At 37.1% G+C, this 72089-nt stretch overlaps 1 protein-coding gene across 1 annotated transcript; it reads left to right on the forward strand.

Annotated features, from left to right (window-relative positions):
• Window positions 1-392: 392 nt before the first annotated feature.
• On the forward strand, window positions 393-57208 carry LOC145678771 (heat shock 70 kDa protein cognate 4-like). Its single transcript, XM_081749269.1, has 4 exons — window positions 393-481; window positions 5562-5773; window positions 32911-33269; window positions 52883-57208. Exons 2-4 carry the CDS (start codon window positions 5569-5571, stop codon window positions 54785-54787), a joined length of 2469 nt encoding a protein of 822 aa, XP_081605395.1. The 5' UTR covers window positions 393-481; window positions 5562-5568; the 3' UTR covers window positions 54788-57208.
• Window positions 57209-72089: the final 14881 nt, after the last annotated feature.

Below are 72089 nucleotides of genomic sequence, written 5' to 3' on the forward strand. Positions count from 1 at the left end.
TAAGTGGAAAGCACACCCAAGGTTATTCCACGTTGCATGTCCAAGGTTATTTCGCTTTGTCCGCTGTGGGTCAATACTGCCACGGGAAAATCCCGATATAGTACTACCAATATCAAAACTGTTAGAGTTTCTTATATTCCCTTTTTCTTCCTGATAACGATGCTTTCTCGCTTTTTTGAGATTGTATATCTGCCAACGAAGTATGAAATCAAAAAGAGTGTCCTCTAAGAAATAATTACTTAATAAAATTTATTAACCATGCTGCTACATGTATTAGAAGAAATCGAATTGCACGTCCGCCCAAGGAAAAAGAATTGTGAGACGCATGCGTTTTACGGTCGCATTAGATTAGTATAGACATTTTCGTTTCCTCAACCCGCTTGTCTGCTTGCAGTGATAGTGTAGAGTAGTTTCCATATTTCGTGTAATAGGGCTTAATGTGTCGTAACTATAAATCCTGATTACAGAATTATCATTTGAGGTAAGATTGCTTGTTTTAATGTTTTTCAACTCAACTGAACAAGAAGAAAATAGCTAGACAGATATCTTGTTTAATGCATGCCATTTTTTGTTATTATTTCGCACTATAATATTCCGTAAAAGAAGTTACAGGTTAAGTTTTCTGTGGGAGATCGGAGCTTGATAACTTGCATAATTTTAATTATTTATTTATTATTTTCTATACTCAATTGCACAATGAGGAGGGCTGCCGATGTAATTATTTTCGTATCTTGAACAAAAAGTTGACTTCCATTGAAGTTCTTCACATTATCATGGTTAAGTCATTGCTTAATGATAAGATATCGTAAATGAGTATACAGATAATTTTTTTACGTAAAGAGAAAATGTTCAGTTGAATAGTTCTTTCTGTTCCTATTTTTGCTATAATTGCCTACAATTTTGATGAAATGGGTTTGTTTTTACATGCCTTCTTTAACTTATGCTTCAATCATGTCCTCAAAACTTGCAAGCTTAATTTAACTCGTTTCCCGACACATTACAATGATAAAATTTTGCCAGTGACAAAACTCAGGTACCAATATAGGCTACTTGTAATATTTCATCATTACTTTTATGTATTTTAATACAGGCAATGGTGCTATTCTATTTTTTAACAACCGGTTCTGTAAATATATATATATATATATATATATATATATATATATATATATATATATATATATATATATATATATATATATACAATGGCGGATCCAAGGGGGGCTATAGGGGCTATAGCCCCCCCTTGACGCTCAGATATACACTGGATAAAATTAGCTTCAATCCTGCTTTACACTGGATAAAACGGCAAAATATGGTTCAGCCCCTCCCTTGATCATATCCTGGATCCTCCACTATATATATATATATATATATATATATATATATATATATATAGAGAGAGAGAGAGAGAGAGAGAGAGAGAGAGAGGGGGGGGGAGGGAGGGAGAAGGTAAGAGAGTAGATGGATAGATATAACTCTTAGGAAACAAATCGTACAAGCTAGACAAAAGTAAATCTTTTATTGGATACTACAAGTAACAAGTATAGAGCTACATAGCATTCAAATACAAAACGGTGTGACGAAATTAGGTAGCACTGCGAATATCTTGGAAACGAATTATCCAAGAGAGATGGTTGTGAAAAAGTATTGGAAAGATCTTAATCTAGCAATGGATCGACAATTATTATCGTTGATAATTGTATGTATGCCTTTTAAATATATATATATAACCTATAACCCTCACGACTGCATTCATGTGAACCCAATTCTCATTCTTGATATCTGAGCATTTGATTTGATTTGATTTTTAATTTAACGTTCCTTTTAGCAGCGAGACTATATGAGACGTGGACCTACAGCTTAATGTAGAATCCGAACCACATGAGCTCCCGCCGAGAATGGAATCCAGGTACTGAGCATTTGAGATTAAGAAATAATCTCTTATACGTTGTTCTGAGAGATCATAACTGTAAAAATTTCTAAAAACAAAGATAGTTAAATTAAAATTTACTGTTCCTGGGTATAATAGGGTAAACTTTACTGTTATGTCTGGGTATAACAAACGTTTCTGCGAACTCGAAATACATTAACAACCGGTTCTAGCGAACCGGTGCGAACCGGCTGAATAGCACCACTGAATACAGGGTTAACCTAAATGATTCATCGAGTTTCAAAACGTTGTTTATTTACAAGAATATGACGTACGAAGACTGGTCGTATATAAAAAGATACATACACTCACCAAGTTTCTGGTACATTCTACAAATGTTCAATTTGTACGCCCTTGGTCACCCGGCATTCATCCAAACGTTAATCCAACTCTGTTAATATGTTCAGTAGAATGTTTCCATCAAAGTCCATCACAGCAGCAGCGATGTGTTTCTGCAGTTCTTGCAGCGTTGTTGGCATTGGGGGTATATAAACATTCTCCTTAACACTTTTGTCACCCGACTTTGTACGCCGTATACTTGTAAATAACCAGTGCTTTAAAATTCGACGAATGATTTAGGCTAACCCTGTATAAACATGTTTAAAGCTCTCTTTTTTAAATTTAGATATAAACATTTTCGTATGCAACCAGCTTCTCTCCTGGGTTAAGCGGGATTATCTCATATACAGGAGTTGATATTCACAAGATAATTTCAGATTTTCATGATTTTTCATAACGTTGTAGTAAAAAATAAAACATAAAAACATGCTTACATCTATACCAAAGTGCAAGACAAAATAAATTGTACGAAAAACTGAAAATAATTCTGGTTTCAAGAAAACTATTTTAAACAATATTTATGCTTGACTTAGTCATAGAGTGCTGTCATATATACAATCAGTTTTCAATGAACTTAAAAAAGTTCATTACTGAATTCTCTATGTCTTGTGATGAATCTTTAACATCACCACGTACATTACCAGGGCAATATGAAAAAAATAATAAATTAATTTTGATTAAAAAATTGCAAAATAGAAAACATCATTTGGTTAACAGGTTATTCTTGTGTATGTAGTTCAGATAGAAAGAGAAATCAGGATCCAGCATTCTTTTTAACTCTCAGTAGCTAAATCTGAAATAGAAATCTGTTTGCTAGAAAAAGTAGAGTTCCGCAAACGGCAACTATATAAACTAAGAGAATGTGGGTCAAGAGGTCTCACTTCCTATATTCATATTGTGCGTGGAGATGCTGTGTGACGAAGCCCTAATCTTCAAGATTACTTGAAAGCTGAATTCATCATTTGACCAACCATCCACAGCAAGAGGCTTTTAGACAACATACGTTAATTTCCACTTGTGATACTTCAAGACGGCTCCATGCACTAAGTCTGGTGTGCTATACAATTACTTTCATTCGAGAGGTCCTGGGTTCGTTTATGGACCTTAGCCACTTTGCCTGTAGCAGTTTGGGCCACCAAGACAATGAGGAGTTGACAGCGTTCCATCACAGAGGACAGAGGAGGAGGAGCTTGTGAAGAAACCTTCTAATCACTCGAAAGACAAATATTATGATCAGTGCGCGAAGTGCATAAAATTCCATTCGTGTGTTCATGAAGCTGGGACAGAACCAAGCGGCCAATGTAAGTAATTCTTGCAATGTAAAAATTTCTGAATTCTAAAGGATACACTCTGAAAGAAGTTTCTCTCATGAATCACTGCTAAATGACCTATCAAGTGTCCAGGTATTAATGTGTTTTGATTTTAATCGATTTTATTAATTATACTCTAAAACTAACGTAACAATGATTATAACGTAACGATCATAGCTCTGGCATGTAGGTAACTAAATGTTCTTTGTGAGGCTCTTTATTCAAGACTGTAAAGTACTGTACCACTTCTACTACTTCTACTTCTACTACGACCACTGCTACTACTACTACAACTGCTACAACTTCGCGTCAGAGTTGACGTCTGGTGGTACAGAATTTACCTTCTAAGTACAGAAAAAAATCGGAGAAATTAATGCCAGTTAGTATGGCCGGTCTGCGTAGAATGTGAACCGATGCTTGATCTACGAGGGACAACGGTGGCTCAGTAGGTAAAGCACTCACATCTGGTGCTGCAGGTCGTCGGATCAATCCCAGTGCTATGTTAGCTTTGTAGTGGACAAACACCGTGTGCGTGAGTTTTCGGGTTGGTCCCGTTTCCTCCCACTGTTTTCATTCCACCAATTCATCCCATCATCATCTATATGGGCTCAGCCATAGTTACCTAAAGAACGTATGATAAAACCAAGTACTTGACCTACTAAGTAGAATTTGGTACGCTACCATTAGACCACGGAGGCCGAAACCGTAAACTGGCGTGTTCATAAGATCAGCGCAGTTTTTGATAATGTTCAATTAGCAATACAAATACCAAATGGTGTTACATGTTCCTGTATTCTTTATAGTATGATATTACAAATATGATCACAAAATATAATGATCAAATAAACCACCAAGACGCCAGGGAGATTAGATATTCCTGGAACGGTGGCTCAGGTGGTTCGATCCCAGCTTGCGCCAAGTGAACTTTGTGGTGGACAAACACCGTGTACGTGGGTTTCCTCGGGGTTCTCCCGTTTCCTCCCACTTCATTCATTCCTCCATTTTATTTATTTCTCATCATCACCATCTCCTTTAGCCTGGCCGGCATAAGTGTGGGACGTAAAACACAAAGATTTCATTTTCTTTTTGTTTTTGTATTACTAGTAACAGTAGTAGTGATATTCGGTGTTGTATTAGTATAGTAATGAGTAGTATTAGTAGTAGTAATAGTAGTAGCAGTGGCAGCAATAGTGGAATTAGCACTAGCATTCGTAATCGTAATAGTAATAGTAGTATTGGTAGTAGTAGTTGTAGTACTAGTATTACATACGGTGTAGCAGTTTTACATATCTTCTTTGCTACTCGTAACGCACTAATGAGTATAGTATAAGACTGTTATGTCCATGAGTTGTATTATATAATAAATATGGCTGGACAGAGCAAGCAAAAATAACAAATAGAAAGACAGAATAGGGATACAGAAAGCGCACCTTGGGTAAACTTTCACACGATTTTCCCATTTGAGGACAAATAGACATTGCAATATTATGTCGACACATTTCTTATTTTCCATTGCATATTGAAGGATTGACTTGACTTATCCGACTTAGGCCGGTTTCGCCCGGCCCGTTTGTGAACGGCTCGTTTGCGCCCGGCAAATTTAGGATCCGGCCCGTTTGCGCCCGGTCCGGTTAGAGCCCGGCCCGTTCTCCGCCCACTTGAAGTTCGGGTCGGGCCGGGTTGGGTTGAGCCGGGCATGGAATACAGATCTTCGGACCTGGGTTTGCAGGGCTCTGAATACGGTAGATGCTTCTGTCTGCATAATATATTGCTCAAGGAAACGTAAAGGGTGGAACACCCCTTGCGTGCACCTTTGATTCGTCCTAATGGCAGTAATGTAGTTTCCATCCCTTCCATTACTTCTAAAATAATGTGTGTTTTTTTTTTCCTTTTTTATACTTTTTCCTTTTACTCTACATGTAGACTAATTATTGTTTGCTATCAGATATTGATCCCACGTATACAACTTTGTTTTGCAGGTTCGCCATGCATGCAAGGTCAGCTATAGGCATTGATTTTGGAACTACTTCCTGCAGTGTTGCAGTATGCAGTTATGGAAAAGTTGAAATAATTCCCAATGATCAGGGAAATAAATCGACACCAAATTACGTAGCTTTTACGGATTCAGGACGCTTGGTGGGAGAAGCAGCGAAATCCCAAGCAGCAATTAATCCAGAGAACACGATATTCGGTAAGAATTTTGATTTCCTTTCCGTAGCATCCTTCAGATTGACAATGCAGCATTTGTTTCAGTTTGCAATTTACATTTTTTTGGTAGTATTTATATCATAGCTTTCTCTGGCGGCGGACAGAGGACATATTCCCCGAAAATATCTTGGGTATTACAAGTTAAATGTTTTAAAGATTATGTGTCTCCCTGATCTCAGAACCCTGTTCCATTTGCTTTCTTCTTTAGAAAAATACTTTATCCTTGTTATCTTTAAAATGTATAAACTTGAGTGTGGCTATCAATGCAACATACACGTATACTACTACTAAACAATAAATAGAACATTAATTGAGTCGTCCAGTTCGAAAACGGCTCTTGTTAATTTACAGAAAATCCCAGAATACTTTAAATAAATGTAGGATCTCCATCTTTTGTAGAACTGGGAATACTTCAGTGTATTCATATCAAAACCTGAATATCCTCAAATGTTTCCAGTTCTACATAACGTATCGATCCTACATTTCTTCTCGGTTTTCTCAGATTTTCTGTAGGGAGGCGCGGTGGCTCAGTGGTAGAGCGTTCACCTCCGTTGCTTGGGGGTCCCTGGTTCTATCCCAGTTCGCGCCGTGTGGACTTTGTGGTGGACAAACACCGTGCTCGTGGGTTTTCTCGGGGTTCTCCCGTTTCCTCCCACTGTCTTTATTCCACCATTTCACTCATCTCTCATCATCACCGTCTCCTTTAGCCTAACCGGCATAACCGTGGGACGTAAATCTTAAAGATTTCATTTTGGACTTTCTGTAAATGGACAGGGGTCGTTTTCGAACTGCACCACTAAATTTATTCCTCATACATATTTACTAATTCTATGTAAATTTTTCATAATCTTTGAAAGATTTAATTTCTTACATATTGGAGTAAAGAATTTACTTAATTGTGTAGGGAGGTTAGACAATTTTCATTTAAAAAATAATCATAGATACAGGGAACAAGAACAAATATGTAATTTTAAAGGATAATACGACACTTTTTGTGGACGTAGGATAGGACTTTATATGGTAATATAATAACATTATGTAAATATGATTTAGGGCAGCGTTTCCCAACCGGTGTGCCGCGAATAGGTCGCTGGTATGCCGCGAATAGGTCGCTGGTGTGCCGCGAGGAAATCGAAACAAGATTGTTAATTCTATAGGAATCAAATTGCAAGACATAGGGGAAAATGTATATTTGTATTTCACATTACTATGAACCTCTACTATGAATCTACAAAAGTGTCATACTGTGTTACTTTTCTGTACATTTTTAATGTTGAGAAAAGTATTTGTTATCATTGTCATGACCATTATTGCTTCATTGTTGTTGCAGTTTATTTCGTAACTTGAAATTTTAAAATATCATTCAATCCTTTTGACAAAGCAAACATGCGTAAAAATTACCTACGTTTGTGTTTTAAAAGTACAAGAGATTTGTTTATTCGTTCGTTATTTAGTGATTGATCTTCCTTTTTAGTGAAAGGTTCGATACAGTTTTCGAAAGAGAAAGTGGATTTTTAAAAAACTCGAATCCTATATTTCACTGCAATTGTTTACTATTTTTCAATTAGAATGAACAATAGCCATAATGATTTACCACAAAGGAAAACCAGTCATCGAGCTTTCTTCTCTGTGAGAAGATCAGTAGGCCTAATCACAGAAAAAATATCGCGGTATTTCATATATACAAATAATAATAATAATAATAATAATAATAATAATAATAATAATAATAATAATAATAATATCTATATATATGAATGTGCCGCGAGAATTCAAGTTACACCTGTAGTGTGCCGCAAGTTGAAACAGGTTGGGAAACGCTGATTTAGGGCAAAGAAACAAGAGAGGAGAGAGATTGATTAATTCTTGTCAACTCTGCACATGTAATGTTAGCTTAACTGACACAAAAGAAGAATCTAGACCTGGAAATCTCCATTCGATAAATAGAGATAGCAAATTGATTTTGTCAACTTTTCTTAAACGTTGGTTCCCGATTTCTGTCCTCGCAGTCTTCTTAGATTGACCATTACCCCCCCCCCCGCAAAAAAGAATAAATACATAAATGTAAGGGAATGGCACACACTAAAGTTAAAAATCGCAATAGAAATTTTATAGTATACAAATAATAAATTATGCAAATTAATAATACAGAGATTATAAAAGTCAAATAGCTTATATAGTTTTATTAATATATCTATTAATATCAATATAAAACTAACAAAATTCTAATTATTATCACTCTAATATAAGTATACTAGTATGCTTGTATGTTCTAAAATTTTCTGTCAAAGGGATCAAGAAGAGGCTGATTTGTATACAGTAAAAATGCCACTATGTCACCCGAACTGTGTTAAATTTTGACACATGCTTGGTGCTACTTCAACTTCCACTTTCAAGTAAAAGTGTTAAAATGGTAGTCGTTAAATCAACCACTTGACGTGATGACAATCATTTTAGTTATATACGATTGATCTTATTTTATATACAGTTGCCAAATAACTACTTTTACTAAAATATTCTCTCTTATTAAACATACACGACTCTTGTGAAATAATAATAAAGTTTGGTACAAAGTATTGATAAATAGTTATGAGAAACGAAATATAGTCAGAGACGAAAAGGAACATAATGAACTTAGAAACAAAAATTGACACCACTTCTACTCAAGTGAATGTTGTCAGGAAACTATTTTCGTGAAAGATTGCAGAAAGTATATGTTGGTACAAATATTAAATATACAGCGGAAAGCTTTCCTCATAGCAAATGAGAATAAAAATGTATTTATTTATTGAACAAATTCCCAGATACAGCATAACTTTGCCATTTTACATAGGGAAATGTTAACAAACAGGAAAAAGAAAAGAACCTACTACAACAAGAAGACAAACAGTGTCAACAAATAGTACAAAATAATATTATTTAGCCTAAACTCGTTTAATTGCTCTTTCAAACACCGGATAGCTCGAAAAAATATCTACATCAGTTGTTAAATGATTGTAACAGTTCGGTATTCCATAAAAAAGAGACCGCTGTATAATTACCAACCTAGGGCAGGCAAAATAGAATAAGTGGGTATTCCGGATTATGCGGGGAGGGACACGTAAGGATAGTTTCTGAAGTAATGTTTCCGATCTTAAGTTTCCATTAACTATTTTATGAAGAAATTTCAGATAAGAGTTATTTCTGCGTACTTCCGGAGTCTGAATATTAAGATATCGCAAGAGTTCATCCTTAGGTAATATTCGAAGTGAGGGAACACGAAAGCGTACTATTGCAATAAAGAAATTAAGAATAGAATCAAGTCTAAAAAGATATGTGGGTGCGGCGATGTCTCATATGAGAGAGCAGTATACGATCTTCGGCGCTATTAGAGTTTTAAAAGTTATAAAAAGTTGCTAATGATGATACAGTGCGTAGAGGGCCGCGGTGGCTCAGTGGTAGAGCGTTCACCTCTTGTGCTTGGGGTCCCGGGTTCGATCCCAGCCCCCGCCAAGTGAACTTTGTGGTGGACAAACACCGTATGCGTGGGTTTTCTCGGGGTTCTCCCGTTTGCTTCCACTTTCTCCATTCCATCATTTCATTCATGATTTCGTCATCACCGTCTACTTTAGCTAGCCTGCATAAATGCGGGACGTAAAAGTTAAAGTTTCATTTATTTTTTTCTAAATTGCGCGTCACTGCTCTTCTCACTGTCAACCTAAGCTACCTCCTCAGAAAGTATTCTGCTACAAACAGGATAATTGGGAATAATATCGCTCCGAACTGGACACTACTGTTAATACACTGATCATGTCTACTACACAATACAATCTTGATCTCACAATCGCTGCTCTTACTGAATCTATTCAAGATACAGCACAACGTTCCATTCCAACAACGGAAATACAATTGCATAAACCAAAATTACTTCTACATTGTCTACCTTTTATATCTATTCTCGTGGAGCACATCGTCAGTATCTACCTACAGGTAATTTTGAAGGAGTCCGGTTACATCGCCAGTACCTTAGGATTACTTGCAATTATATTGTTGCATATAAGAATCACCATTGGATGAAAACTTGTAACACACAAGTGAACACACCCTAGTAAATATTGGTGGAAATTCCATCAATTCACCGGCCCAGTTTCCCGCACGCCATACCCCATTGTTCACAATAATTAGGCAGTTATCACTGATATGGATAAAGCTAATATGCTTACTTAATTTTTTCAAGATGTTTCTACATCTCTTCCAGGTTGACATACACCGCAGCGCCTACAAACTTCAATAAACCGACGTACAGGTCCAACTTCTGCTTCTCTCCGCCCATCTGTCAACCACTCTTAGAACCCAATAATCATCTTACCACTCCGATTCAACCAGACGATATTCGTCAGACATTATTCCGTAAACGCAACACTGCCCCAGGCTTCGATTCTGTTATATGTTCTCATCAGGAGAGCATCACCTTCTCTTCTAATTTTTGTCAGCACCATATACTTTCATTCTGCAAACTGGATCTTTTCCAATCGGCTGGAAATACTGAAAAGTTCTATCTCCTAAATCTTAAAAAGCTCCATCTGACGCTCAATCTTATCGCTCTAGTTACCTCACTAGTTGCCTCTGCAAAATATTGGAATGAATTCTAGTACACCACATTCAAGCCCATCTTACAACTCACAACCTACATCTCATTCACCAAGCCGGTTTTGGACCTCACATTAGTACGTTGGATGTTATTACGACTATCCATAGCTATTTATGATCAACATAACACAGGATTTCCTTCTTGTCTGGTAGTCTTTAATCTGGAAACAGTTTTTGACGAAGTTTGGCACTCTGGTTATTACACAAACACCATAAGTATCTCCTACCATCTTCATATATCAGATTCATCCATTCTTTCTTATTAGGACGCTTAGCTTATACCTCTATTAACGGTACACTCATCCAATCTTCCTACAATCTGATGTCCCTCAAGGATCGTCACTGTCACGTCTTTTATATCTATTCTGTATTCATCGTGTCTGTATCCTTCGTGTTACTATATCAACAGTTAAATCTTTTTTCAATCTTAACTTTACCAGCACATATTCAGGACCTGTCGTTCACTTCCTCATCGCTCCTCTAGAAACATTCCCATCGTATATCTATTTCTAACTGATACTGTACATGTTTACTATTTATATGTGAGTTTATGTAAAAATAATCATTTCCTAGGTCCTTTCATATTATTCTCACCTCGATAGTAATTGTTATTAGATGTATTTATGTATAATCTTAAATAATCCTCATTACAGGATCTATCTGAAAATGGAGAATACCTTTCTGAACTTCATGATTATGGTCGAAAAGATCACAATGTCCTAGTTTAAGATAATAATAAATCAGCAATAAAGAAAACCATTCTGCCTAAGCACTCTTCCTTACAACTTACTATACCCGTTCAAACCATAAACCTAAAAGAGGATGTAGCCCTCTAAAATCATGCTAACCTCCGGGTAACCTTAGAAAAATGTCTACTAGAAACTAGAAATGACCTTATCATACGTTCTAAAGACTTGAATTTGGTATAACACTCCGAAACAAAGCATTCTGCGAAATATTTGGCAAAACGACTAAATTAACAAAGCAAGTGGATCAAACATCAAGACAAACACCTCCTTATAGAAAACCACCCATGTTTTCTGTTATCCGCGGAATGATACCTAAAATCAGCAATGAAGAAGTTCTTGAAGAACTCAAACAACAAGGAATTGAGGTTAACAAATGTATTCGCATTAAAAAATAACACTGGTCCTACTTACAAGGTACACATTTTGTCCGAAAATCAGATCTCACCTGACTATCTGTTAGCTAGTGAAGTTCCTGTTTGTAAGAAACTCTTTCGTGTTGATCCTTCCAAGACTTTGTCATTTCGATGTAAAAAAAATCCAAACCTATAAATCACACTTTACAGACTAATGCCATAATCCATTTAAATGCGGGTATTGTAACGGACCTCACGACACAAAATCATGTAAAAATCAGCAACAACCACTGCTTATAAGGAAAATCAACCAACCTACGCCTACTGCTGTAAGGGAAAATCTCGCTCAAAACTGGAACGCTCAGAACTAAAAATGCCAATACAAAACTTTGACAAAGCGACATCACCTTCCCATACTTTCGCTCAGCCTCTGTCGGAGATATTCTGCGTTACATCACAATTGTACTACAAAATGTTTTTTCCTTCCAGCGTGAGCACATCCTTCGTGCTGCTATTTCAACAGTTAAATCTTTTTTCAATCTCAACTTTACAGCACATACTCAAGACCTGTCGTTTACTTCCTCATCGCTCACCTAGAAACAACAGTCAGAAACAATAAGGCAGCATACATTGTGGCTCTGATTTTGCTTTTTGTTAACATCAGATCATTTCATCAACATAAAGCACTTTTAGAGCCTCTCGTGTTAGAAGAATAAGTCGATATGTTAATTCTTAACGAAAGAGTTTAAAACCAGCCATTTCTGCTCAATTTGTTGGCTACCAACTTCAATGTTACGATTATCATGATACATATGCGCGCGCTCAAGAAAGATATTGACTGTCTTTTCTACAAAACTTCCTTATCGACAATACAATTATACTGCATTGACAACCTTCCCGAACATATCTTCTTCTCTATATATTACCGTTCTCTTATAGTTAATGTACACGGCCTGGCCACCAATACCATTCACTTTTTTCGATTGTATAGCTCATAACTTTTAAATCGTAACCATCACTACTGATATAAACATTCATAGCAAAAGTGCAAGAGAGAAACATTTTATAGACCATATTTCATCTATACTACAACTTCGTATTTATAGTCTTCCTGGTCCCTCTCTCGTCCAGCTAGCCGAACAACTCCGGGTGTAGTAATCACATCTATCACGCTTGTAAATGATGGTAAGTTGAAGGTTCTTAACATGATTGGAAGCGATCAGTGTACAATCACCAATAAGATTCATCCATCTCTACAACAATTAGATCCACATATTTTCCATCGTTATGATAAAGCTGATTGTCTCCAATTTTGACAGACTCTAAATAACCGTGTCACCACTTTTCAATTCTCAACTTCAGACTCTGAAATGTATAATGTTGTCAACCACATCATAGATACTTTACACATTGGTGCTCAAAAAGCTGTTTCTGTGAATAATATTTATCCGTCTAAGCCAAAGTTGCCCCCGCACAATCTTTGTTTGATACAGAAATCACGATAACAGCACCAAGAATATAAACGAGTTGGAAACGAAGAATGTCTTCGTCGACATAGACAATGGTAATGACTGTTACCAATTATTTCATGATATACAAACTTTGAACTTGGATCAGCGCCTGCAATCAACTAAACGACGAAGCCTTATCAAGCCGATACTAGAAAATCTTCTATAGACTTACTTCGATAAAATTCGGTAAAGTACGGTCTTATTCAAAAGTTACAGAAGCTAAACCTTCCAATCTGCTACCTACGTTTTATATATTTCCTTTGTCTATGTTTATGTTATTATGTGGATATGACATTTTTATATAAGATCTGCTGTCTCACATCCTATATTTCCGTATTGTGGAGTTCCACAGGGTACTGTTTTCATTTCCCTCTTATATATACTGTATGCCTCTGATATGCCTAAACCCTTGCAAAACATGTTCTTATTTCTATATGCCGATAACACGGTCTTTCTAACTCTTGGGGGGACTATGCATCAGATCAGCATAATATTGCAATTCACTCTCAATGAATTTATGGATTGTGCAAAACTTGATTTTCACTGTAAACAGCGAAAAAACTCAAGCATTGGTCCTTTTACCCCGAAATGTCGCTCCAATACTCATCACAATTCGCGAACCTTAAATTCACGCTTCACGATTATTTTCTTTGACCAACGTCTACGACCATATATCTCGGGGTTGTATTAGACTCCAAACTAGATTGGAAGGTCCATCTGAAGAAAATATCACAACGGCTAATATCCACTCAATCTTCTACACCGTCTAACTGGAACTACTTGGGGGTTAAACGTTCCATTGCTACTGAATACATACTAAATATTCCTTCGGTCTATCTTAACTTTCGGACACTTCGCTTAGTGCAACGCTTCTGAAAAGTTATATAACTGTTTATCAATACTCGAACGTCGTGACATTCTACTGGTGGATCGCATAAGGTTCCTATATCCAATCTTCCTGACATATGAACACATCGATTTTTCTTACTTGATTCAACCTCTTGCCGATATCCACTTGAAATACTTATTCTCTGATTTACCACTTTCATATCCATTATTACTCGATTATTTCTCCAAGCTAACACTGAAACTGATAACCCGTATAAGTACTTACATACACCGTTAAATTTGCTTATCACCTTGTATCTCAAAACTGAGCATCCTACGGCCGACGACAGCGACATCTTTCATATTTATCATATGCTTTGTCTAATTTCAGCCTATACCATGTCTAATTTCAGCACTAACATTGCGCTTTCTGCACGTTACCATCAGTTTCGAGTCGTGTCAAGACAGAAGAACTAACTTGCATTTGCCTACTTAACACTGTGTCTGGGATTATGGCATGCACGCATTGCACTTCGTTTTTCATCATTAACATGTTTATTTTATAAACCACAACACAAAAGTTTATATACTCTTTTCTTAAAAAGTAAATAAGTAACTAAAATCATTATTACTTTTACTTCTACTGGGACCACTTGTATATGTGTTTTGTTTTTTCTGCTCTTATATGTAATGTTCTTCTACTCCAATCTTATGTTTTGATATTTCGAACGCTTTCCTTTCACAAACTGCACATAGACACAGTACATTAAACCAAAATGTAGTAAAATCTATGCCAAACAAAGGGTATAACTCTCTAATTGCTGCAGTTAGAAATATTATTTCGAACATCGCAGAACCTTGTAAGAATTAAAAATGAAAAGGAATTTCCTAAATTTCTAGTGCTATACTCTAAAAAAAAAATAATAAATAAAAAATGCACCCTCAAAATGACAATATAGGTATATCTATCTGCTACACAGGAATTTTAGGTGTCTGTGATACAATTGCTAAAACGTTGTAAATGAAAGATTTCCTTATCACTGACGAATAATACAATTGTTAATATCTAAGTGGTTCGAGTTCAACATACTACCGGTGTATTACTAACAACATATCTCACACTCGGCGGAAGAGTATTACAACTCAAAAAATGGCAATTTTCAGTTTTCATCGTTCAATAGAGAATATACACATTCGGGTGGTCCATAAATATCAATTTTCAGGTCGGGCTGGTCTCACCCCCTAAAATGGTTCCATATGGGACTAAATTAAGCCAGGAGAAAAATTAGCTTCATTGAATAATATTAAATGGTGCCCCAAGCGACCTAAAATTTTGAATCCGATTACAGTACATAGTATATGGGAAAAATCTGGAATAAACTCATGTAATTTAGAAACGGCTAAAGGTAATGCAAAGATACCCTGGATAATAGAAATAGAGGAAGAAACATATCTAACTTTCTATAGTACTGCCATTGCGGCCATCTTGAAACCCGCCATTTTGGATTCAGGTCAAAATTTTTAAATAGAAAGAAGGTCATGTGACATATAGTTTTGAGGTATCGTTTTACCAGAAGCACAAATCTGGCACTATTTTAAAGATAGCTTTAGTCATGTAAGAATTATTACCTGTGAAAAGATTTCTCCTTTTCAAATTAATAATTCTTACACGACTAAAAGTAAAGACACGAGTTTGGCGTGAAAAGAACGAAAGGGATATGCACGGCTTCAAACGAAAGAGGAACGCGAAAGAAAATGCACTTCTGAAAATAATTTGTTTGAATTTTATACGCCAAAAGACATGGAGCAGTTCAAGTAATGAAGAGGAAAACCCAGTTGAGAATGTTAAAGAAAATGTAAATACGAATGCGTGTGTGCCCAGACCGTCCAAGAGATGTAAAAGGGGGAAAAACAATTTTATTACTCAAAGACTGGTGTTGTTCTTAATCGATAAAAGATCACTCATAGAGCAGCAATACATATTCTGACAGCGACGGCAGAGGCATTAGGCCATAATGTAGAGGAACTAGCAATAAGTGGGTCTTCCATTCACCGATGCTGAGAGAAAACCTGTAGTGAAGTTGCACAGAAGTACAAGAAACAATTTCAGAGTGCATCAAGTGCGTTAGTTGTTCATTGGAACTGAAAACTACTGCTGAATTTGACTGGCAGAGAGACTGCCGGCAGGTTATCAATAATTATTACAGGAGATGGTCATGAGAGGCTAATTGGCGTTTCCGTTTTGTCGTCATCAAGAGAAGAACATATTGATTCTACTATAGTACATCCGCTTGAAGAATGGAACTTGGTAAAGTTCGTGCAGGCAGTTTATTTTGACACTACTCCTTGCAATATGGATCTTGTCAACGGTGCTTGCATTCTGCTAGAGCAGTAGCTCCAAAATAACCTTCTATATCTTCCTTGTAGACACTACATTTATGAATTAGTTTTAAAATGTGTATTTGATAACTGTTGTGTTTCGTTTGCATCTGGACCGGACGTTCTCCTATTGAAGTGTTTTCAGAACGAGTGGTCTAGAATAGATTGCACTAACATTATTCCAGGAATTGATGATGAAGATGTAACAAAAAATATTTCCGATGTAAGAAATGAAGTGTTGAATTTTGCTATCAAACTTGTAGAAGCAGGACACTGCAGAGAAGATTACAGGGAATTTTTAGAACTATGACCATCATATTCTTGGGTGGCATACCTCCTTGAGTGGTTTTCTTTCGTTTGCCTGGAGCAATTCACCATGTAAGGTGGATGGGAAAAGCAAGCTACTATTTAAAATATTTCTCTTTTGCCAACAATTTCGTTTAACGAAGCAAATAGAAACGGGTCTTCGGAGAGTATGCACTTTCTGATCCGACTATATGTACACAGTTGGCTTAAATGTGATCAAACATCCCATTCACCATTACAAAATCTACAATTTTTGAAAGATTTATACAGTTAAAGACAAATAGATGCTGAATTATCTGAAATGGCTCTTTCTAAACTTTCACGCCGACTCTGGTACTTGACGGGGGAACACGTAGCATTGTTTTTTTTTTTTTATGATGGAGTTACCATAATGGAAAAGCAAAAAATGGTTGAAAGAATTAAAACTATAAGGGGAAACCGTGAAGCAGCAAAGAAGCTTGACGCAAGAGATGATACCATAAAAATTCTTGTGAAAAAAGAAATAAGTGATTTTGTTACAACAAACAAATTTTCCTCCAGAGATTTAAAATACCCAAAGGGTTTCTTGAGTGTGATCCAACTTCATGGCCAAATAAAAATGACTATCTTCAAGGAAAGACAATAGTTTAATTCATCCACGTAACAAACGGTGTGCAGAAACGGGAGTGTAACTAATAGAAGATTACAACAACGTTCTTACGAAAAATGAGGAACACAAACAGTTTCTTTTGCAGATAATAAAGGCCCACAGACAATCTTTTCCTATATGCGACAAAGTGAACTATGTAGCAAATAAGATTCATAAGTTACCAAAAAGATACTACATAAATAAGGGATATTTCAATTTCTTCCAAGTTATAATTTTTCTTTATCCTCATAATGGTCTATGAATCATCTTGATGGAAAAAACTTATTTGTAGTTCAAAGCAAAACAAGCAGTTTGTTTCAGTTTATGTAAAACTTCCAAAATTCTTACATATCTGTGTTCCATAACTGCAATAAAATAACATTACATGAAGCATTTTGTTTCTTGTACGTAATAACTCTTACATGAATATAGGTAACTTGAAAATAATACCAGATTTGTGCATCTCGTGAAATGCTACCTCAAAAAGATATGTCACATGACCCTCTTCCTATTTAAAAATTTTGACCTGAATTCAAGATGGCGGACTTCAAGACGGCCGCCATGATAACGTACACAAGATTAGGTTGGTCTCTTCCTCTAGTTCCATTATCCAAGACATCTTTTCATTCCCTTGAGCCGTTTCTAAATTATGCGAGTTTATTTCAGCTTTTCCCCATACACTATGTACTGAAAACGCATTCAAAATTTTAGGTCGTTTGGGCACCATTTAAAATTATTCAATGGTTCTAATTTTTCTCCTGGTTTAATTTGGTTCCATATGGAACCATTTTAGGGAGTGAGTCCAAAGAAACATAATCAAAGGCTTGAATAAACATGTCGTAAACTGGTAATTGGTTAAGGCTTGAAGTTTCAGAAAATTCTCGCGGGACCAAATGTTAAAGTGAGTATCTGATAACACAAGCTCTGTAACGTAGCGCACAAAGTTTTTGTATGGTCTAAAAAATTAAACATCAAGTGGTTGTATCAGACCCGTACAACCAGGAGGGATCAGCTCAACTTTGAAATTCACTCCGGATGGTACATGCTCGTAGAGCAAGCTGGTGTCTTTGTTCGCTGTCCAAGAATCAACAAGTAGCACAACATCAGTTAGGTTTCTTTCTGCTAAACTGGGTCAAAACACGTTGGCATAAAACACGCTTAAATCACTCTTCCGCATGTTTGCGGTTGTATTTGGGAAGGCCTTAATATTCGGAAGAGTTGACAAAAAGTGTTTGGTCTTCTGGGGAAATGTTCCTTTGCCTTCTGCCACTTGCACATACATTGGTGACAAGAGAGTTTCGTCAGCAGAGATGACAGGCATTATCATATATGAATGTGATGTTGCAGAGATCGATCCAACAACACCGTAAACATGTTTTGTACCTTTTGATCGCAACACGCGTTGAGTATGCATTTCCTTCAAATCTACTGTGATCGGTATTGAACAATTGAAAGAGCGTGATGGCGTGACTATCAAGCATTGTCCTGATCTTGGTTCGGAAAGAGTCTGCCAAAGTAGCCAGTTCATGCTCTTTCGTAGAGAACTGTCTGTTAATCTTGTACATGATCACTCGTACACCAATATTGTAGCGCTTCTTAAATTTATAGGCCCACGATTCCGAGGCCTTAAACTTAAGTCTATTATGTGGATCCATGGCGTGTTTGATGCGGAGAGTCCATACTCGTAATGTCTTGTCATATATTCTGATGCCAGATTCTTCGTGTTCCTTGAAGCAACGGTAAACTTCGCGGTTTATATCGTCCATAGTTACCGGCGGGGAAGAGAAGTCCTTCTTCTTGTTCCGTGCGAGATCCATATATGACCTGATGCAGCGATGTCTGTGCATGACGGCTTTCAATTATCTTCGTCGCGAACCGTCCGGATTGTCGTAACAGTAGTGCAAATAAGCCTTTTTCTTCTTGGGTGCATCAGAATCTACTGTACGAGTTCGTGGACGGGAACCGGCGGAGGAACAATAGCATCACTACGTATTTCCCCCTTGATTCTGTGAAACACCTCCAGATCCTCTGCACTCGGTGGATCGCTACTGATACCAAACTCCTTAACCAAGAGAGTGATGCAATTTGCGGATTCATTCCTGAAAGAGTCATATACAAGGGGGACGTATCACTGAAAGGCAGATAAACATGTGCAAATACAGGTAATGACTACAAGACGAGACGATACAATATTGTTGTAGTATTTTTACAAGACAAGAACTACAGTTTTTGTAGTAATACTACCTACAAAACGAAATGTTAAAACGTTTTCATGAGACAGGCCCAAAGCTTGTTTCGTGGGTATCATTAAAATATTGTGTTCCAGTCACGTAAGCTGAATATTTAGGTGAAGCTAGGACAAACTGGAACAGAATTTCGGACAGCCGTTTTTAGATGACAGATTGGTGTTGAAAACAATGGAAGAAAGACGACCACTGAACTCTATAACTCCAACATGGCGGAAAGTAACACACTGTTGCATTTTGATAGAATATCTCTGTCATTTCTGACCTAAACTACTTGAGCGATTTTAACAAGTGGCATTTTGGATTTGTCGTGATCCATGCTGTGTCCTGGGTTATATGAAAGTATGAAAAATAAATCCAACATAGCGGAAATCAACTTTCTTCCAAACCTGTAATTTTGGGATATTGCGAAAAGATTTACAGTTGTAGAACGTGTTCCATCGTTTCCAACACATGTTGTTACCTCACACCAACATAACTTTTTATGAAAGTAAAATGCGCCATGTTTATTTTTTCAGAAATTTATATAACCCAGGACACAACATGGATCAAGACGAATCCAACTTGATCGTTTCTGCTATGTTGGAATTATGAAAAGAGTTACAATAGTATACATCGTTGGCAGCACACACAAAAACCGCTGTAAATAATTCTTTTGCAATTTAACTCTGGAGTCATTGTTATTTTTACAGAACTATAGGGCTATTATATACACGATATGGATCAACCGTTAAAATCAAATTGATAGAACTCCCGGTCTGGTGTCGCCCATTTGTTTGTTTGGCCTTGAAAGCTTTTTACCGCGCGGTTGAACATTTTACCCAGTGTTTCCGAACCCTTTCCCAAGTGCGGCACGTAAAAGGTGTGACCTTTATTATCAGAAAATACCAAATTCCAGACTATGGCGAACGTAGGTAAAGGAGTCGTAAAGGAAGTGAGGAACTCCTCGATGATTTGTGGGTTTAATGGTCCAAGAATTAATACACTCTTGAGTAAATTCCCCAAACTCCTGAATTTTGCCTTTTAAGTACATGCAAACGTAACTACAAGTATGATTTGGTTTCACTTCACACAATTGTTCTAACACTACTAGCTGAAATGCCCCGAATTGTACGGGGAGATTTGTTGAATTGTTTGAACTACTGCTATTTTCTACTATTACTACCACACTACTAACTACTACTACTACTAGTAGTAGTAGTACTAGTACTACCTACTAGGTCTACTACTACTACTACTACTACTACTACGGCGACAACGACTTTGATAATGTCAATATATTTGGCGACCCAAAAAACAGTGGATTTCAATCTAATATCGGTCATTTTGGGCACTTTTTACACGCCTCCTGTCCTAGCGCCGCCCATGTGAGTGGTAGGGGGTGTCTACTTTAACATAATTTCGTGCCATACTGTAAACTATATGTGTACAAAGTTCGGCTGAAATTACTTCAGGCGTTCTTAAGTTGCTCCATTAAAATCATTCCTCGCGTGAAAACCCCATTTAAAAAGCATTGTGTGTACTTCGACCCCCTGGAAAACGGGGTGAGTTATAGGGGCTAAACCCTACAGTGTTTCTTACCTGGTAGCCTATATTTATGTCACGTTTGCTCAAAATCTGTGCAACTGTGTAGGATATGTGGAATTTACAAACACGCATAATCTATGCGCTTTTATCCTTAAAAGTTGAGTTTTCTGCACTTTTTCTCACCCATAACTTGGAAAGAACTCCGCTTTACATAATATGCATTCACCTATTTTTTTTCTTTCCTCGTTTCAACCCCAAACGCTGACATTGAAATTACTGAACTCCTTGTATTGATTATGTGCATATGTTACACAAAGTTCAGCTTTCTCGTATTTCATCGCTACAAATGTTTTTGTTGTACTACCCTTTACTACTAATCTAGCATGATCATTCGTACAGAGGTTAATGCTTACATTTAGCAGCAGGTTATGAACCACCTTGACCAGTCAATTGCAGGAAAGCAAGTGACTTACGAGTGTTTGCAGCGCACTCTTTTCCTTTCCTGTGATAGCATTTGTCTGTTTGTTTCTACACTTTCTCCATCCCACTGATCTTATCGTTCTTACTTCTTCATCATCCTCCTTTCAACACAAGTGGAGTGACGTAGGAAACATCTTGTGCTGCTGTCTGCAGTACTATCACCGCCTATATGATATATCCAGTGTGTTCCACCTAACTCTGCGACTGAAATAGTTTCAAAGCGAAAAAAATGTGACACATCCAGTTGTGCAAGAATGTACCCATGTCAGCGGACGACAAACTTCTGTGAGACGCAAGTGCCCCAAGTCCCCATTCATAGGGTCCCAGGGGCCAACTTCAAAATTTCAAATGGCACCATCGGTCGAGTTATATTTTTTTCGATAAATCTTGGAATATGCAACTACGAATATCAGAAATATTTACTATATGGGATTTCAAAATGGCCGCCAAAAATATCTGCTCAGTGACAAGAACAACGTGCATTTTTGGCGGTCATTTTGAAACCCGTGCTTCATATAGCAAATGTTTCTTATAGGTGGTGTTGCATCTATCCAAAGAAATATCATCCGCGACCTGTTCCCATTTGAAATGTTGCGGTTGACCCCTCGAGCCATGGGGGACTTGCTTCTTACAACGTTTTCTTGGCCCTCCACATGAGTACATTCCTGTGCAATTGGATTTGCAACATCTCTTTTCGCTTCGCAGCAATTTGAGATCACAATGTTCGATGCCATGTTAAGACACAACATATATTTGTGGCGGCCATTTTGAAAACGATGCTTCATATAGCAAATGTTTCCTATAGGTGTTGCTGCACATTCCATGATGTATCGAAAGAGGTACCACTCGGTTCCTGCTGCCATTTGAAAGTTTGAAGTTGGCTCCTGGTGCCCTATGATGGGGATCCTGGGGGCACTTGCTTCTCACAGACTTTTATCACCGCCTGGCATTGGTACATTCCTACACAACTGGATCCGTCACATTTTTGTTCGTTTCGCAAATCTTTCAGGTCATAAAATTTGGTTGGACACCCTGTATATTCCCACATACGACCCAACCATGGCATAATGTTCACTATTTCTATTACTGGTTGTTGGCTGAACCCAACCATTTCATGTTCCCCGACTTGACATTGCCTCAATCACTCCAGCATTGATGCATTCCGAGTGATGTCTGTTGCCGGAATCTTGTTTTTGTGAAGCGAGTGGCCTAACTATATTAGAATTGTCTGGATTTTCATGGCCAGTGTTGCCAACTTTGGAACTCGTTTTCCTTTTCGACTCTAGGTACGTCGGTTTCCTGCATAGTTGGTGCTTTCTTGTTTTGTTCATTCTAATATGCACAGCTCGTGATCAAATGTGACGCATTATGACCAACTATGTCTTTTCCGTATTTTTCGTACTTCTGTTTTTCTATTTTCTTTTGTTAGATTGTACCACTGATTATACACGTCATATCTTACGTTCTACATGACAGGTTGGCACTAAATATTGCACTCACTTCATATAGTGCTCTTTGCAAAACATGTAGTTTTCATTGCAGTTGGCAACACTGTTAACCCCACTGTTGGCCTTCATTTGTTCCTCTTGTGGCAAGTCACTTTGTATACATCACTTGTCAGCATTGTATTTTGCCGTGCCCCCCTTTTTTGGCGGAATTTGCACTTTTCCCCCCTTGTCCAACCTTGCTGTTTCCCTGAGGCCGCGGTGGCTCAGTGGTAGAGCGTTCACCTCTGGTGCTTGGGGTCCCGGGTTCGATCCCAGCCCCCGCCAAGTAAACTTTGTGGTGGACAAACACCGTGTGCGTGGGTTTTCTCGGGGTTCTCCCGTTTCCTCCCACTTTCTTCCTTCCACCTTTTCATTCATTACTCATTATTATCGTCTCCTTTAGTCTAACCGGCATAACCGTGGGACGTAAAACTCAAATATTTCATTTTCATTTTTTTGCTGTTTCCCGAACTTCCACTCCTTATATTTCTTGAACCTATTGCTATGGGCAGCTAATTTTTTGGGAGTGCTCATCTCTATTACAGCTCTTTCAATTGGCATAGGTCACATCTTTCACTGCAACTATCATTTTCGGAAGGTTCGCATTGACCGCCAAATTGGTAACACCATGTCTGTGGCAACCGCAACACTGGACCCTTGGTGTCGAAATAACACGCCAAAGTAATAGTCATGTTGGAATCACTGACCTGTGGTAACCGTAACACCAGACCCTTGGTGTTGAAACAACATGTAAAAGTGGTAGTCATGTTGGAACCACTGGCCTGTGTTAACCGGAACACTGATTCCTTGATGTTGAAATAACACTTTAAAGTGGTGGTCATGCTAGCTAGGACCACTGGCCTATATTATAATTGATTAACCAAAAGTGATGTCCACTTGAAAAAAATTTGAAAGACACTCTATTATATAATGATACATTATATTTTTCAAACAGTTTAAGGAACGGTAGGATTCTCTCCAAAGCTGGTATTTTCTAAGAACACAATATTGTACTAGCTAAAAAAGAATTCAACTAAAAAATGTAGCAGGGAAAAGAATAGAAGACATGGAGTTAGATAGTGAACGGTTTAAAGGAAAGAAAATGAAAAAGATTTGTTCGGAATTTCAAACAAAACCATAAGGGAGAAAAACTTGTCTGAGGAATAGGTTGGTGATGGGAGCACTTCTAACTTTGTGGAGTTGAATACAGGTAAGGTGACGTTAAGGAAGCAGAGACGTAAATCTTGAGCTATGAAAGAAATGTAGAGGAAAATGAGGGAAAGAAAAATGTAGAAACAAAGTTGGAGAAGGCTAGAAACAGGCCCATAGCCAGGGAGGGGCTAGAGCGGGCAATGCCCGCTCTAAAATATTTTTTGCCCGCTCTAAAATATTTTTTTCCGCTCTAAAAAGGACGTTATCCAGAAGTTTCAAATTGTTTCAATTAGTAAATCCCAAATAGGAAAATCTTGTGATTTTATTTACTAAATAAAATTGAACTTAGCGCGCATTTACTACTACAGTAGAGCGTCGATTATCCGAACGTCGGTCAACCGAACGACCGCTTAACCGAACTGTGTACTCGCTCGCACCTGTTACTCTCCCGCCCTACCGTCCATCATTCCCCTCACTCCCAAACCAAGTTTCCCACAGTAGTCGCCGCACTGAGCCACCGCTGGCGGAACATTGCTTCTAATGGGGCCTTCATAAGGAGCTGCTGACCGGTCAAGCCGCCAGTCGCTGTGTTTCAACAATCAGCACACGTCTGTCGGTTTGGCACTGGCTGTAGAAGTAGCGGCAGTATCAAAGCTGTTCACAGCAACAGCTGCGCTAGCTTAGAGTTGAGGCGTGCCGCTCCGGCTACGATTAATACTTTGTAATACTTAAAGAGATGCCTGTTCTTATGAATAAATTTACTGTACAGTACTTCTTTTTAGCAAATAAACATGTACAGTTCGATTATCCGAACAAACCAGTTTTCCGAACACCCATGTCCCCCAATTACTTCGGATAATTGACGCTCTACTGTACTAACAAATGAAATTGAACGTGGCGTATATTTCTACGAAAAAAAAACAGTTATTCTTATTGCTAGATATACTCAATAATCTCCCATGTATTACTTTTCCTCATTCCAAGAGTTTGAAGAATCACAACCACGACAAGCATTCAAGGCGTTGGACAAGATGCCCTTCCAAGGAATACCCATATGAAAATTGACCCGAAAACAGGCTATGTTTCATGAATGTGAGTGCCTGGCTTGTGCATGTGTATCATTGCAGGTAAAAAAAAAAAAAAAAAAAAAACATTTGTTTTGCCGGCTTGACAGTACATGGCCCACGTGTGCCTGTAATTAACGTGTAAAACATGCAAAGTGTCCATGTTCCTTACAGTGCAAGGAAAACGTATGTCTCATATATAAAACTGGTACCGAAACTGTGATGTCTGGAGAAAACGTACATGCGTCTCTAGAATAGTCAGATACAAAAAAAACAGTGGGAAATTCGGAAGTTTTGTTTATTGTAAAAGCGGCAACAATGCTATTTTTCACGTGATTTGAGTCTTTGCGGGGAGCACCCACGAAAATAAATCAAGATTGTAAAATGTTTCTCAATAGCAGTTTGCATCGGCTCACTTTGTGTTTTCTGAGTGGCCCCGAACCATTTGTTTCACGATTTGTTTACAAATATACGGAATGAAGAGAACGTTAATTCCTTATATGCACTCAGAGAAAAAAAAAATCAAGACGACAGCAGAACACCGAACCTATTGTTTTAAAAAGATTTTGTCACACACCATTATAATTGCGCGCAATAATAAGTAGCAGAGTGCTTAGCAAATTTCCAGAAGGAAACAAAAAACAGTAGAAAATGAACTACAGGCAAATATACCTCGCCAGACGTTTCCAATTACTCTACTGACTATTATAACGCCATAAATATGAAGCAGACATCCATCAAGTCATTTTTGGTGCAAAAGTTATCGAAAATGAAACTAATTCAGAAGCAGGGTCATCTGTATCAACATGTGTAGAAGGTCAAGAAGGAACTAAACGTCAAATATCTGATTTCCACCATGTTGGTGTTGATTTCCACCATGTATCAGATCTTGGCGATGCAAAATCCGCGCATCTTACAACTTTTTCACGTTCCAGCATTTCTGGTTCAATTCGACGATTTCGTCCAATATGGTACAAACGTGGGATTGGTTCGAGTATTCTGTTATGTTAGATACTGCCTTTTTGCTTCTCATGCCGGAAATATTCGTCAAGAAACAGTGATCCCTCATTTGTGCAGAATGGTTTCAGAGACTGGAGGCATGCAACCGAAAAAATAAGGGATTTTCTTGTCACGCTAATTCTGAAACTCATAGGCATGCTGTGGCTTGCTACTTGGAGCAACGGAAACGTGAGAGCTCGGGCGAAACGCTCGTGAGGTACTATGTGAAAAGTGTGATGGAAGTTATTCAATTCTTGGCTGTGAATCAGTTGTACTTTAGGGGAGATTCTGGGTGTGAGCAACTCGGAAAACATTCAAGTGATTTGTTCTTAAATTTGTTTGAATTTAGTATTCGTAAAGATCCTAAATTAGCAGAAATTGTCAAAACTATCCCTGCCAATGCAACATACACTAGTCCGGATATTCAGAATAAGATAATTCATTTCATGGCAGAATCTGTTAAGAGGAAAATAGTAAATTAAGCAAACGAAAGTATATTTTGTTCATTACTTGCAGATGAAATCAGAGACAAGCAACGAATCGAAGATCTGTCTGTCGCAATTAGGTACCTTGTAAATTTTAAAGTGCAAGAAAGATGGGTAACTATACTAAAGTTGGACAAACAAGACGCTGCCAGTATTAAGAATGCCATTTTAGATTGTTTAAGAAAAGCAGAATTCAAAACCGACACGATAATAGCACAGTGCTAAGATGGAGCACTTGTCATGGGTAGACAGAAAAATGGAGTTCCTCTTTTGTCTGAGGATTTGAAGAGGAACATTTTGTTTGTTCACTGTTTCAATCACCAATTACATTTAGTTATTTGTAGAGCCATTGGCACAATTCCTGAACTGAATGAGTTCTTCGATATTTGTCAACAACTATGTTACTTTTTCAGAAAAGGACGCGTTGCAGCAGATTACGCAGGAAGGAGTTTAAAGCGATTGTTGGAACAACGTTGGACTGGACATCTTGACACAGTGACTGTAATTCATGACGACGGGTTTCACATATTAATCGCACTGATGGCAATTCAAACTTCCCGTGAAGAACACGCCTCAATGAAAGTTGAAGCTACTGGTTTACTACATCAGATCTCCACTAAGACTTTCTGTTTCCTTACTGAGCTCATGTTCAGGGTTCTTGGATATCTAAAACCGACAAACGTGCTGCTACAAAGAAGAGATTTGGACATTGATGCCGCTGTGAGGTTAATAGGATTGGTAACGGAACAGCTCATGTCTTGCCGGCAGGACGAAGGAATATTTGAAAATATCCTTCACGATGCAATGAAGGCATATGTCTTAAACACTTCGATTCAGCAACCATTGAAACGGAACTGCACACTTCCAAGTCGCATAGCTGATTCGGTTGTTGATATGGAAGGCATAAATTTGGAAAAGGAAAAGGAAGACGAGAAGGGGCTAAAAAGATTATTCTGCGAAGTTCTCGATATCTCCGTCAAAGAAATTCGGAGCAGATTCAGTGAGAGAGGGACAGCTGTGATTCTTGCCATTCACCACTTACTGAGCGAGAAAAGAAATGAAGAAAATTTGAAACCTCTGTATGATGTTGTAAAGTACAAAGACCTGCATTGCAAAGTGCTTCAGAATTTGAAGCAGGAAATAGATCTAGCAAATCGACTGATCAACAAGACATCATGTTTGGAAGAGCTCACAAAACAAATTGGAAAATATGGCGAGGCTTTCCCGGGCCTAAAGATGCTTACAGAAGCTGCTCTAATTATTCCGTCTACGTCCACGGTCGAAAACTGCTTCTTACTTCTGACAGCTCTCCTCCGACCTCAACGTCTGTCTATGGGACATGAAAGAAAATCGGACCTCGTTCTCCCGGCTTACAACAAAGATATTCTGCGTGCATTAGATCTAGACCAGCTTGTAATTGAATTTGCGAAGTGCTCACGTAAACTCCTTTTGATGTAATTACTTACATTAAGGACTGTAAAAAATATTTATTTTACTTATGTCAGGGTTGTTTCTTAGTTTTCATACATAAAAGTATTCCATAATCTACTTGTAACAAAATTATTGTAGTTCCAAAATACTATAATTTAGATAACAGTTAGTAAATGTTTCTAAAATAAGTTATTATATTTTACTTTTAGTACTACTTAGTGTATTAAATCCTGTCACCACGGCATGGCGCGTCCCCAGGTTGCGGATCGAGGAGAAGGCCTCTAGATATAGAGGTTAGCTGCGAATGTACTGAATAAGCAGTCGCGGACAGCCGACTAGGAGTGGTCCTCCAGCTTGGGAGTTTGGGTAGGGCTAACAACCTCATCCTGTAAAAAAAGCACTTGTTCAGAAATATTCACAAAAGCCTCGGACAAGGACTGATAACTTGGCACGAACTCAGCAAAAGAAAATGGACATGAGATTTGGAACATGGAATATTAGGAGTCTTTATAGGGCAGGCGCGTTAAAATCCGTAACGAGAGAGTTAGAGAAATACAGGATGGACGTAGTAGGAGTTCAGGAAGTTAGGTGGGAAGGAAATGGATCTGAGAATTCCGGAAATTTTACGTTCTTTTACGGGGAAGGAAATAAAAATCACCAGTTAGGAACAGGGTTTTTCGTTCATAAACGTATATTACCAGCAATTAAACGGGTTGAATTTGTTATTGACAGACTTTCTTTTATTACTCTTAAGGGACGGTGGTGTGATATTATTGTTTTAAATGTACATGCCCCAACTGAAGATAAGGATGACGATATAAAAGACAGTTTTTACGAAGAAGTGGAACGGATATTTGACCAACTCCCGCGATACCATATGAAAATTATATTAGGGGATTTCAATGCGAAGGTAGGACGAGAGGATATTTTCAAACCGATTATAGGGAACGAAAGTTTGCATAAGGAAAGTAATGACAACGGTGTTAGGCTCGTGAACTTCGCAACGTCCAGAAACCTAATCGTGAAGAGTACAAAATTCCCACATCGCGACGTTCATACACTTGGACATCACCAGACGGGAAAACACATAATCAAATTGATCACGTTTTAGTAGATAGAAGAAGGCAATCTAGCATAATTGATGTCCGGTCGTTTAGAGGGGCTGATTGTGACACTGGCCACTACCTGGTAGCAGCGATAATACGAGAGAGGTTATCGTTGAATAAAGGTAATATTCATTGTCCGAAAACGGAGAGATTCAATTTAAAGAAATTAGAAGAGAACCAGGTAAGAGAGAAATACCAGATTGAAATTTCGAATAGATTCTCGGCTTTAGAAGTTTCGGAGTGCACTAGTGTTGAGGATACTTGGATTGAAATTAGAGATAGCATTAAAATTTCAGCAAAAGAAAAACTAAGACACGCGGAAATACGTAGGAACAAACCATGGTTCGACCAGCAATGCATAAAACTAGCAGAGAAGAGAAAACAGGCAAAATTACTCTGGCTACAAAATCCGAATGAAATGACTACACAAAATTTCGCAGATATCAGGCGGGAAACTTCCAAAACTTTTAGAACAAAGAAACGCGATTTTCTGAAAGATAAAATTAAGGAACTTGAAGATAATAGTAAAAATAAAAACATACGGGACATGTATAAGGGGCTTTCTCCACGAATTTAAGAAAGGCTATCAACTTCGTGCTTATATATTAAAGAAATCTGACGGTACAGTTCTCACTGACACGGATAGCATCTTAAATAGATGGAAAGATTTCTTTGACGATTTGCTTAACACGCAACCAAAAACTAGTGTGCGTGGAGAAAAGTAGATACACACCGCAGAACCGTATATTCCAGAACCCAACCGAATAGAAGTAGAAACCGCTATAAAGAAATTAAAGAAACACAAATCTCCGGGTGTAGATGAAATTCCGCCTGAGTTAATTTTAGCTGGAGGCGAAAAATTGTGGAACAGAATACACAAACTCATTCTCCTTATATGGAACAAGGAAGAATTGCCACAAGAGTGGAAAGAATCAATCATTGTTCCAATTCACAAGAAAGGCGACAAAACTGACTGTAATAACAATCTAGGCATTTCTCTTCTGTCAACATCCTATAAAATCCTTTCAAATATTCTATTAGCAAGACTGACCCCATACGCAGATGAAATTATTGGAGATTATCAGTGCGGATTTAGACGAAATCGATCAAATATCGACCAAATATTTACCATTCGCCAAATACTCGAAAAAAGTGGGAATACAATACCCCGGTACATCAACTATTTATTGAGTTTAGAAAGGCGTACGACTCGGTTAGGAGAGAAACATTATACAACGTTCTTACAGAACTAGGAATACCGAGAAAGCTAATTAGATTAATTAAGATATGTTTAAATGAATCCCAAAGTAAAGTCCGGGTAGGAAAATTTTTGTCCACGAGCTTTCACGTCGAAAATGGCCTGAAACAAGGAGATGCGTTGTCGCCATTATTATTTAACTTCGTTCTGGAATACGCTATAAGGAAAATCAAAGATAGCAACCAGGGCCTAGAGTTGAACGGTATTCACCAGGTTATGGCATATGCTGATGATGTAAATTTAATAGGGGATGATAGGAGAACAATAGAAAGAAATGCAGAGATCTTTTTAAACGCTTGCAGGGACATGAGTTTAGAAGTAAATGCAGAGAAAACTAAATACATGGAAGTGCGTCGGGACCGGAATACATCAAATTATGGACGCGTTAAAATATTAAATAATACTTTTGATAAAGTGGATAGTTTCAAATATCTAGGATCAATATTAACAGAGGAAAATCATATTCACGGAGAAATCAAATGTCGACTAAAAGCAGGGAATTCGTGTTACTATTCGGTTCAAAATCTCTTGTCGTCGCGAATTCTGTCGAGGAATTTGAAGCTTAAAATATACAAAACGATAATCATGCCTGTTGTTCTGTATGGTTGCGAAACATGGTCACTTACTCTGAGGGAAGAACATAGACTGAAAGTATTTGAGAACAAGATCCTGAGACGAATATTCGGACCCAAGAGGAACGGGAATGGGGAATGGCGGAAACTTCATAACGAGGAACTACACAATTTATATGATCTACCCAACATTGTTAGGGTCGTCAAGTCTAGGAGGCTTAGGTGGGCGGGTCATGTAGCTAGAATGGAAGAAAGTAGAAACGCTTTCAAAGTCTTAACTGGAAGACCAATCGGAAAACGACCATTAGGAAGACCTAGGCGCAGATGGGAGGACAATATTAAGATGGATCTCGCAGAGATTGGAATACAAAGTAGAAACTGGATGCAGTTAGCTAAGGATAGAAGTCAGTGGAGAGCTTTTGTGAACGCGGCATTGAACCTCCGGGTTCCATAGGCCATAGAGTTAGTTAGTTAGTGTATTAAAATATATATTGAATTATATACCATCATTTTAACAAAAAAAAAAAAAAAATGTTAATGATGATAGTTGATAGTCGTGGATTTGGTACTGTAATATTTATCAGCATAATAAAGTGTTTCAAATTTCTTATAGATTCCATAAATAATATATATATATATATATATATATATATATATATATATATATATATATATATATAATGAACATAGACATTGACAACGAGAAGCACCTCAAGGAACAAAAACTACACACACACACACACACACACATATATATATATTACCCCCTCATTATTCATCATTGCCCGCCCTAAGCAATCAGGCTGGCTATGGGCCTGGCTAGAAAAACTATTGAAAATTGATTAGCGAACTAATACAAGAAAAGACAAAGGCAAAGCAGGGAAACATGTATGTACAAGAAATATAAAATGATAAGAAAGATGAAGACTTGTAGAAAGGGTGGAGAAATTTAATAGCATAGTAAATTTAACCCTGGCAGGACCAAGTGGGGCTATAAAGTGTTCACACTTTTGAAATTCGGATTTTTTATCGTAAAGACGTGTGATTCTCTTTTCCATATTTTTTATTTTGTGTCAGTAAGTCTCTAAAATATTTGTTTCTGCGGGGCAAATCCATCTCCTCTCTCTTATTTATGAAAATAAATGCTCAATAAAGCATTGTCTTGACATGGACATTTTCACACAAAATAAAACATTATAGAGTTTAAAATTTCGCCATCTTTCCCCCATCGAAAACTTACCTACAATGTATATTCCACCAGCTTCGGGTGAATTCACTAAAATCAAATAAGAGCCTATTTAATTGTTTACAGTGAAGTGTTTAGAAGGTTGACATTTTGACTGTCCATATGTATTATAACTACTGGAAGAATTTTTGGCTCATATTATTAAAACAAATAACGGCTAATTTTAAATCCTTTCGAGTTGAGTTGATTTTGAGTTTAACGTCCCGTTCAGCAGCGAGGCTATATGAGACGTGGACCTACTGATTAACGTGGAATCCGAACCACATGAGCTCCCGCCGGGAATCGAACCCGGGCCTCCCACGCCAAAGGCGCGTACGCTAACCGCTTAGCCACGGAGGAGCTCTTTAAAATCCTTTCGAGTTTCTTCTCGTGGTCAAGTGCTTTAGTGTAGATAGTATGCACTGGTTGACTAAATAATGGCGCCTTTTGACTCAGGTTCACAATAATCGTGACTGGCGAAATTGCAGGCACCTTAATAGCAGAATTTTCTAGAAAGCTAAACAATATTGATTAGTTGTGGACGATGCTAAAAAAAATAAGACATATTTTAAAATTATTTTGCTTTTTCTCTGGTTGGTGTACAATTTAGAATTTTTTTTATCGGAAATGTTTTCAATTAAAGATACTATATAAGGAACATGAAGTTGAAAAATATTCGATAGTAATATTTCCTTTATCGTATAGGTGTGAATCGCTTAATTGGTCGAAGATTCAATGATCCTTCCGTACATTCAGATATGAAACATTGGCCATTTACAGTTGTTAGTGACGGCCAAGTACCAAAAATACAAGTTCAATGCATGGGACAAACCAAAACACTCTATTTAGAGCAAATAGTGTCAATGATTTTGGGAAAGATGAAAACTACGGCAGAGGATTACTTAGGAGAAAGGATCACCGATGCTGTAATCAGTATTCCTACTTATTTTAACAATAACCAAAGGCAATTAATTATAGATGCAGCAAAGATCGCTGGGTTAAATGTTCTTCGCCTTATTAGCAAACCGACTGCAGCAGCCGTTGCTTATGGATTACAGAAAAAGGTAAGAAGGAAAAAATAAACAAATAATAGTAGAAGTATACAACTCGAAGTGAAATCAACATACAGTACACTGCTGGAAAGTAGCATCTCCAAATGTTGCACAAATATAATAGTGATCGCAAGGTGTCGTGAAGCTTGACCTAAATCTAACGATTTCACTACCTAATAACACGCGAGGATACGTTTCTGTGTCAGTTCCCATCCACGAAATTTTGCCGTGTTGTCTCTTGGCCTACATAGAGAACATCTTTTGAGTTCACAGATGTCAGATTATAGTTAAGTTTCGTTTTTTATTTTTGTTGTTATTGTTTCTGTCGTTGTTTTATATTTTTCCTAATATTATCAAAACCATTTAATTCGCATAATTGTTACTGTTCATGTTATATTTGGTCTAGGAATTAATTCGTGCGGTTGGTACGCACACATTGAAGCTGTAGTACAAACACAAAATACATAAATACCTTAAGAAAAATATTGTCCATCGCTAGCCACCACTTTCTCCCATCTGTCAGGCAATGTACGGATTCCGTGGCGAAAGAAGTCCTCATCCTTGGAAGCGATCCAGTCAGAGACCCATGTTTCGATATCTTCTGAAGAAGTAAACCGCTGTCCAATCAAATCGTTGTTCATGCAATCGAACAAGTAGTAGTCCGAAGGAGCAACGTCTGGTGAATACGGCGGGTGGGATAAAACTTCCCATCCGACGTTTTCTAAATAGGTTTTGACCGGTTTTGCGACATGTGGGCGAGCGTTATCATGTTGAACAATAAGTTTATCATGTCTGTTCTCCCATTCTGGTCGTGTTCTGGCCAGAGCTTGCTTCAAACGCATTAATTGTCGTCGATAACGTTCTCCATTCATAGTTTCACCCGGTTGCAGCAGCTCATAGTACACCACACCTTTCATATCCCACCATATGCACAGCATAACCTTTGCACAGTGAATATCTCGTTTTGGTTGTGATGGACCTGGTTCACCTGGTTTCACCCAGGCCTTTTTTCGTTTAGGGTTCTCGTAATGGATCCACTTCTCATCACCCGTAATAATTCGATGCAGAAACCCCTTTCTGCTCTGTCGTTGAAGCAGCAATTCGCAAATGGTTTTTCGTCTTTCAACGTCTCTGTCTTTCAATTCATGTGGAACCCAATGTGACATCTTTTGAATAATTCCCATGGCTTTCAAGCGTTTGGAGACTGTTGTTTGATCAACGCCTAATGCTGCTGCAAGTTGTTCCTGCGTTTGACACGAATCCTGCTCGAGCAATGCTGTCAATTCTTCGTCTTGAAATTTTTTTGGCTGTCCAGCTCGCTCTTGGTGTGCCAAGCCGAAATCACCACTTCTAAAACGTGCAAACCACTTCTGACACGTTCGCTCAGCTAGAGCATGGTCACCATACACTTCCACCAAAATACGATGACTTTCAGTCGCACTTTTCTGCATGTTAAAGTAATGCAGCAGGACACCCCGCAAAAACACTTTATCAGGCACAAATTGCGCCATGTTCACTTAACTACAAACTGGTGTTGTTGACGATTTAATCCACTGCCCTATACTACGAACGATACGCGATGACAGGGGTTTGCAACTCATGTGTGAATACACGGAACTGTGGGACGCTCCGTTCGTTGCGCCATCTCTTGTCCACCCGCACGAATTAATTCCTAGACCAAATAGTTCTGTAAGTGCTGTCTTTTCGTCGCTCGTTCGCCATGTCTTCAAAATTTGACATTGTTGGTGTATTTCTACTATTTCAATGGATCGTTCTGAAGGCAACTCCACGAATCGTACAGAATTCTTCCGATGTATAACACGTGAGGCAAAGTGAGTTTATGATTGGTATAGAGCCTAAGTTTCACGAATCCTCGCGATCACTATATCTTAAGGTACATGTAGGGTTTTCACAGTTCAGTTTAGGACGAAAGTTGCACCCAGGAGATAGGTAATTTAGTTTTTTTTTTTTTAAAATAGCATCAATTGATCTTTAATTATACAACATAAGTTTAGATGGTAACTATGAAGAAATTAGATGAATAACATTTCGAATAACAAAAAAAGTTCTAAAATGTAATAAAAATTTAGTCTAGAAATTAAGATCTTGATTTTGATTTCGTCACAACCAACTTTGGTTTGTACTCAATATCTTTTATGTGTGTTTGTTTGGGCCTGGGCCTGGAGTAGGGGGGGTGTTAATTAGGAGAGATTGGAACCAAGCACTTGGAAGGGTGGGAAGCGATGGGTACATTGTCAAATGATTATACTTACCGCTCTTTACAGCATTTGATCACACCACGAGATAATCCTAGCAGAAAACCTAGAAGTCAGAAGTCCTAGGAGCAGTGATGATTTCAGAACATTTTGCCCGGGGGAATATTAATACACAGGGGGGAGAAAAGTACAGCCATAAATGTCCTACAGTAATTCCTGCTATAATTCTACCTTGAAGAAGGGACATAAATATTTGGTCGATTCTGTAAAGGCTGACAGAAATTGCGAAACACTATTAAAATATTTTACAGGTAAAGTTTATTAATAGAGAGCAAATTTTTAAATTTTAGAAAGTTGTATTGTCGATATTCCTACATATTTGAACTGACAATTCACTGGCACAAGCGCACACACACACACTCTCTCTCTCTCTCTCTCTCACACACACACACACACACACACACATATATATATATATATATATATATATATATATATATATATATATATATATATATATATATATATAACTAAACTAACTAACTCTATGGCCTATGGAACCCGGAGGTTCAGTGCCGCGTTCACAAAAGCTCTCCACTGACTTCTATCCTTAGCTAATTGTATCCAGTTTCTACTTTGTATTCCTATCTCTGCGAGATCCATCTTAATATTGTCCTCCCATCTGCGCCTCGGTCTTCCTAATGGTCGTTTTCCTATGGGTCTACCAGTCAAGACTTTGAAAGCGTTTCTACTTTCTTCCATTCTAGCTACATGACCTGCCCACCTAAGCCTCCTAGACTTGACGACCCTAACAATGTTGGGTAAACCGTATAAACTATGTAGTTCCTCGTTATGAAGCTTCCGCCATTCCCCATTCTCGTTCCTCTTGGGTCCGAATATTCTTCTCAGGATCCTGTTCTCAAATACTTTCAGTCTATGTTCTTCCCTGAGAGTAAGCGACCATGTTTCACAACCATACAGAACAACAGGCATGATTATCGTTTTATATATTTTAAACTTCAAATTCCTCGACAGAATTCGCGACGACAAAAGATTTTGAACCGAATAGTAACACGAATTCCCTGCTTTTAGTCGACATTTAATTTCTTCGTGAATATGATTTTCGTCTGTTAATATTGATCCTAAATATTTGAAAGTATCCACTTTATCAAAAGCATTATTTCATATTTTAACGTCTCCACAATTTGCCGTATTCCGGTCCCGACGCACTTCCATGTATTTAGTTTTCTCTGTATTTACTTCTAAACCCATGTCCCTGCAAGCGTTTAATAAGATCTCTGCATTTATTTCTACTGTTCTCCTATCATCCCCTATTAAATTTACATCATCAGCGTATGCCATAACCTGGTGAATGCCGTTCAACTCTAGGCCCTGGTTGCTATCTTTGATTTTCCTTATGGCGTATTCCAGCACAAAGTTAAATAATAATGGCGACAACGCATCTCCTTGTTTCAGGCCATTTTCGACGTGGAAGCTCGTGGACAAAAATTTTCCTACCCGGACTTTACTTTGGGATTCACTTAAACATATCTTAATTAATCTAATTAGCTTTCTCGGTATTCCAAGTTCTGTAAGAACGTTGTATAATGTTTCTCTCCTAACCGAGTCGTAGGCCTTTCTAAAATCAATAAATAGTTGATGTACCGGGGTATTGTATTCCCACTTCTTTTCGAGTATTTGGCGAATGGTAAATATTTGGTCGATAGTTGATCGATTTCGTCTAAATCCGCACTGATAATCTCCAATAATTTCACCTGCGTATGGGGTCAATCTTGCTAACAGAATATTTGAAAGGATTTTATAGGATGTTGACAGAAGAGAAATGCCTCGATAATTATTACAGTCAGTTTTGTCGCCTTTCTTGTGAATTGGAACAATGATTGATTCTTTCCACTCTTGTGGCAATTCTTCCTTGTTCCAGATAAGGAGAATGAGTTTGTGTATCTTGTTCCACAATTTTTCGCCTCCAGCTAAAATTAACTCAGCCGGAATTTCATCTACACCCGGAGATTTGTGTTTCTTCAATTTCTTTATAGCGGCTTCCACTTCTATTAGATTGGGTTCTGGAACATACGGTTCTGCGGTGTGTATCTCCTTTTCTCCACGCACATTAGTTTTTGGCTGCGTGTTCAGCAAATCGTCAAAGAAATCTTTCCATCTATTTAAGAGGCTATCCGTATCGGTGAGAACTGTTCCGTCAGATTTCTTTAATATATAAGCACGAGGTTGATAGCCTTTCTTAAATTCGCTGATCCCCTTATACATGTCCCGAATATTTTTATTTTTACTATTATCTTCAAGTTCCTTAATTTTAGCTTTCAAAAAAACCCGTTTCTTTGTTCTAAAAGTTTTGGAAGTTTCCCGCCTGATATCTGCGAAATTTTGTGTAGTTGTTTCATTCGGATTTTGTAGCCACCGTAATTTTGCCTGTTTTCTCTTCTCTGCTAGTTTAATGCATTCTTGGTCGAACCATGGTTTGTTAGTACGTATTTCCGCGTGTCCCAGTTTTTCTATTGCTTAACTTTTAATGCTATCTCTAATTTCAATCCAAGTATCCTCAACACTAGTGCACTCTGAGTCTTCTAAAACCGCGAATCTATTCGAAACTTCAATCTGGTATTCCTCTCTTACCTGGCTCTCTTCTAATTTCTTTAAATTAAATCTCTCCGTTTTCGGACATTGAATATTACCTTTATTCAACGATAATCTCTCCCGTATTATAGCTACTACCAGGTAGTGATCAGTGTCACAATCAGCCCCTCTAAACGACCGGACGTCAATTATGCTAGATTGTCTTCTTCTAACTACTAAAACGTGATCAATTTGATTATGTGTTTTTCCGTCTGGTGATGTCCAAGTGTATTTATGAACGTCGCGATGTGGGAATTTTGTACTCTTCACGATTAGATTTTTGGATGTTGCAAAGTTCACGAGTCTAACACCGTTGTCATTACTTTCCTTATGCAAACTCCATCCTGTATTTCTCTAACTCACTCGTTACAGATTTTAACGCGCCTGCCCTATAAAGACTTCTAATATTCCATGTTCCAAATCTCATGTCCATTGTCTTTTGCTGATGTCGTGCCAAGTTATCAGTCCTTGTCCGAGGCTTTTGTGAATGTTTCTGAACAAGTACCTTTTTTTACAGGATGAGGGTGTTAGCCTTACCCAAACCCACATATACACTGGTAACTTACACTGAGCGTAAACGAGGCTATGATGTAAGGAAATTTTGATAATATATAAAGAACTTACACATTATTCTGATCATTCGTACAGCGTTTAATTGTGTCTCATAGAAGCAGAGAAATCTGCACAAGTTACAAACTTGCATATATTATAAATATCATAATATATCAATAATACGAGTACATTATTCTTAAACTTAACACTATTCTTAAACTTGAAATTTCAATATTTCCACTTTCTTTCTAGCTGACAATAACGCAATTTGAAATGGCTATCAACGGTCTATCAATATGAAAAAGGTAATACTAACTGAAAAATCTACAGCATTAAAAATGTTTAATTACCCTGAAAGACAAGTGTCGAGCTAGACTTATTTAACTGATAAAACGTACGCACAAATTCTGTAAATCATTTATTATATATATTAAGAAAAAGCTTTGTTGAGTTTTTCAATCACAAACTCATTTCAAATCATTAGAAAATGTAACAAATTAGAGCAGTCACATTTTTATAATTAGGCCTATATCAGTCGAATGTGTCTGGGTTTCTTCACAGCGTACCTGTTTGAAAACCTCGTAAATAAAATCTTCTGTAGGCTTAATGTCTCCTTCAATCGATACTTTTAAACAGGAATGAGATAGAGAACTTCAGACCCGTAGCCATCCTATCTCCCTTTGCAAAAGTTCTTGAAACAATATTATACAACAGAATTTTAAACCATGTTAAGCCTGTCACATCTGAACATCAACACGGATTTTTAAGGAATAAATCCACAACAACCAATCTAGCAATAATAACGGATTACATAGCAAGAGAGTTAGACAAAGGCGGTCAAGTGGACGTCATTTATACGGATTTCAGTAAGGCTTTCGACAGAGTTGACCATGACGTGCTACTACAGAAATTGGTATCTTTCAATTTTTCTAAACGAGCAATAGAGTACTTCGCTTCCTACTTGTGCGATCGAGAGCAAGCTGTCTCTTACAAGGGATATATTACCATGAAATTTACCACATTATCAGGTGTTCCTCAAGGATCCCATTTAGGTCCGCTATTATTTCTTCTTGTAATTAATGATATCTCAACCTATGTTAAAAACTCTCACTTTCTGTTGTTTGCCGATGATCTCAAATTATATTCTAAAATAAGCACAATAGATGACTGCACACAACTCGAGCAGGATTTACAGGGTGTTGGGCAATGGTGTGCCAAAAACAAACTTTCATTGAATATCTCTAAATGCAAGTCTTTATCGTTCTCAAGGAAAGAAAATCCCATCAATCATCTGTATATAATTAATGGCATATCTCTGTGTAAACCAAATTCAGTTAAAGATTTAGGAGTAATATTTGATTCAAAATTGACCTTCTCTCATCACATTGATGCAATCTCTAACGCTGCATTCAGAAACCTCGGTTTTATCTATAGAATGGGTAACGAGTTTAGAAACGAGTCAACATTCATTAAACTTTATAATTTGTACGTAAGGTCCCGATTAGAATATGCGTGCGTTATTTGGACACCGAATGTAAATAAATACTTACAAGCGATAGAAAACATACAATTTAAATTTCTAAAAATGCTTACGTACAAGAAAACAGCTTTCTATCCCAAACAGATTCCCTACGTGGACTTAGTAAGGAGTTTGAATTTCCTAACGTTGACGAATCGACGAAAGATGTTTGATTTACTATTTTTATATAAAGTATTAAATAATAAAATTGACTGTCCAGAGCTACTCACGAAAATATATCTGAGCGTTCCAACAGGCAGAACAAGACCAGGGAATACTGGTATATTTTTCTGTGAAAGGGCACGAACAAATATTCTCAATAAATCTCCGCTGTGGAGAATGTGTGACTCCTACAATGAATTAAGTCATAAAACTGATGTATTAGATATATTCAGTATGTCAGAATATGTATTTAGAAACAGGATTATTACCGAGTACCTGACACTCGAAGTGCATTGATTAATTGTACGGGTAAAAGTATATATGTATATGTATGTATTATACGACACTATAATTAGGCATTAAGCCTGTTGTGTTGTTTTCTAAATAAATAATAAATAAATAAATAAACGTGACTAAAGAATATCTTCACCGATACGATTTCGTAATTTTTTCATGATTCTGCTCATAGCATTGAATGACCTTTCTACAGTAGCAGTAGAAACAGGGATACACGACACACACTCAGCCAGAGGCTTAAGAGCCTCGTAACCAATACCAGCTTTTAAAATAAAAGAAGCAATATCTGTTCCAGAATCTTCAAGTTTGCTGCGTGCAACATATTAAAAAAAAAAAAAAAAAAAAACATACAGTCGCAACGACAACATCGACATCATTAATTCCAAATATAGCACAGAGTTCTTTACATTCATTCTCACTGAGCTGTAAAAATGTATCAAAGTTTTGAAAATACGCACTTAGTAGAATCAATTTCATAGTCTTATCATTGAACCTTTACTGCATTTCATTAACGACACTTTCCACAAATTGTTTTAATAATTATAAGGAACACCCGGGGGAAATTTTGTAGCTCCAGGAGGGAAATTCCTCCCGGGCCACCCCCTGAAATCATCACTGCCTAGGAGTATGTGAGTCCACCATAGCTACAAATAAGAAATACCAAATAGACGTACTTCTTCCTATATTGTTCGCTAAAATTCGAGTTCTATGGGCTACACAACTAATATCGTTCAAATTTGGGCAAAGTATAAAAAGTGACCTTTGGCGTCAGTAAATAATAGCTTTACAGAAAATTGCGATTACAACAAAAGTATACGACAATAAATTATGCAGATGTGCCGATCTTTAGTGTTTTACTGACGGGGACAAATAGTCTCGAAATTGACGTCTCCAATAACACATCAATCATAAAATTTGGAGAAGACAAGGAGAAAATATGCGAATTTAAAAATGTTCAAGTTTTTCTTCTTCTTTTTTAAGGCTTCCAAACTATGCTATGCTATGCCAGCTATGTTCATTTGTCTGTTGACGGTGTCATACAGTTGCCGATCTAGAAGATAAAAACTGGGGGAGGGGGGCAGTCAGAACCCAGACTATGATACGTATATCATGAGTTTACTATGAACTTTCAAAAATATATAAATAATAGCTTAAGCAGTGGAGGATCTAGAAGGTAGAAACTGAGAGACAGCCAGAACCCAGACTATGATAGGTATATCATGAGTTTACTATAAACTTTCAAAAATATATAAATAATAGCTTAAGCAGTGGAGGATCTAGAAGGTAGAAACTGAGAGACAGCCAGAACCCAGACTATGATAGGTATATCATGAGTTTACTATAAACTTTCAAAAATATATAAATAATAGCTTAAGCAGTGGAGGATCTAGAAGGTAGAAACTGAGAGACAGCCAGAACCCAGACTATGATAGGTATATCATGAGTTTACTATAAACTTTCAAAAATATATAAATAATAGCTTAAGCAGTGGAGGATCTAGAAGGTAGAAACTGAGAGACAGCCAGAACCCAGACTATGATAGGTATATCATGAGTTTACTATAAACTTTCAAAAATATATAAATAATAGCTTAAGCAGTGGAGGATCTAGAAGGTAGAAACTGAGAGACAGCCAGAACCCAGACTATGATAGGTATATCATGAGTTTACTATAAACTTTCAAAAATATATAAATAATAGCTTAAGCAGTGGAGGATCTAGAAGGTAGAAACTGAGAGACAGCCAGAACCCAGACTATGATAGGTATATCATGAGTTTACTATAAACTTTCAAAAATATATAAATAATAGCTTAAGCAGTGGAGGATCTAGAAGGTAGAAACTGAGAGACAGCCAGAACCCAGACTATGATAGGTATATCATGAGTTTACTATGAACTTTCAAAAATATATAAATAATAGCTTAAGCAGTGGAGGATCTAGAAGGTAGAAACTGAGAGACAGCCAGAACCCAGACTATGATAGGTATATCATGAGTTTACTATAAACTTTCAAAAATATATAAATAATAGCTTAAGCAGTGGAGGATCTAGAAGGTAGAAACTGAGAGACAGCCAGAACCCAGACTATGATAGGTATATCATGAGTTTACTATAAACTTTCAAAAATATATAAATAATAGCTTAAGCAGTGGAGGATCTAGAAGGTAGAAACTGAGAGACAGCCAGAACCCAGACTATGATAGGTATATCATGAGTTTACTATAAACTTTCAAAAATATATAAATAATAGCTTAAGCAGTGGAGGATCTAGAAGGTAGAAACTGAGAGACAGCCAGAACCCAGACTATGATAGGTATATCATGAGTTTACTATAAACTTTCAAAAATATATAAATAATAGCTTAAGCAGTGGAGGATCTAGAAGGTAGAAACTGAGAGACAGCCAGAACCCAGACTATGATAGGTATATCATGAGTTTACTATAAACTTTCAAAAATATATAAATAATAGCTTAAGCAGTGGAGGATCTAGAAGGTAGAAACTGAGAGACAGCCAGAACCCAGACTATGATAGGTATATCATGAGTTTACTATAAACTTTCAAAAATATATAAATAATAGCTTAAGCAGTGGAGGATCTAGAAGGTAGAAACTGAGAGACAGCCAGAACCCAGACTATGATAGGTATATCATGAGTTTACTATAAACTTTCAAAAATATATAAATAATAGCTTAAGCAGTGGAGGATCTAGAAGGTAGAAACTGAGAGACAGCCAGAACCCAGACTATGATAGGTATATCATGAGTTTACTATAAACTTTCAAAAATATATAAATAATAGCTTAAGCAGTGGAGGATCTAGAAGGTAGAAACTGAGAGACAGCCAGAACCCAGACTATGATAGGTATATCATGAGTTTACTATAAACTTTCAAAAATATATAAATAATAGCTTAAGCAGTGGAGGATCTAGAAGGTAGAAACTGAGAGACAGCCAGAACCCAGACTATGATAGGTATATCATGAGTTTACTATAAACTTTCAAAAATATATAAATAATAGCTTAAGCAGTGGAGGATCTAGAAGGTAGAAACTGAGACACAGCCAGAACCCAGACTATGATAGGTATATCATGAGTTTACTATAAACTTTCAAAAATATATAAATAATAGCTTAAGCAGTGGAGGATCTAGAAGGTAGAAACTGAGACACAGCCAGAACCCAGACTATGATAGGTATATCATGAGTTTACTATAAACTTTCAAAAATATATAAATAATAGCTTAAGCAGTGGAGGATCTAGAAGGTAGAAACTGAGAGACAGCCAGAACCCAGACTATGATAGGTATATCATGAGTTTACTATAAACTTTCAAAAATATATAAATAATAGCTTAAGCAGTGGAGGATCTAGAAGGTAGAAACTGAGAGACAGCCAGAACCCAGACTATGATAGGTATATCATGAGTTTACTATAAACTTTCAAAAATATATAAATAATAGCTTAAGCAGTGGAGGATCTAGAAGGTAGAAACTGAGAGACAGCCAGAACCCAGACTATGATAGGTATATCATGAGTTTACTATAAACTTTCAAAAATATATAAATAATAGCTTAAGCAGAGGAGAATCTAGAAGGTAGAAACTGAGAGACAGCCAGAACCCAGACTATGATAGGTATATCATGAGTTTACTATGAACTTTCAAAAATATATAAATAATAGCTTAAGCAGTGGAGGATCTAGAAGGTAGAAACTGAGAGACAGCCAGAACCCAGACTATGATAGGTATATCATGAGTTTACTATGAACTTTCAAAAATATATAAATAACAGCTTAAATTATCTGTATCACTCAAAAAACTGAGGGGGCCTAGGCCCCCCGGCTCTGGTCTAGATCTGCCACTGTACATCACAATTAAGTAATTTTCTGTATGATACTCTATGTGTATTTTCATTGGTTTCCATTGCGCGATAAAATACAAAATTGCCAGTTTTGCGCGAAATTTCTAACAATACTTGAAATTATATGAAATTTTAAAAATACGTTTTTATTAATTTTAAAAAAGGCTAGTTTTCCGCTGACACAACGGTAGAATGTAGCATGAATGGTGCATTTTGAGGGATTCGGACACGGCTGTAACTTGTTCCGAGTTAGATATCACCATGGCAGCTGGATGGGGAGTTCTGAAGTGATGATTATTTGAAGTTTATTGTAAATGCACTTATATGTGTGACTCCCAAGAAGCAATGCCAATTGTGAGAGTTTTTTTTTTTTCAAGTATGGACTGATGATAAGTGACAAACGTATAACAATGAAGAAGAAAAATGTAGAAATATGTAGCATGCTTATGTTTAATGCTTAAATGTAACTTGTGCCTATATGCTTTCAGAAGACAGCGAAACTTTCCTACTCATAGTAAGTTTAGTTACTGATTTTCCTTCAGTTCGATTTTAAAATATATATATATATATATATATATATATATATATATATATATATATATATATATATATATATATATATAGTAAAATTTACAATGCCAAATGAAATATTCAGTGTATTTTGTTTTTAGGTAATTAATGGTTTGTTTCTGTAGTGATCTATGAATAAAGGGAACAATTGTAAAAATGTCACAGAATATCTTTCCCACAAGAGCAACAAAATGCGAAACTTTATTTGGAAGATGCGACAAAACGCGAAGTATGAAAAACTGAATGCGAAATTTTCAAAATTTAGTGCGAAAAACTGTGCCCCTAACCATAGTTAAAAAAAAGGTAAGTGTGGTTTTCGATGTGGATTCAATACCACATCGACTAGTTCGATCTCCTACTTTACTTTTCTATTGCAAATCAGAGGTGACCACTTCCGGTTTCAATGTTGCTCTCCATAGAACGAAAACGATAAGATATAGTAAGAATGTGGGCTTTTTGATGTGGATTCAGTATACCAAAAATACGTTTTATCTTTACCTTTTAGCAATCTGCTCAAACCGAAAGCAGCGAAAATAAAATATTTCCGGTTTCAACGCTGATCGTCATAGTGAAAACACGGTAGTTGCTAGCGAAAAGCTGTTTCTTAATATGGATTTAGTACCATATAAAAAGGTTTAATTTTCTGTCTTCGATATTCTTTTCCATAGAGCGAAAACGATAAAAAAATTGGCAAGAAGCAGCTTCTTGAAGTGGATTCAGTGTTCGAATATTAAGTTTCGTCTCGATATTTATTCCTTTATTCAAACGGGAAATAGTGAAAATGTACGATTTCACGCTTTATAATGATCATCAGAGTGATAATACAGTAAGAGATAGGGAAAAGCAATTTCTTGATATGGAATCAGTACTATACAGGTAGGTTTAATCTCCTGGTTTCGATATTGTTTTCCATGGAGCGAAAACGGTACAAACTGGCAAGAAGCAGCTTCTTGATGTCGATTTAGTGTTCCAATATTAAGTTTCGTCTCGATATTTATTCCTCTATTCAAACGGGAAATATTAAAAATGTACGATTTCGCGTTTCATACTGATCATCAGAGTGCTAATACAATAAGAGAGAGGGAGAAGAAATTTCTTCATATGGATTCAGTATAGGTAGGTTTAATAATCCGGTTTCAGTATTGTTTTCCATAGAGCAAAAACGGTAAAAAAAAAGGAACTGGCAAGAAGCAGCTTCTTGATGTGGATTCAGAGTTCAAATATTAAGTTTCGTCTCGATATTTCTTCCTCTATTCAAACGGGAAATTGGAAAATGTACGATTTCGCGTTTTATACTAATCATCAGAGTGATAATACAGTAAGAGATAGGGAGAAGCAATTTCTTGATATGGAATCAGTACTATATAGATAGGTTTAATCTTCTGGTTTCGATATTGTTTTCCATAGAGTAAAAACGTTTAAAAAACTGCAAGGAGGAGCTTCTTGATGTGGATTCAGTTCCCAATATTAAGTTTCGTCTCGATATTTATTCCTGTATTCAGACAGGAAATAGTGAAAATGTATGATTTCGCGTTTCATACTGATCATCAGAGTGATAATACAGTAAGAGATAGGGAGAAGCAATTTCTTGATATGGAATCAGTACTATATAGATAGGTTTAATCTTCTGGTTTCGATATTGTTTTCCATAGAGTAAAAACGTTTAAAAAACTGCAAGGAGGAGTTTCTTGATGTGGATTCAGTTCCCAATATTAAGTTTCGTCTCGATATTTATTCCTGTATTCAAACAGGAAATAGTGAAAATATACGATTTCGCGTTTCATACTGATCATCAGAGTGATAATACAGTAAGAGACAGGGAGAAGCAGTTTTTGATAGGGATTCAGTACCATATAGGTAGATTTAATCTTCCTGTTTCAATACTGTTTTCCATAGTGCGAAAACGATAAAAACTGGCAAGAAGCAAATTCTTGATGTGGATTCTGTTCCCAATATTAAGTTTCGTCTCGATATTTATTCCTGTATTCAAACAGGAAATAGTGAAAATTTACGATTTCGCGTTTCATACTGATCATCAGAGTGATAATACAGTAAGAGACAGAGAGAAGCAGTTTTTGATAGGGACTCAGTACCATATAGGTAGATTTAATCTTCCTGTTTCAATACTGTTTTCCATAGTGCGAAAACGTTAATAACTGGCAAGAAGCAGATTCTTGATGTGGATTCTGTTCCCAATATTAAGTTTCGTCTCGATATTTATTCCTGTATTCAAACAGGAAATAGTGAAAATTTACGATTTCGCGTTTCATACTGATCATCAGAGTGATAATACAGTAAGAGACAGGGAGAAGCAGTTTTTGATAGGGATTCAGTACCATATAGGTAGATTTAATCTTCCTGTTTCAATACTGTTTTCCATAGTGCGAAAACGTTAATAACTGGCAAGAAGCAAATTCTTGATGTGGATTCTGTTCCCAATATTAAGTTTCGTCTCGATATTTATTCCTGTATTCAAACAGCAAAAAGTGAAAATTTACGATTTCGCGTTTCATACTGATCATCAGAGTGATAATACAGTAAGAGACAGGGAGAAGCAGTTTTTGATAGGGATTCAGTACCATATAGGTAGATTTAATCTTCCTGTTTCAATACTGTTTTCCATAGTGCGAAAACGTTAATAACTGGCAAGAAGCAGATTCTTGATGTGGATTCTGTTCCCAATATTAAGTTTCGTCTCGATATTTATTCCTGTATTCAAACAGGAAATAGTGAAAATGTACGATTTCGCGTTTCATACTGATCATCAGAGTGATAATACAGTAAGAGACAGGGAGAAGCAGTTTTTGATAGGGATTCAGTACCATATAGGTAGATTTAATCTTCCTGTTTCAATACTGTTTTCCATAGTGCGAAAACGTTAATAACTGGCAAGAAGCAGATTCTTGATGTGGATTCTGTTCCCAATATTAAGTTTCGTCTCGATATTTATTCCTGTATTCAAACAGGAAATAGTGAAAATGTACGATTTCGCGTTTCATACTGATCATCAGAGTGATAATACAGTAAGAGACAGGGAGAAGCAGTTTTTGATAGGGATTCAGTACCATATAGGTAGATTTAATCTTCCTGTTTCAATACTGTTTTCCATAGTGCGAAAACGTTAATAACTGGCAAGAAGCAAATTCTTGATGTGGATTCTGTTCCCAATATTAAGTTTCGTCTCGATATTTATTCCTGTATTCAAACAGCAAAAAGTGAAAATTTACGATTTCGCGTTTCATACTGATCATCAGAGTGATAATACAGTAAGAGACAGGGAGAAGCAGTTTTTGATAGGGATTCAGTACCATATAGGTAGATTTAATCTTCCTGTTTCAATACTGTTTTCCATAGTGCGAAAACGTTAATAACTGGCAAGAAGCAGATTCTTGATGTGGATTCTGTTCCCAATATTAAGTTTCGTCTCGATATTTATTCCTGTATTCAAACAGGAAATAGTGAAAATGTACGATTTCGCGTTTCATACTGATCATCAGAGTGATAATACAGTAAGAGACAGGGAGAAGCAGTTTTTGATAGGGATTCAGTACCATATAGGTAGATTTAATCTTCCTGTTTCAATACTGTTTTCCATAGTGCGAAAACGTTAATAACTGGCAAGAAGCAGATTCTTGATGTGGATTCTGTTCCCAATATTAAGTTTCGTCTCGATATTTATTCCTGTATTCAAACAGGAAATAGTGAAAATGTACGATTTCGCGTTTCATACTGATCATCAGAGTGATAATACAGTAAGAGACAGGGAGAAGCAGTTTTTGATAGGGATTCAGTACCATATAGGTAGATTTAATCTTCCTGTTTCAATACTGTTTTCCATAGTGCGAAAACGTTAATAACTGGCAAGAAGCAGATTCTTGATGTGGATTCTGTTCCCAATATTAAGTTTCGTCTCGATATTTATTCCTGTATTCAAACAGGAAATAGTGAAAATGTACGATTTCGCGTTTCATACTGATCATCAGAGTGATAATACAGTAAGAGACAGGGAGAAGCAGTTTTTGATAGGGATTCAGTACCATATAGGTAGATTTAATCTTCCTGTTTCAATACTGTTTTCCATAGTGCGAAAACGTTAATAACTGGCAAGAAGCAGATTCTTGATGTGGATTCTGTTCCCAATATTAAGTTTCGTCTCGATATTTATTCCTGTATTCAAACAGGAAATAGTGAAAATGTACGATTTCGCGTTTCATACTGATCATCAGAGTGATAATACAGTAAGAGACAGGGAGAAGCAGTTTTTGATAGGGATTCAGTACCATATAGGTAGATTTAATCTTCCTGTTTCAATACTGTTTTCCATAGTGCGAAAACGTTAATAACTGGCAAGAAGCAAATTCTTGATGTGGATTCTGTTCCCAATATTAAGTTTCGTCTCGATATTTATTCCTGTATTCAAACAGCAAAAAGTGAAAATTTACGATTTCGCGTTTCATACTGATCATCAGAGTGATAATTCAGTAAAAGATAGGGAGAAGCAATTTTTTGATATGGATCCAGTATCGTATAGGTAGGTGTAATCTTCCGGTTTCAATATTATTTTCCATGGAGCGAAAACGGTAAAAACTGGCAAGAAGCAGTTTCTTGATGTGGGTTCAATGTCCCAATATTAAGTTTCGTCTCGATATTTATTCCTCTATTCAAACGGGAAATAGTGAAAATGTACGATTTCGCGTTTCATGCTGATCATTGGAGTGATAATACAGTAAAAGATAGAGAGAAGCAAATTTTTAATATGGATTCAGTACGGAGTTAAAACGGTAAAAACTGGCAAGAAGCAGCTTCTTAATGTGGATTCAGTATCCCAATATTAAGTTTTGTCCTCGATATTTATTCCTCTATTCAAACGGGAAATAGTGGAATTTACGATTTCCTGTTTAGTACTGATCACCAGAGTAATAAAGAGTAAGAGATAGGGAGAACTAGTTCCTTGATATGGAATTCGTACTGCATGGACAGAGTCAATCTCCTACCATATCGTTCTATTGGAATCGGGAGCAGTAGAAATTCACTTACGGTTCCACGAGGGACGGTAGGGGAAGAAAGTATGGTGATCGTGAAAATAATCGAATTCGAGATTTCCACGAATTGACACGTTTCATTGCCCCTACATACGGGAAAAGTTATTTATCGATGTCCGTCCATTTGTTCCGGTTTAATTCCACGCAACGTATCCATACCAAATATTAAATCAAAGGATATTTATTAGATACTCTAGGGACGTTTCTCGAATTTTCTTCCTCCCCCAAATTAAGGGTAGTTTACAGAAGGGCGAAAATTGAAAAATCCGATCTTTTTTCGAAAACGGCTCTAACGATTTTGTTTAAGTTTCATATGTTAATATTTCACTTTCAACTCTATTATCCTGTAGTATAAGTCATTTCTCTGGGGAAAATCCAGAAGGGGTAGTTTACTCCAATCGATTTCTCAAAAACAACTCTTGTGATTTTTTTTCGATATTTCATAAATAAATATTCCGTTAGTATCCTGAGAGTATGGTATAGACAAATGTTATAGACAAATTGTATAGACGGTATAAAGAGTAATGAAATGAAATGAAGTCTTTAAATTTTACGTCCCACGATTATGCCGGCTGGGCTAAAGGAGACAGTGATGATGAGAAATGAATGAAATGGTGGAATGTAGAAAGTGGGAGTAAACGGCAAAATCCCGAGGAAACCCACGCACACGGCGTTTGTCCACGATAAAGTTCACTTGCCGCGAGCTGGGATCGCACCAGGGACCCCATGCACCAGAAGTGAACGCTGTACCACTGAGCCACCGGGGCCCAGTATAAACAGTATGGTGATAGTATAGACAAATGGTATAACTCATTTGTCCTGAAAATATTAACACTGGTAGTTTACTGTAGGGGGCGTTTTTTCCGTGCTATTTTCTGGTAAGAGACTCAGATGATATTGTTCATATTTCATAAATAAATATTTTGTTAATAACCTCACAATGTGACATCGTGAAAAGCACTACAAGCGATAGTTTACTCCTGGGGTAAGCTTTTCTTCGAACAATTTTCTCAAAAGCAACTAAGGCAATTTTATTCATACTTCGTAAAAAAAAAAAAAAAAAAAAAAAAAAAAAATCATTATCAAGTTGATAATGTGGAATATTACTTAATCCTCCTCAAAGAATTCACAAGGTCTAGTTTGCTCTTGAGGATGAGTTTCTTCGGGCAATTTTCTCAAAATATTTGTCAATTATCTTCACATTTCTTAAACAAATGTGTCATTAATAACCTCACAATACACGATATGTAATTTCACATGAAACCGTCCCTCTCGAGATAAAAGGATTTATCTCATTTTCATAACTTTTCCAGGAGAAAGTTTTAAATCTTCTCTCATTATTTATTTTATCGTCTTCTTTTAAAATTTAGTTTGATATCCTTCGTGTCAGGTATGTAACTGATGAGATCAAATTAAATTTTGATAGCACATGATACAATAAACTTAGGATAACATCTTTAAACTTATCTCCTGAAAAAGTTGAAAAAATGAGATACGCCCCTTTGTCTCGAGAGGGACGAAACAATCAACAAGGGTTGATCTACTGTTTGGTGTGTTTTTTTTTTTTTTTTTTCAAAAACGACTCAAACGATTTTCCTCATATCTCATAAATAAATATTTCATCAATGACCGTATAATGTTAAATAAATTATTTCTTAAGAAAATCTCCTCAATGGATAGTTTACTTTTGATGATGGGTTTTCTCAGATTGAAGTTTCCTTCGAAAACGCCTGTAATCTTCTTCGTATTTTACTAATAAATGATTCAGTTATAATTGTAGCATAGACTGAGGAAATTGAAGCGAGAAAGCGTTGTGCGGTGGCCCGTACCTTTAATTAATTTCTTCTCGATAGACCGAAAACGGTAGGGGAGAGCAATATTTGGATTTTCAATATGGATTCGGCGTTCATCGGCGGTAAAAAAGCTCGAGCACAACTTTAGCAGACATGGTGGCTCAATGGTAGATCATTCATCTCTGGTGCGTGAAGTCTCTAGTTCAATCCCAGCTCGCGCCAAGTGAGCTTTGTAGTGGACAAACGCTGTGCTCAAGGGCGGATCTAAGGGGGGGCTACGGGGCTATAGCCCCCCCTCCCTTGACGCTCAGGTTTACACTGGATAAAATGGGCTTCAATTCTGCTTTACACTGGGTAAAATGGCAAATTATGGTTTAGCCCCTCCCTTGATCATATCCTGGATCCGCCATTGGCTGTGCTTTTGGGTTTTCTCGGAGATCTTCCTCTTACTTTATTCATTTCACCATTACATTCATTTCTCATTATCACTGCCTCCTTTATCCTAGACGGCATAAACGTGAAACGTCAAACTGAAAGCTTTCATTTCATTTCATTTCGAGTACAGTTTCTGGTTTCAATATCGCTTGCTATATAGTAATAATTATAAGATATAACGAGAAACTGTTTTTTGTTATGGATTCAGTGTGTGAGGAAATGGTTCCATCTTTGACCGTATTCTTCTAATGTAACCGGCATTCATAAATCCACTACTTCTGGTTTCAGTGTAGAATTCGTAAATTTCGGAAGTCTACCGTAGTTTCAAAAATGAAATGAAACTTACTTTTTTTTTTTTGTATAAATACACCAACTAAACTTATTGTAATTTCTTTTCACTTTGTACTAGTTCCACTCAGTAATGTTACTGTTCAATGATAACTATTTCCTTCTTTGTATATAGGTCACGGAGATTTCAAAGAAACATTTTTTCTATCAAGGTAATCTTATTGTAATTTTCTATTTTAGGCTGTTGTCAAACGTAATGTATTGATCTTTCACCATGGAGGAGGTACTTTCAATACATCCATTGTGACAATTCAAGACTGCACTTTTGAAGTGAAGTCAACTGCTGGAGATACTCACTTGGGCGGTGAAGATTTCGACAACCGAATGGTCAATCACTTCGTCCAAGAATTCAAGAGGAAGTACAAGAAAGATCTGACACAGAATAAGCGTGCCTTGCGTCGTCTTCGAACTGCTTGTGAGCGAGCAAAGCGAACCCTTTCTTCTTCGACCCAAGCTAGCATTGAAATTGATTCCCTGTTCGAAGGTATCGACTTCTACACTTCTATCACTCGTGCTCGTTTCGAGGAGCTTAATGCTGATCTTTTCCGTAGCACTTTGGAACCCGTCGAGAAGGCCCTTCGAGATGCTAAAATGGACAAAGCACAAATTCATGATATTGTACTTGTCGGTGGTTCTACTAGAATCCCTAAAATCCAAAAATTGTTGCAAGACTTCTTCAATGGCAAAGAACTTAATAAATCGATCAACCCTGATGAAGCTGTTGCTTATGGAGCAGCCGTGCAAGCGGCCATCCTTCACGGAGACAAGTCTGAAGAAGTACAGGACTTGGATCTGATGGATGTCACTCCATTGTCCCTTGGTATCGAAACAGCCGGCGGAGTAATGACCGTTCTGATCAAACGTAACACTCCAATCCCGACGAAACGGACTCACACTTTCTCCACTTACTCTGACAACCAATCTGAAGTGTTTATCCAAGTATATGAAGGCGAAAGAGCCATGACGAAGGATAATAACCTGCTGGCTAAATTTGAACTTACTGGTATACCACCAGCACCACGAGGTGTTCCTGAAATTGAGGTAACATTTGATATTAACGCTAATGGAATATTAAATGTGTCTGCTTCAGATAAAACAACTGGTTGTTCTACTCCTGTGACTGTCACTGTGATAAACAATAACGGTAGTCTCACAAAGGAAGACATTGCAAACATGATCAGTGCAGAAGAAAAATATAAAATGGAGGAAGAAAAACTGAAAGAAATTAAAGAAATAAGAGACGATTTGGAATGTTACTGTTTCAGCGTAAAGAGGAGATTAGAAAATGAAATGGAAGACCAAGTTCCTAGTTTCGAGAAGAAAATTATTGTTCGTAAGTGTGAAAAAATAATTAGCTGGCTGGATAACAATAAATTTGCTGGGAGAGAAGAGTACGAGCAGAAATTTGATGAAATACAAGAAGTCTGCAATTCCAAGATGAATATAGGCAACTCGACCTGTGGTCTATGCTTGGAAAATATTGCCGAAGCTTCTGGTATTAAATGTCAAGGGAAATGTGGACTTGTTTATGACCTCAAATGTGCGTCATTAACAACGTTACAATTTAAAGAAATATCTAATCTTCGCAATGTAATTTGGAAATGCGACCAATGTATGCAGGACGAGAAAATAGAAGCTACTGCTACGAGCACAAAATATGATTTTACTCACAATTCTCCTAACAGCAACTCAAATGTGCCTTCTTTTCTCGACAAAGTTATTAAGAACGAAAACACAAGGCAAACAGTTAGAAATGTCTTACAATTCATAACTGATACTAAAACAATACTGGTCATGTTACTGGTTGTTCTTGTGTTGTACTTTCAATTTTCAACGAAAGAAGAAAACACAATTCAGATTATTATAAATGTCGTGCCACTATTACTGGCTGTAATTATCTTGTATTTCCCATTTTCAACGCAGAAAAAAGAGCAGGAAGATCTAATGAAATATGTGAGATATATTGAAGGACGAATGGATGAGCTATCCAAATTACACGGTCAAATGGATGAGATAAAGTTAAAAGTGGAAATTCTTAGGAATGACTGGGAAAGAAAATTCAATCCTGATAACAATGAATGTTGAATTTTCTGGTGAATGTAGGATTATCATATGTGAAATACATATGTCTTTTGTACCGTGTAAGTAATGATTGAGTTTAAGTTTTGGTTACATCTTTTAACAACATTGCTTATCAAAATCACAATTGATATTGTGACTACGTAATGCAATGGTGAACACTGGAGCACTTTCTTTTCGCAATTATGATTACTATTTTGGGTACAATATCCAGAGTATTTAACGGTGCTTAGCTTTGGTGATTCCAATACAGAAGATCCGGTAAAAAAGAAACGAAAGAGTACAGTAGATCAAGATAAATAACCTGGAAATGTCATTCAAAATCCATATCAATATACACGATCCATATCAAGATATGTACAGTATGGCGCTAAATTCGTTGTACAAAAGTAGAGGAGTGATTCCTGAGAGTAAAACAAACAAAAAAGTTTCTATAAACATAGGGCGAAAGCCCCATCGTTTACGTGTTATAGGCTGTCGAAAACATGAAAAAATGAATTCTAAAGGTCCATAACTCCAAAACTATGGGACCTACTGTAGTCGGGTCAAGACTTCACTTAACAACTAGTATGTGCTCTATCCAAAAATACATGTTTTAGAATCCTAAGGTACCCATGCAACAATTTCTATGGAGGTAGTTGGAGAGTAGTTTATATCATAGGCCCGTAGTCAGACTCCCTCTATAAAAATTGTTGTGGAAGCACCTCAGGATTCTGAAACACGCATTTTTGGATAGGGCACATACTAGTTCCTAAGTGAAGTCTTGACCCGACCAAAGTAGGTCCCATAGTTTTGGAGCTATGAACCTTTAAAATTCATTTTTTCATGATTTCGGCAGCGTATAACACGTAAAACGATAGGGTTTTCGCCCTATGTTTATTGAAACTTTTTTGTTTGTTTTACTCTCAGGAATCACTCCTCTGCTTTTGTACAACGAATTTAGCGTCATACTGTGTATGGTCACGTGTGCTGAAGAAGTGAATTCTAACTCTATTGAGAAAGTAAAAGTATCCTATCAACCAGCTTCCATTTCATGGACAGTGAAAATAAAGAAAGATCCCGATCTTTAAAAAAATCAAGTCCTACAAAGATCAATGCTTGATAACAATACACGAAATTATGACTGCACAATAATACTAATCAATAATATATTGGTAGCCTTTTCTCAATAGTATATTCGACCACCACTATAGAACATGCTTGTTTGATTATGGTCAGGTAAACATTTAATGCTTCATAACACTGCACTAAATGAGAATTGTTCAATAATAATGTTACCACTAACTAATGTTGTTAATCTTAATCTTTACAAAACTGTATTTATAATAAATTGCAACAATACAGATCAGTCAATGCATATAAATGCATATATTATTGTAAATGAATATAGATAGAATAGTCTTTATTCTGGTGTCCTATCTCAACCACGGTCTCATCTACATTAGAGACACCATGCAGCACAACTCTGGACAATTTACGTTTACTACTGACAGTAACGGCGCAGCTGTAAATGCTTTTGTTTCCATCGAAGTCGATGACGATGTTCTTGCTTAGTCGATTAGTATAAAGATGTTCAACATGATATTGTATATTCATATACAGACTTATTTTGTCTTACGAGCAAATTTATAAAACCAATACATGCCCTTATAATTTTAAATTGTTTAAGTACTTGAACTTAAGTACGATATTATCCTGATTTTGTTTACGTGTACAAGACATTATTATGCATACCATACGGAGAATATGTGTGTTGCTGTTTTCTTCGCTATCACTGGAATTCTTTGCAGGATATGCTGGTTTGCTGAATTGATTGTGGGAACCAACGTTCGTCCTGAGATTTGGAATCTAACATAATAATAATAATAATAATAATAATAATGCACAGTGGCGTATTTACGATTTTGTTTCGGGAGGGGCTTTGCTAACTTTCGAGGGGGGGAGCTTTGCCTGGAAATGTGAAAATTCTGCAAGATATTTTATTTACTTTACTATACTAAGTAAGATTTCGGGGAGGGGGGCTTAAGCCCGGAAGCCACCCCCCTAAATACGCCACTGATAATACATTAACTCAGGATACAACTTCATCTACAACAGCACTTTACTAATTTCTGAAATTGTTCAATGAAGAGCAGAATAATCTGAATCTTGGTGAATCGTCGATCTGAATCATTGGGCACTTTAGTCATTCATGTAAACAAATATGCATTTAAGCACAGCGTGGAGTGTACTATGGTATAATGGATTCTGTAACAATTTAGAAATCATGACTACTACCCTCATGAGGGAATTATTTTCAGATTTTTTAAAACATAAAATAACTTTATAGAAGTGAAGTTAGTTGTAACTATCAAAATAAGTCATGAAATGCTTTTGTGCTGATGTTCATTTTTTTAAAATGACCAACTAATTAAAAGATAATTAAAATTATTTGTTGTTTTTAATTTCAACTTATTAGCCTGACACAGAAATAAAATGAGCTCATATGAAAATATTTATTGTATCTTCTACTTTTAAGCGAGATATTACTCCTAGAAAGATTATGTGTTTACGCTATAAACCAATGATGACCTATTTATATGCATTATGGATGTGAGATGAAATTGGACTTAGATTGCATGGGAAGCAGGGCCGGCACGAGGAGGTCGTGCCGTGCCACCGCCCAGGGCGGCAAGTCTAATGGGCGACAAAATTTGATAAGGAAAAGAATACTATCAATATATAATGCTTAATGATAGGCCCACATGGAAAAATTAAATTGTGTTCACCTGAGAATGTAATTGAACTTACAAACTCACATTTAGGAAAATACTCACTCAGGAAATTCAGAGCATTCCCCCTCGTTTTCAATTATGAAACTACTAGCGATGGGTATCTAGCTCAATATTTCTCTTGCAGCGGCGTAGATAAGATTTTGAGGTAGGATGAATAAGATTATCATGGTGTCTTTTATATGTTTTCTATTCATTAATGTTCTAACGATGGTATGACTTTTTACTCCATATAAACATAGTAAGCAAAAGTCTCCAAAGCATTGATTCTCATGTGTTGGATGCAGTCGGGTTTCTTGAAAATATATCTGAGTACTTTGAGAGAAGCAGAAATGATGCAAAGTTTCAGTCTTGCTTAATGATGCAATGGAGTTGGCATCAGTATTAGATATGGATGATTTACGGATAGGTAATATAGTGCAAGCTCGAAGTCGAAAGAAGAAGAGGCAGTTTCAGTACGAGGCACAGGATGAAGCTATTGAAGATCCACGAACAAGATACAAGATCAATTTTTATTACAACGTTCTAATAAAAGGTTTGAGCAACTTAAACATCACAGCGAGTTTCCTAAGTAATCTGTGCCACCTGAACTTTTGTCTGCAAAGTGTACTAAACTTGCTAGCATTTTAACACACGAAGAACGAGAGATATTGACCCCAATGATTTGAAAGACGAACTGGAAATAATATCCTTTATAATTAAGCCTAAAAGTTCACCAAATGAGACTTTAAAATTAATTAAGGAACATGACTGCTCCCAATATCAGTGTTACACTTACAAGGATTTTGTTAACCTTACTGGTAACAGTGGTAAGTGGAGAAAGAAGTTTTTTGAAACTTAAACTTATTAAAAACTATCTACTTTCTTCCACGTCTGAAACATGCTTGAGTGGTCTAGCGATGATACCAATAGAACACGAATTGGCTGAACATTGGACTACGAGAATTTGATAAAGGAATTTGCTCATATCAAAGCAAAAAAAGTTTATTTCAATTAAGGTATGTTAAATTTATATATCTCTATGTGTTCTAGTACATAATAAGGTATAGGCTAATCACTTAGTTTTGCCTTAATATCTGATTCACTATACTATTTTCATTCTTCATACTCTATTGATACACCTTTGATATAAAATAAGCTTAAAAATTAAAGTTTTTACTCGTGACTAAAGCATATTTTTAAGATTTATTTTCTGTATGCGCTGCTATATATCACAGATATACAGCGAAATCGAGCATACTGGATATTGTCATGTATGGAGTCGTTTAAATATTACGTAAGCATTGGAAAGAGGCAGTTGATTTTTTGTTTACTTTTCCATTTCATACATGTTTTTAAATAAGTCATTTTACTGTTTCGTGATACTTGAAAGTGTCAAAAGAAGGTTTGCGATTAAAGGGGCTGCAAAATTGTCAGCGCCGGTTCTGATGGGGAGTGCCATTACACTTTCTAGCGACTCCAAAATTATGGGTTAGACATTAATATTAGTCGTTTTTGATTATCTTTCATGTAACTCCCTCCACCCTTCTTTCCCTTTGACGAAAATGTGCTAAAAAACCTAAATCACGCCAGTTTGCACTCAAGTATCAAAAATCACCAAAACCAGTCAGCGGTCTAGCAGGATTTAACGAGCAAACCTTACATTGTTTATATATAGACCCTATCAAATCAACACAGACAACGTTTGGGAGGTGATTCCTGACACCAAGATAAGACAAAAAGTATAGACCATCCTGGGTGCACAAATCCTTCCTTTCGGAGTTATAGGCTGCCGAAGACATGAAAAAATAAACTTTAAAGCTCCATAGTTCCAAAACTATGGGACCTACCGTAGTCGGGTCAAAACTTCACCTAGGAACTAGTATGTACCGTATCCAAATATCCATCTTTCAGAATCTCGAAGTACTTCCGTAGCAAGTTTTATAGAGACAGTTGGAGAGGACTTCAAATTTTATATATATATATGGAAGCACCGATCCGAAAGTGACTACGAAAATCCTACCAGATGTAAATGAATTACGGTGCTTCCACTAGTTCCAAAGTGCGAAGACTGACAAAGAGTTGTGAATCCAAACTCGTTCGAGAAGAGCGTTGTCTGTAGTTGAATTGAAAATGAAATGAAATTTAATCTTTCAGTTTATCATCCCATATTCTCGTGTCGTTTAGGCTGGCAGATTTCTTGATGACTCTCTGTGGCCAATTTGACGAAGGCAGAACTTTAATTCCCCAGTTTTGAAAAATAAAATTATTTATAAATTAGATTGTATTACTATTTCTATTAACCAAGGTATCACCGACCCTATTATTTCTATATTTTTTCTACAACACGAAATGTATATTGATTCTTAAGAAATGTGTATATTTATGAAAAGTATATTGATTAATAAAGAAATTTTAAAACTATGTTCTTTAATTTGAAAGAGCAGAGAGTGTCTCAGTATCTCATAGCACTACGTTACTGGTCTAATATGAGCGTATTAATGATCGTATGAATATCAAGCGTATCTTATGATCGAATTATTTTTAAGAAACAAAGTAAATAAATCAATTATGGTGATCTGGTATACCCCTAGCAACCTTGAAAGTTAGCCCATTTGGAAAGCATAGCATAGCATGAAAAGCATAAAGTTTTTCATTAGTTTCTTCTTTATTATTAAAGTTAAGAACGTCAAAATTTGAACAAACCTAGAGGAGATACATATCTATGTCCTGCCTATCTTAGATTTTGAAAAAAGAAAAACGGTAAGCAAGCTTCTGTTTTTGACTTTAGAAACTTGACAATGCAGCTGTAACCCTCCCACTCACAAATTTTGAGCTGGTACCTGCTTCTGCTGAAATTCTATTGACTCCTGTATGAACCTCTCTGTCCGCGTCTAGCGATCGTCTTTCTGTCTGTCGACAAGCACCGTGTGCGTAGGTTTTCTGGGGTTCTCCCGTTTCCTCCCACTTTCTTCATTCAGCCATTTCATTCATTACTCATCATCACCGTCTCCTTTAGCCTAACCGGCATATCCGTGGGACGTAAAACTCAAAGATTTCATTTCATTTTCTTTCTGTCTGTCGTGGTTGCTTGGAGTGTGAATGTCAACGGATATTCACTTTATGAGTGACAGGATGGATAGCACTACAAATATATGTGTCGTGAAAAGAAAACGGAAAGCAATATATTCCTGCCGACCGAGGAAAAAAATATTGTACCGGCTCTTGGCTTCAGAAACATAATGGTAGGTTTCCATTTTACATGAATCTTGTAGCTGTCATAAAAAAAAAAAACTTGCAACCCGGTCTTACTATTTATTGTTTACACATTACAACTTCTTGAAAGCAAGATAGGTATCTCCACTCATGCAGCACTGCACTCTAGTGGACAAATAGTGAACCTCCTCATTAAAAACGTGAATTTTGGCGCACTTCCCCTCCCTATCCAAAAGAATCCGTTGTTTCAGAAGCGACTGAACTGCTTTTTCCTTTATGTCAACGAGAGGGCGATAGCAGGTAGCAAGCAAGACGACTTAGAAAGTTGCATGGTTCAACTCCTTGCAAGATGGAAAAAATGTTGTATGACCCTTTTAAGACTATGTTTACATGGAGAAATATGGTAGAGTATCAAGATTTTTTTTATGACAGCTACAAGATTCATGTAGCGTTGCAATATGCCTTAAGAAAAGAGAAGAAAGAAGCGCTGGAAGGAAAAATTATTGTTTCATATTTCCGTTGTTATTTCTTGAGTTTGTTTGTAGCTTTATTTCTATACAGTGTCTGAGTGTTGAATGACAAGATGATAAATGAAACGGTTGTTAGACAGGTAGATAGACAGACGTAATATATACAGATAGATAGGCGTATAAATGCGGAAAAACATATTTTCAAAAAATGATTACAAATTTGTAATCGCCTGGTCGTGGTCCGTCCTCCGTGGTCCTCCCAAAGAGTATTCCCCTGAGACTTCGACTTACCTGAGTAGGACGTTGAAGGACCTCTCCAAGAAGGGATTACAAAATTGTTCCCAAATTGCTCGTCGGTCTCAATGATGAGATGAGCATTAGGCGCCGACAGGTTCGGATGTCTCGTCTCGAAAACCGCACGGACGATGAGACGGTCATCCAGACCATAACGCATACAAACATCACTCATACACACAACGAAAACACACTGGGTTAAATGACACTCTAGAATGCTATTAAAACGAAAAATAACGGAGAGAAACGATCACAACACTTAATACTGATAATGTATAATTATTTCCATTAATAAAATCACACTTCACTTCTTCACTATACTGTAGCCCTTTATCACTTTGATATATATACGGAAGATTATAATTGAGATTTCACTATAAATGCTTTTCTCACACCATTGACGCACTTGGGGGATTAGCATTGGGGGAAGTGTCGCCGGGATAATGAGGACTATTAGTTTTATGCAAAGAAGGAAGACTACAAATAGATGCATTCCAGTGAAATTAACAGAAAACAGAGACGTAACACCGAAAGCTTGATTTGGAATCTAAAGATCTTGGGGGGTGGCACATGTTTATACGGAGAAGTACAGTGTCAGAGGAAGAAGTCTACATGTGCTCTATGAAACACAATACGAACGAGATAATAATAATAATAATAATAATAATAATAATAATAATAATAATAATAATAATAATAGTAATAATGACCAACGAATATTCCTTGGCTACGCCTATGCCTTCAAACATAAGTGGAAAACATTCTTGTGAATGTAATTTTATATTGTAGGAATGATATCAAAACTCGCAGGCGGACCCTGAAGGAGATCGGACGATTGTTCGCCACCTCCAGCGGCAGAAGCACCAGTGCTTAGGGATGCGAACGAGTCGAGATTTAAGCCTGTCTCGAGAAAATGTTGTTTCGACTCGAAAATATGTTTGTCCTAACTCATGTCTCAACTCGACAGTTTCTGTCTCGACTCGACTCGAAATTCGAGTCGAGACAAAATATACGAGTTAAAGTATAAGCACACATCAGCCAGAACATTATGACTACCTACCTACTTATCAGTATGTCCACTTTTGGCTCAGATAACAACGGCGACGCGTCTTGCCGTGAAGACAATGATCCTTTGTAGGTAGCTGGAGAGAGTTGGCACCACATGTGCACACACAGGTAACCTAATTCCCGTAAATTCCAGGGAGGGGGGCGATGCGCTCTGACGTCACGTTCAATCACAGCCCAGATGTGTTCGATTGGGGTCAGATCCGGCGAGTTGGGGGGCTAGCACATCACTTGGAACTAACCCCTGTGTTCCTCGAACCACTCCATCACACTCCTGGCCTTGTGAAATGGTGCATTATCCTGACGAAAAATGCCACTACCGTTGAGAAACAGTCATCATGAAGGGGTGTTCGTAGTCTGCAAGTAGTGTGCGATACGCCTCAGCCGTCATGATGCCTTGCTCGAGCTCCACTAGACACATGGATGGTCACGTGAATGTTCCCCAAAGCTTAATTAAGCTGCCGCAGCGTGTCTCCGTCCCGCAGTACAGGTGTCAAGGAGTTGTTCCCTTTGAACACGACGGATTCGCACCCTCCCATCGTCATGATGAAGAAGGTATCGGGATTCATCAGACAATGCAACGCTCTGCCACTGTGCCAAGGTCCAGTGGCGATGGTTACGTGTTCATTTCAGTTGTAGTTGCCGATGTCGTGGTGTTAACATTCGCACATGGATGGGCCGTCGGCTGCGGAGGCCCATCGTTAGGACTGTTCGCTGCACCGTGTGTTCAGACACACTTGTACTTTGCCCAGCATTAAAGTGTGATGTTAGTTCCGCCACAGTTCGCTGCCTGTTCTGTTTTACCAAAGAAAAAGAAAAAAGGAAATAGCGTTGCAACCAGATTAGTAAGTAAGTGAAATACATTTCAGACGTGAATTTAGGAAAAGAAAAGTTACTAAACCCATCCTTCGTTCAGCAGTGCACAGAATCGATGTCTAGTGAATGAACACGATAACAGAGAGAAATCGGTGTTAAGTCAATAAGACAAGAAAGTAAATAAATTCATATTAAAAGTTATATCAATGTGTAAATACGAATATGCACCAAAGCTCGAAAACTTAATACACTATTACTCCTATATAGTCCGCATGTATCAAGCAATCGTTCAGCTTTCATTTGAGAAGATGGAAATCCCAGGCTCCTGCACAACTATGTTACTAGAGTAAAGTGAGGAGTGTATTTATCTTATAGTGAACTGCTTCGATGCCAAGTGGCCTAACTCCAAAATTGAAATTTTCTAAGAGTGAAAGTTGAAGTTCAATGTTCAGTCTCATGAACAATCCATATATCTTTTATGTTGGGAACCTAAACCATAACTACTGTATGTAGTTTATTGTTTTATAACTTAGTGTTTACAAAAATCCTTTTATAAAATACCTATCTATAGAAGTGAAAGGTAAATATCTGTACTACCAGTAGTTCTTGGCATCCAAGCAGTCCATTTATTGTAATATACTATGTAAAATAGTCTGATATCATAATATGTGATGTACGGGGGTGGTTCAATAATTATTGTTCCTGACCAATAAGCAGTATTATTTATCCAAAAAAAATCTCCTTTCATAGTAATGCCCTTCTTCCACCTATGCTGTAAATCCACTATGCCAGCTTCAAAGAAAGTCTCTGGCTGAGCCGTGAGCCATTCCTCCACAGCTTCAATAACACCTGCATTTTAGTGAAACTTATTCCCCTTGAGGTGCTCCTTCAACTTTGGGAACAAATGAAAGTCACTAGGGGGCGAGGTCCGGTGAATAGGGAGGATGTTACAACACAACAGAACCAGCAGCATGGATTGTGGCACCAGTAAGATAACTTTTGTGGGCCGGAGCATTATCTTGGTGGAACAGCACTGTTCGCTGCAACATCCCGCGCCGTTTTTCCTTGATTGCTTCGCGTAACTTAGGGATTAGGGCTGCATAATAGGCCTCCGTGATAGTGTGTCCAACGTCCAAGTAGTCAATAAGGAGCACATTCTTCACATCCCTTGCGTGCTGATGCTTGCACCTTGAACTTGCGTGGGGGAGGCGAACTACTGTGCCGCCACTCCATGCTCTGTCGTTTGGACTCGGGATCATAATTGTGGAGCCACGTCTCACCCAGTGTCACAAATCTATCACAGAACTGTTTCAGGTCTGCCCCCATTACCACCAAACATCGAACATCGATCATCGAACAGCCCTTGAACATCGAACAATGTCTTTCTGATTTTCACGAGATAACATTTTGGGTACCCATCGCGCTGACACCTTTCTGAATACCAAGTGTTCATGCACAATGGTTTCCACTGAGCCTACAGAGATGTGCATGATATCTGCTAACTGTTGCACTGTGATTTGTTTGTCTGCTATAATCGTATCATGCACAGCATCAATGTTTTCTGGGGTGCATGCAGTTGTTGGAGGACCGGCACCAGGGGCCTGTTGACAGCTTTCCCTGCCGCAACGGAAGTCGCGGCACCAGTTCTTTAGCACCTGGGAGGAAGGAGCCCCATCACCCAACACACTGATCATGTTCTCATGAATCTCCTTTGGTCTTAACCACTTTTTCTGGAGGGTCTTGATGACAGCTCGTTGTTCGATTTTCTCCATTTTTCAAGCTAGGTGCCACCTCTCACACCTGAAACGACAAAAAAGAATATTAATATAGCAGCTATTGTTCAGAAATTTAGTATATAGGCCTCTAAGACATTAGGCTACAATATGCCCCATCAGTCATCCCAGCTCAAGTATTTTAAGTATGCCGGGGACAATAATTATTGAACATCCCTCGTACAACAAATGTTATATATTATCCGTAACTCGTGATATGCTGCAACACATTAAAGCCTCAAAATAGGTGAGGAAGCGAATAATCGAAAAGTTATGTAGCCCTATTGCGTTCATGGGAACAAAAACAATCATTATAACTATGCTAAATTACTATAGAAAGTGCTCAATCAGAGAATTTATGAACTTCACTTTATCGCAATAGTTTTATACAAACTAGATAATTAAATATTATTATTATTATTATATTTGAAGTACAATCACGACATTAATTATTAGATTTAATTAACTGAATTGAGCTGAAAATTAAGTCTTCATCTCGAAAGATTAACTATTAAATTTATGCGTTCTGTACCTTTCTAAAGTAATAAATGCTGGAATTGTTTTCAAGGCTGTTTCTGAGTGAATATTTTCTTCAAAATAATATTAAAAATTATAGAAAGGTTTTCGAGACATTCGAGTAGAGTCGAGATTTTTACAAGCAGACTCGACTCGACTCAAAAATTCGAGCAGAGAAATATGTTTGTCTCGGCTCGTCTCGGATTTTACAAAGTGTATCTCGACTCGAATTCGAGTCGATTCGAGATTCGAGAGATGTCTCGACTCGTGCGCATCCCTACTAGTGCTGCAAAAGTTCAAGTCTCTACAATAAAACTAAAGTAACCCTAAGTGGCAGTGTTACAACGCACCGCTATCCCATCCCTCGGAATCCGTTCTGGACCCGTCCCTGATCGGGACTTACACTGTTGTGTGTAGTCAAAAATATTCATGGAAAGAAAAAGTATAAAAAATGTCATCTTACACCCTTTTGTACCGATTTCCTTTATAACTTTTAGGAGGCCCGTCCCAATGTACTATTTCACGAGGGGATGCCAGGGATTTCCCCCTCTGAGAAATCTTTATCCCCCTGCAGGAGAAAATTTTTCTCACAGACAGGGATAACGTTTCCTCTCTCTTACATGCATGATGGCTGAGTGCGTATATGAGAGAAATTCATCTGGCCTGTGAAAAATATTGCGAAATAAAGTAGTGGTGTTTATTTTGCGAAATAAAGTACTGTGGAATCTATTTACATAGTCGTCAGCAGGCCCGCAACTAGGCGGGGGCAAGGGGGACTGGCCTCCCTCCTAAACATTTTTTGGCCCCTCAAACCACAATGCATCCGTATGATATTGATACAAAGAGACCTAGAATTGTTACGATTGCCCCCTATAGTTATGCCCTCCCCCTAAACTTCAGTGGCTGGTTGCGGGCCTGGACAACAAGGTTTTCACAGGTATTACACAATTTAAACAAATTTGTATATGGTGTAAAATAAATTTACTACTAAATCTTGCCTAATTTTAATAAAAAAAAACATCATTTAGTTATAAGAACATAAAATGTTGCGTGAGCCGTTACCCAACGTTACCAAACTTGGTTCTCTTCTGTTCGAACTCTAAATGAAACTTTGCACAAGATATTTCATATGAATTTGATCGAGTATGTACTTATCCATATGATACAATCCCAAAATTTCAGGGCGCGTATATAACACAAGCATTTCATTCAGTGGCGTAACAATGGCCTTTGGCGCCCGTAGGCAAATTTTCTAATGGCGCCCCCCTCATCCATCGAATAGGTCCATGCATGACCATCTATAACTTATGCGTACGCGCAGAAACAGCCATAAAACGAAAATATCAATGGGAAGGCATTGACCGTTTTTCTTTTTATATCGTTGTGATATGTTGTTTTACACTGGACAATGGAGTTAACTGGACAGTGGGTCCTGTTCATTAAAAATATACTCATGTGAAATTTGGACATTTTGTGTGTGTGTGTGTGTGTGTGTGTGTGTGTGTGTGTGTGTGTGTGTGCAGTTTTAGGTAAATAAACAGTAATGTACCAACCAGTATTATCAAAACGATTTCAAAATGAACAAATAATAAACCTTGTGAAACCACTTATAAGATTTTTTTTTCTATTTTCAGTTTTTTTTTTAATCGACAAGTTGTAGCTATACAAGATCAGAAGTGTTTCTTTCTCACGTTTTCTTCTGTAAATTCTTTTATCAGATCGGAGATGTACAATTCATGAGCTCTTTTTCGCTTCAACACTCAGCATGGCCACACCCCGAAGGCGTTATAAGGTTATACTGTTACTGAGATATATCTTGATTAATTTTAACTTAGAGAATGATCGCTCAGCAATTGCAACTCTAACATGAAGAATTGCATATGAACAAAGCACAATCAACAGATTTGGAAATGCTGTCTTGAAAAATGTCTCTGAAAGTCAACATTTCTCGTGGGAAGTAACTGGATAAATTGTCTGCATACAGATGCGCGAAGTCATAAGACTGCTTGGCGACCTCTTCTTCGTAACATTGACGGAAATATTTCACGAAGTTCCCTCATTCCTTCGTACCCCTATGTTTACTACTACGGAGTCGAGGATAGGCAATAGCACTTTGATCTAGATTTTTTTTTTTTTTTTTGGCAGGGTCAGTAAATTGCATATCTTGTGCCAATTCATCAAAGAATATTTTCGGCACTGGCTTCCTTCTTTCTTCTAACTTATCTGAAACACCAAATTAACGCGCGCGCAAGGACTGGCTTTCTCGAATACTTGAGACATATTTTTTCTAATTTCTTGCACCATTGTACAGTATTTTTCAGTTCTCGTTGACAACTCTAACAAGCACATACTAGGGTTCTGTAGCTTTTTTTGACACAACATCAATGCTTCTTAGAACTTCTTTCTATAACACAAGCATTACCACGAAATCGAACTTTCCATTTTCTCCTTTATATAACAAGCTGCTTCTGGCCGTTCTGTTTCCTTTCCAGTAAGGCACATGACATTAAGATATTTCAAAATGTCCGCATATCTCTTTCTTAGTGCGAGCATGGTATTATGACTTGAATCCCAGCGTGTTTGACAGAGTTTCTTCAGTGTCGTTTCATTTTCCGAAGACGTATCCTTGGGAATACAGTCTTGTGAAACCTTGCACCGTTACATATATATCTTGTAGAGTGGCAAAGAAATTAATAGCTTTCTGTGTTAATATTTGCAGCATCCGATAACATGAGTTTCAGATCATGTGTTGCGCATGGTATTCTTGGCACGTTTTTTAAACCGCGTTTGCCAGCCAGAAATACGACCACTCATTACTGCTGCTCCATTGTAGCCTTGCCCTCTGCATTTCTTAATGTTAATCTCATTTTCTAATAGGACTTCTAAATCTTCATAATTTTCTGCATAATGTTCGTTCCTATCATAAAATCCGAGGAAGCATTCTACAATTTCGAATAATGGGAAAGATCACTAGGCTTAGAGAATAACTCAACATAACGAATGGTATTGCTACTTGCTTGATTTTTGGTCAGTATCATCCTCATCCATTTAACATTACATCATCTTAGTATCAGAAGCGAATGAAGGCAAAATTTTCACCTGGCCAAAGTGTCTTTTTGTCGTCCCCCTCATAGTCGTAGCCTATATTTTACATTTTATTATAGTGATATTAGAAAATACGTTCGAAAATTCATTTTGGGGTGCTTGTTTGCGCGCCCCCTAACGTTGGCGCCCAGGCAGTTCCCCGGTTTGTCCGACTCTTAGTGCTAGTGCATGGTTCTGTGTGGCCGCAGTACATGGCAATTGTGTTGTACCTCATAATCATGGTAACATCTTTTAATTAGTTTTAATCCAGACCTTATAGGTCATAGAAAATTTGTCATTATTGTTGAAAGCCTGTTGTGCAGGGAATTGCATGTAAAGTTAGTAAGCTCAGTACATGTAATATAGGACTGATATCGTATTAATACAGCAGGATTAATTTCTTAATCGTATAGTGCTTAGTGCTATAGCCTCGACGAATTTACAGTAATGCCAATAATTTCATACATAAATATAATAAACTGCGAGCGAAGTGATCAGGAATTTTTATTCTCGCCATGTTCGGAAATGAAGACCGCGAAAACTTAGGGCTCCACTTATATAACTTGTATTTTTTTTTAAAAAAAATTAAAAACGTGTGGCGCTCCCTAATGTACCGAAAGGCCCTGCGCCCGTAGGCAATGCCTACTCTACCTACCCTATTGCTACGCTACTGCTTTCAGTTAGTAAATTTGAATACCGGTACTTGCACTGTATGTGAAGCAAATAAAAGGTGTTTTAACAACAAACGAAAATACCGGAATTCAACATTGCTATATATGGTAATTTTCTACACAGACTTAAGTTGTTTGGCAATTATTGAGCAGAGGCTCCCGAAGAAAATTTTCTAGAAGGGGTCATCTCCATATTTACGTCTGGTATTTAATATACGTGGTTTACTGTATTACGTATACATTTTCGTGAGCTAGGGAGAAGCCCGGGCCCCACCCTGCCCTCTCCTTCGGGCGCCTATGTTATTGAGAGACAAACATATGCGAAATTCATTTATTAGAAAAAAATCTAAAATTAGGAAATGCTAGTGTGAATATTACATGAGTTTATATTTTTTTCTTCCATACTTCCAGGACAAGGGAGATGCAGACATTACACGTAAGTATACGGTAATTTATAAAATATTGTATTGTCGCTGGAGGTATGCCCATGTAAAATTAAAAAGGTCTAGATCTAGATAGTGTAGAAGTGGTTATGTGGACAGACAACAAAGAACGAGTGACTTTAAAAAAGCAGGGCTCAGGAATTTTGTACATATGCCATTTCACTTGATCACATTTCCCTCAAAATTTATTCATGTACCGTATCTTTCAATTATTTCTGAAGAGAAGGTTTTAAGGGGAATTTTGTTCTAGATTGATTCCAACAATATTTTTAATATAATCTTTCCCAAAGATCACAAAGTGACATATGCACTGTTATTTTACGGATATGGTAAGCTGACAAGTGGCAACTTCTCTTTCAGGAATTCGAAGAATGAAAAGAAGAAAAAAGAGAGTGGGAGATGAGAAAAACAGGTTTTAGTTGTACAGTCCGCAGCAAAAAAAAAAAAAAAAAAAAAACCTGCAACATGAGCATGTACTTTTCTTGTGAAACTACGCCTAACAGCGTAGGGAATGAACATAATGTCTAAGTGACACTAATCACGCCAGGAAAAACCTCGACGTCCTCCCCGCACACTTATTTTGGAGCCTTCGACGTTTCGCAATAAACTTACATTCTTATGTTGCAGGTTTTTTGCTGCGGACTGTACAGCTGTTTATGAGTCACCTGATCGGAACAACGAGCGAAACAGAGAACTAAACTTGTCGCACACAGAGAAAAATCCGTTCTCCGGACAGCGGTATATTGTACAAACATACGGTATCCTCTTGCTTACTATAGAAATCAGTACGGAGCATACGTTATCCGTATGCAATATAGGCACTGCCCTTAGATGTTATATCATGCCGTTGCAGGATGTATGGCATCTAACAGTTTTCCGTATATCACATGCTTATACTTATGTTACCTTCGCCAGCTATATGTTATATACGTCCATTTGTATGAGAGATCCGGACCGCCTATATTGTTTCATATGGAAAGTACGTATAAATGGAACACTTATACGGAAAGTATTATAAAACATGCAGTTTCAGTTATACGTCTGTTGTACGTTAAGTCCAAAAACTACAGGAATTACGCATGTAACCTATCTTTTTAAGTACGCCACCTACAATTTTTTTTCTCAGTGCACGACTCGGCGGGAAGGAAAAACTACTGTATACCGTTGCAGAGAGTTCAGGTCTTACTGTTGTCATATTTTGAAAGTCAAAAACAGAAGCTTGCTTACTGTGCAGTGGCGGCGGTTGGACGTTAAAAGTGAGGGGCCAAGACATGATCTGAATATTTGTATATAAATGTTAGTTTTCCTGGTTGTTTCTAACATTTTGTTTGACGAAAGGTTGTATAACTAACAGGATACTATATTTTCAGTTAAAATACCGTATATCGTATATAATAGTTTATTAAGTAAATTGAGAAGAACAACGCAAGTAGATACTAGCCCTTTGTACTCTTAAACAACGAAAGTGTAAGAAGAGATTTGATTCCTTGCTCATGAACATCTTAAAATTCTATCTGGAAAATTGTGTGATCAGATTATTTAATAAATTTGCAAAACAAATAAATAGAAAGGATAATATTAATCATAGTAATGAATAATGATGCTTGTTTTGCAAAAGTTATATTGAAACTGAGGATTAATGAAAAACTTAATATTTAATTCCACACATGCTATTAAATGTATGTTATTACTCTTAGAAAATGAAAGACAGTAAATATTACAAGCATATGCTACGACATTTAAAGAAATATTTGCTTTTGCAACTTCTTGAAATATGTTCGTTGCCATTAGGTGCAGATTTCACTTTCTTGGAACACATCAAAACACAACAATACTTACAATCCACACTTCAGTTATACAAAATAAACTTAAAACCTAGAATTATGTTCAATTTACTAAATTTTATTGTATATACACTCGTACATCCTTAAACACAACACTTCACTCGTATATTACACTACAAAACAATGGAAAAGGTAGAAGCTGTTTCTTATCACGCTCTTTTTAATCGATATTCCTTACTTTAGAAAGAAGAAAAGACATTTTAGGAACTGTCAATTTTTGTGCAATTAAAGAATAACTTGTGAAATAGGCCCTACTTTTTTGCATAATGTTCTTTCGATTAGCTTCAAAGCGGCTCACTAACATATCGAGCCCTTGTAAGAAGAAATGAAAGTATGCTGAAATTGTGCTCCAATAGGTTATTTTTTG

Source organism: Thermobia domestica, chromosome 2 (assembly GCF_964235325.1).
Source record: "Thermobia domestica chromosome 2, izTheDome1.hap1.1, whole genome shotgun sequence".
Classification (NCBI taxonomy): Eukaryota; Metazoa; Arthropoda; class Insecta; order Zygentoma; family Lepismatidae; genus Thermobia; species Thermobia domestica.

Coding starts and splice junctions, on each gene's coding strand:
- LOC145678771 (XM_081749269.1), top strand. CDS start 5,569: ATGCATGCAAGGTCAGCTATAGGCATTGATTTTGGAACTACTTCCTGC. Junction 5,774..32,910: donor TCCAGAGAACACGATATTCG/GTAAGAATTTTG, acceptor TTTATCGTATAG/GTGTGAATCGCTTAATTGGT. Junction 33,270..52,882: donor CTTATGGATTACAGAAAAAG/GTAAGAAGGAAA, acceptor TTTCTATTTTAG/GCTGTTGTCAAACGTAATGT.